We start from the raw sequence: 70,687 nt of genomic DNA, 5'->3' as shown, positions 1-70,687 counted from the left end.
GCTAAAACCAGGAAAGTTCTGGACAAACAGACAAGTCGGTCATCCTAAGTTTTGTCACCATTTTGACAAACTGTGACACTAACAAAATCTAACTTGGAATATAGATTCTGAGATTCTCCCAGGGCTCCCAACTAGAGCAATTTTAAAAATAATTATTTATTGAAAGTTTACAAAATTGAGCAGAGGAAGGGGAAAGGAGGAAAGGGGATTGAAAGCTTTAGAAGCCGCAGCAGTCATTGGGAGAACTGGAAAGATTCACACATGGTGCAAAGGAGTGAGCAGAGGTGGCTGGGAGGAAATCAAGCGATGAGCAGGAGAAATTCCACGGCCATCCAGTGGCTGGGACTCTGCACTCTCACTGCGGAGGCTGCAGGTTCACCTCCGGTCGGGGAACTAAGATCCTGCAAGCCACATGGTGTGGTCAAAAAAACAGAAAAGGTGATGAGCAGGGCCTCAGGGCTCTACATGGAAAGTGTTTTGGCTCCTGCAGAAACACCATTCTCTACTTCAAAACCTACAAGTCTGTGGACTCTCTTGGGAAAATGGAACATTAAGAGCGGCTGTGGGGATAATATTTTTGAAACCTGAACTGTCAATTTTTTCCTCCCTTCCATCCATCCCAAGACAATAATTGAAGTTGTTTCTGTTACAAAAGTTATAGGAAAAAAAAAAAGTAATAGAGCAGAAAGTTCTTGTCTCTCATTTCAAGATTCCCAAAGCCTGAAACCTTTAAAGAGATAGTGCTGCTGGGTACTTCTGAGACAAAATGTGATTGAGGAAGTTTCTCTGCGGTAAAAAGTGCTCATTCAATCAACAAATACTTACTGAATACCTATTAAGAGCCAGACACTGCTCTGGAATCTGAGTATATGGCAGTGGACAGACCAAGTCCCATCCTGTGGAGGTCTTTTTTGTTGTTGTTGTTCACTTTAAGAAATCACTTTCCAAGTTTTGTTTTTATTTTCAAGTTTCCAGATTTTCTATTCTATTTATTAAATAAAATAAGGATTATTTAAACAAAATACTGCTGCAATACTGTGACAGTTGACATAATAGCCAAAATGACTCAGTTCAGTTCAGTTGCTCAGCAATGTCCAATTCTTTGTCACCCCATGGACTGCAGCATGCCAGGCTTCCCTGTCCATCACCAACCCCCAGAGCTTGCTCAAACTCATGTTCACTGAGTCAGTGATGACATCCAACCATCTCATCGTCTGTCTTCCCCTTTCTCCCACCTTCAATCTTTCCCAGCATCAGGGTTTTTTCCCAGTGAGTCAGTTCTTTGCATCAGGAGGCCAAAGTATTGGGGCTTCAGCTTCAGCATCAGTCCTTCCAATGAATGGTCAGGACTAATTTCCTTGAGGATTGACTGATTGGATATCCTTGAAGTCCAAGGGATTCTCAAGAGTCTTCTCCAACATCACAGTTGAAAAGGATCAATTCTTTAGTGCTTAGCTTTCTTTATAGTCCAACTCTCACATCCATACATGACTACTGGGGAGAAACAAATCTTTGACTAGATGGACCTTTGTTGGCAAAGTAATGTCTCTGCTTTTTAATATGCCGTTTAGTTTGGTCATAGCTTTTCTTCCAAGTAGCAAGTGTCTTTTAATATCATGGCTGTAGTCACCATCTGCAGTGATTACAGAGTCTAGGAAAATAAAGACTGTCACTATTTCCATTGTTTCTCCATCTATTTGCCATGGAGTGATGGGACCGGATGCCATGCTCTTAGTTTTTTGAATGTTGAGTTTTAAACCAGCTTTTTCACTGTCCTTTGACTTTCATCATGAGGCCCTTTAGTTCTTCTTCACTTTCTGCCATAAGGGTGGTGTCACCTGCATATCTGAGGTTATTGATATTTCTCCCGACAATCCTTGATTCCAGCTTGTGCTTCATCCAGCCTGGTGTTTCTCATGGTCTGCTGCTGCTGGTGCTGCTAAGTCGCTTCAGTCGTGTCTGACTCTGTGCGACCCCGTAGACAGCAGCCCATCAGGCTCCTCCGTCCCTGGGATTCTCCAGGCAAGAGGACTGGAGTGGGCTGTCATTTCCTTCTCCCCCTTTTTTTTTTAATTGAAGTTATATTTTGTTAGTTTCAGGTGATTTGGTTATATATACCTGTGTATATGTACATATAATGTATATATACACACACATACACACACATCCTTTAAAAAATATATATATATATATATACACATTTGGGGACTTCCCTGGTGGTCCAGTGGTTAAGAATCTGCCTTGTAATACAGGGGAAACTGGTTTGATCCCTGGGCCGGAAATTAAGATCCCACATGCCACAGAGCAACTAAGCCCCAGTGCTGCAACTGAGACGTGATGCAGCCCAATAAATAAATATTAAAAATACATCTATACATACAGTCTTTGAAAATATACATAAATACATATAATCAAATATATTCTTTTTTAATATATATACATCTTTAAAATACAATCAAATATATATATTTTTAAAAATCTATACATTTATATAAACATTTTGAAAATCCTTTCCATGATAGATTATTACAAGATATTGAACATAATTCCCTGTATACGTGTGTGCTTAGTCGCTCAGTTGCGTTTAACTGTTTTTGACCCTATGGACTGACAGCCCTCCAAGCTCCTCTGTCCATGGAATTTCCTAGGCGAGAATACTGGAGTGGGTATTTCCTATTCCAAGCGATTTTCCTAACCCAGGGACTAAACCCCACATCTCCCGTCTCTGGCATTGCAGGCGGATTCTTTACCCACTGAGCCATCGGGAAGGCCGTAGTTCCCTGTGCTTTACAACAGGGGTTATTGTTAACCTATTTTATATAAGGTAGTGTATATCTGTTAATCCCTTGCTTTGTGGACCTTTTTAGTCGGGGTGGGGGTGGCGTGGTGGAGGGACAAATAAATATATCCAATGGTCATAAGTAGCATAAAACAAAGAAGACAACAGAGTTCCAGGGCAGCCCTGGGAGGTGGGGCAGGGAGTGGGTGCCAGGCAGAGGGGGCTGGCCAGGGAGCCCTCTCTGATGGAGATGAAGAGGAAGGGACCTGGATCCCTCCTGTCCACATTACTGCACAGTATCCGCTTTTCATCGCCCATCACAACTTGTTTTAAAAATGGAATGTTTCCACTACTTTTAGGTAGAGAACAAGTGGAAATATGGTCAAGCAGGTTCTCCTTGCTTCATTTACGTGGAACCCAAACATCAAAGCGATGAACAGAACCAAGCTGGTACGAATGATAATCAAGACTTGATTTGGCTATTTTGAGCCTGCTGCCTGTCTCCTGCCGGGAGCCAGCATGGGAGATCCCACCCATGACAAGGTCATGTGGAAGAGAACTGTTAAGCAAGGCTTCAGGACTCGAGGGGCTCCCTAGGCTTTCTCGGGCATCTACCCCAAAACCAGAGTCTGTGTGCCTTATTGTATTATGCCTGTCACCAACGCTTCTGACATTAACAGGGGCTATCCCCGACCACCTTTCTCTGGAAACAGTTAACTTAGAGCTCCAGTTTACAGTCTCCTGCATATAAAAGGAGTGTCTCAAATCAAACCCTCTCTGTTAGCATTCTAGCTCGCTTGGCAGGTCCATCCAGACTCTTGCAGCTACGCATATGACTGTTCACAGCCTCCCAGCTGTGAGAGGCATGGGAAGCCTAAAACATAGAGCCTTTCCAAGAGTTAAAAGTTATTAGAGTAGTGCTGGTGTAGGATTTCATTATAGGGCCAATGCTTGTTGCTAAGTTCCCATATCTCTTATCCACTGTGCACCTGCGAGTGCATTAGTTAACATAGTGAGAATGTAAGAAAGACAAATATAGCCTTGAAATTAACCACATCAGACCTTTGAGCTAATTGGTTCTTTCTTGCAACTCACTGCACCTTTGCTCTGTGAAAAATGTAACTCTGTTTACCATTTTCTGAGGCCGACATAGATTAGAAATATAAAGAAAAAGCACTTTGAGGGAAAATAGGTTTTCTGGTTGAGCAGCCTTCATCAAAAGAGGGTCATAATATGTTCACAGGCCTCCAAGGCCAGAAGACACTGTACACAACGTCATTTGTGGGAAAGGTATGCAGAAAAAAACCTGGATTCGATAAGGGCAAAACTGCTGGAATGTTTGGGCTGACTCTGTATGACCTTGCATCTTTCATTTCCCTCTATGTATAAGGCAAGGTATAAAAGTACCTTTTAAAAATAAAGCTATTGGGCCTCGCTCACCAAAGCAGCTTGGTCTCCCCGTGTCAATCATTCTCTCCCCCTCCCTCTCTTTTTCAGGCTGATCCTTTGGAGCATAGAGGCTCCCTGCGTTCACTTATCTGCCCGGGTTTCTAAGACCTGAACGGGAAGACGTTCTGCGTCTTCACTCCCTTGGGAGACCAGGAGGGCACCTGTGGTCTCTGTGAACAGGGCAAACTTCTTGTCTCGGAGTTTTATTGGCTTTCTATGTAAATCAAGGAATATCAGCCTCTTTCTCGCTATTTTCTTATCTTCAACATTCTTTCCTTCTCTCTCTCTAAATCAATCACCAAAGCCGTTTCTCCTTCGGGTTTCCCTGGATCCTGCGGGGGCTGGTCCCCGGCAGTCTCCCACGTGGTATAATATTGATTGTTCTCAAGTAATGTCTCAATTTGATTGCTATAAACTTCAACTGGTCTACCTGACTGTGGAGCATCATCCCGTGAGAAATCTACAGCACAGAACTTCACAAACCACTTTTAACACGTTTGATCAGTCAGGGCATGTTCTCTATATGCCGCACAGACTGCTTGTGTTTAGCTGCATTTTTACCTTTAAATAATAAAGCATCATATGCTGAAAATGTTCCTTTTTTCTTCCATCTTCAATATTTAAATGGCTACATACAAATTCACCAATCGTGGTTTCTTTTTTTAATACATGATAATGTGACAGCTGTCACAGTATAATGCAACAAAATTATTTTGAATGAAGTTAAAGACAACAAAGTGCTGCCAGAGCCACCTTACGGAAAAAGACTGAACAGACCTTCTGGCCAACCCAGGACCACCAAGGAAAAAGATGCCATCAACCAAATGGCACAATATCATAATGCCAGTCCCCTATGACCAATGGATTAGTCACACCACCTCTTGTTGCTTGGAATTTTTTCAGCTGTTCAGAGGGACCCTGCAGTCTCTCTCACCTTCAATGGCATTGCCTGGCACATGTGACTGACGGTCCTTTGGTTTATATTTCATTGACAAACGGTCTTGCCTTTTTTTGGCCACAGTCTGTTCTTACAACCCGTAAGAATTTGGTGTTTACTTTGAAAGAAGATGTGAAATTATGGTCATAATGAGCACTGTTTTTTTTTTTTTTTTTGAAGTATAGTTGGCTTACAATATTATACTAGTTACAAGTGGACAACATAGTGATTCACAATTTTTAAAGATTAACTTTTATTTAAGGGGATTACAGAATAATGGCTATATCCCCTGTGCTATACCATAGCTCCTTGTAGCTTATTTTATACATAATAGTTTGTACCTTTTGGGCTTCCCTGGTGGCTCAGAGGTTAAAGCGTCTGCCTGCAATGTGGGAGACCTGGGTTGGGAATACCCCCTGGAGAAGGAAATGGCAACCCACTCCAGTATTCTTGCCTGGAGAATCCCATGGACGGAGGAGCCTGGTGGGCTACAGTCCACGGGGTCGCAAAGAGTGAGACATGACTGAGCAACTTTCCTTTGTACCTTTTAATCCCCTATCCCTATCATATCCCTCCCCTCTGGTAATCACTAGTCCCCTCTCTCTTTCTTTGAGTCTGTCTCTGTTTTGTTACATACATTTGTTCACTTTGTTGTTAGATTCCACATATAAACAAGAATACAGAGTATTTGTCTTTCTCTGTCTGACTTATTTCACTTAGTATGAGCATCTCTAGGCTCATCCATGTGGCTAAGCACTTCTTGCATGTACTTAGAACATATTCCTAAATGTCCACATCACTCACAATCTTTCCTTTTCCATCATTACCATCTCTGCCTCTTCTCCCCAAACTCCCCCCTCACCAACAGCCATCCACAAAACTGGGCTTCCACCTCCAGGGATCTTTTGCTGTTAAAACTTTTTTAATTTTAAAATAACTGTAGATCCACGGAAAGTTTCAAACAATTACAAGATTTGCAAGAAGTTGCAAATACACTGTAGAAGGATCTATAAACCTGCTGCTGCTGTTTTTCTCAAAACCGGGGAACTGACACTGAGTGAATGCGTGCGTGTAGCTCTACATCACGGTATCACATACAGATCTGTGTAGCGACCGGGGCTTCCCTGGTGGCTCAGAGGGTAGAGAACCTGCCTTCCGTGTGGGAGACCTGGGTTCAATCCCTGGATTCGGAAAATCCCCTGCAAGAAGGCATGTCACCCCACTCCAGTAATCATGGGGTTCCCTGGTGGCTCAGACAGTAAAGAATCCACCTGCAATGTGGGAGACCCAGGTTTAATCCCTGGGTCAGGAAGCCCCCCTGGAGGAGGGCATGGCACCCCACTCCCGTATTCTTGCCTGGAGAATCCCATGGACAGAGCAGTCTGGCAGGTTGCAGTCCACGGGGTCGCAAAGAGTCAGACATGACTGAAGTGACTAGGCATGCCTGCATGCACACACCAGAATTAAGATACAGAATTCTACTATAACATGAGCATCTCCTTTGGATTACACCTAAATATCCACCCTCCAACATTCCTAATTCCAGGAAATCACTAATTTCCTTGTATTCTCCATTTCGTAACAGTCATTCTGAGAAAGATACTATAAATGGAACTACACAGTTGTGTGACCGTTTGAGACCACCTGTTTTTTTTCACTTGAAATAATGTCTTTGAGATTCATCCAAATTGTTGCCCGTACCAATAGTTTGTGCTTTTTTTATTCCTGAGATCTCCAAGCTGTGCTGTATCATAGTTTAACTATTCACCTGTTGTGGGAAGTGTTTCCAGCTGTTAGCCATTAAAAATAAAGCTGCAATGAACACCCTTCTGTGTGGACCTCCTAAGATTTCTCTAGGATAAATGCCAGGAATATGATTGATTGCTGAGTCATATGGTATCCATTTAGTTTTTCCTAAGAAACTGCCAAACCATGCCAGAGCACCGATTTACAGGCAATGTATGAGTGACTCTGTTTCCCATGGGTTCACTTCATATTGTCACTATTTTTAAAGTTAGCCATTTTGATAAGTGATAATATCTTATCATGAATCATTTTAATTTGCATTTCTCTAGTGACCAGTTCGGAGAAGGCAATGGCAACCCACTCCAGTACTCTTGCCTGGACAATCCCACGGCTGGAGGAGCCCGGTGGGCTGCAGTCCATGGGGTCGCGAAGAGTCGGACACGACTGAGGGACTTCACTTTCACGCATTGGAGAAGCAAATGGCAACCCACTCCAGTGTTCTTGCCTGGAGAATCCCAGGGATGGGGGACCCTGGCGGGCTGCTGTCTATGGGGTCGCACAGAGTCGGACAGACTGAAGTGACTTAGCGGCAGTGGCAGCAGTAATCAGTTGTAATGAACATCTATTTACATGACTGCCATTCATGTGTGTATATATATATATATATTTGTTTTTTGTGAAATGGCTCTCCATGGCTTTTGTCTAATTTCTACTGAGATCGTTAATTTAAAAAGATACTTTGAGAATTCTTTATATATTCTAGAGGAATACTTTGTGAACTATATGGTTTGCAAATATTTTCTCCAAGTCTATAGCTTTTCATTCCCTTAAGTATCTTTCATGGAGAAAAAGTTCTCAATTTTGACGGAGTCTACTTTATTGATTTTTAAAATTTTATGGACCATAGTTTTGAAATAATGCCTGAAAACTTCACCAAGCTCTACACCCTGAAAAATTTATGTATTTTTCTTATCAGTTTTATATTTTATACTTAACTCTATGATTTTTTTTTTATTTTTGCTAATGGAAATCCAACTATTTGTTAAAAAGACTATCCTTCAGGATTCCCTGATGGTCCAGGGGTTAGGACTTGACTCTCACTGTTGTGGCCTGGGGTTCAATCCCTGGTCGGGGAGCTAAGATCCTGCAAGGCATGTGGTATGGCTAAAAAAAAAAAAAAGACTGTCCTTTCTCCATTGAGTTACTTTTGCACCTTTGTCAAAAATCAGCTGGTTGCACTTGTGTGGGGCTATTTCTCAGTCCTCTGTTCTACTCAATTGATCTATGATGCATCTATTTATCTAACACCACACAGTCTTGACTATAATGTCTTGAAACTGGGTAGTGTCATTACTTTCAGTTCACTCTTCTCTTTCACAATTATTTTAGCTCCTAAGTGGCAGGCAAATTTTAGAATGATCGTGCCTATACCTACAAAAAGTATTGCTTGGATTTTGATAGAAATTGTTCAGCCTGATTATTAATGTGGGGAGAACTGATACTTGAAATCACTAGGTCATCCAATCCATGAACACGATATTTCTCAATATTTCATTTATTTAGTCCTTTGGATTCCTTCATTCTCATTTTTAGTTTTCGGCATGCAAGTCCTAAACATGTTTTGTTAGGTTTACACCTAGTCTTTTGGGGGGGAGGGGTGGTTCTTGGGATCTATTATTATTATTACTTTTATACAATGTTAAAGGTTACACTCCATTTATACTTATTACAAGATGTGGGCTACATTCCCTGTGTGCACAATACATCCCTGAGCCTGTCTTACACCGGTCGTGTGTGTGGACACCTTCTCTCCCATATGCTGTCTCTCCCCGCTTCCCTTTCCCCATTATAGCCACTAGTTTGTTCTCTGTATCTGTGAGCCCATTTCTTTTTTGTCACAGTCACAGGTTTGTGGTACTTTATTTAGATTCCACATGTAAGTCATATCATGCTGTATCTTTCTCTGACTTATTTCACTTAGCATAATGTCTTCTAAGGGCATCCATGTTGCTGCAAGTGGCAAAATCCCAAGCTTTTTTATAGTATTCCATTGCATATGTGCCCCATTTTCCTTACCCATTTATCTGCTGATGGACATTTACGTTGCTTCCATATCTTGACAATCACAAATAATGCTGCTATGAACACTGAGATGCATGTGTACTTTTTTGTAATTAGTGTTTTTTTTTTTTTCCTATATATACCCAGAAGTGGAATTTCTGGGTCACACGGTAGCACCATTTTCAGTTTTTCTGAAAAGCCTCCATACTGGTTTCCACAGTGGCTGTACCAATTCCCTTTCCCACCAACAGTGTGCTGGAGTTCCCTCTGCTCCACACACTTGCCAACATTTGTGTTCTTTTTGGTGACAGCCACTCCGACAGATGTGAGGTGATACCTCACTGTGGTTTCGATTTTCATTTCCCTGATGATCAGCTGAGCATCTCTTCATGTGCCTGTTGGCTCTCTGCATTTCCTTTTTGGAAAAATTTCTCTTCAGGGTCTTCTACCCATTTTTTAATCAGGTTGCTTATTTTAAGAAAATATATATTGAGGTATATGAGCTATTTGGACGTTGGATACTAATACATCTAAATATTAATTTGGTTTTGGGTTAATTATAATTGCTAGTGTATTTTAATTTGGTTTTCATGCACTCATCTAGTATAGAATTTTGAATGTTTATCTTGTATCCTGTCACTCTTTAGTTTTAGGAGAGCTTTTGTAGATTCTTTGGAATTTCTACCAGGCAAATAGATCGGGAAACAATGGAAACAACAGACATTCTTGGGCTCCAGAATCACTGCAAATGGTGACTGCAGCATTGAAATTAAAAGACGCTTGCTCCTTGGAAGAAAAGCTATGACAAACCTAAACAGAGTATTGAAAAGCAGAGACATCACTTTGCCAACAAAGGTCCACAGAGTCAAAGCTATGGTTTTCCAGTGGTCATGTATGGATGCGAGAGTTGGACTATAAAGAAAGCTGAGCGCAGAATTGATGCTTTTGAACTGTGGTGTTGGAGAAGACTCTTGAGAGTCTCTTGGACGGCAAGGAGATCCAACCAGTCCATCCTAAAGGAAATCAGTCCTGGGTGTTCATTGGAAGGACTGATGCTAAAGCTGAAACTCCAATACTTTGGCCACCTGATGTGAAGAGCTGACTCACTGAAAAAGACCCTCATGCTGGGAAGGATTGGGGGCAGGAGGAGAAGGGGACGACAGAGGATGAAATGGTTGGATGGCATCACCAACTCAATGGATATGGGTTTGAGCAAGCTCCAGGAGACACTGAAGGGCAGGGAAGCCTGGTATGCTGCAGTCCATGGGGTTGCAAAGACTTGGATACAACTGAGCGACTGAGAAACAGCATAAACCATCATGCCATCTGCAAATAAGGACAGTTTCATCTCATCATTTCCAATCCCTATGTCTTTTATTTCCTTCTCTTGCCTTATTGTGCTAACACCTCTAGTACTATGTTTACTAACAGAAGTGAGAGAGGATGTCCCTGCTTTATTTGAATTGGAAGGGGAAAACAATCAGTCTTTCACCATTAAGTAAAATGGTAGTTGTTGGTTTTTTGTAGACGCTACTTTTCAGTTGATGTTTCCTCCTAGTTCTATTTTTCTGAGACTTTTATCTTGAATCAGTATTGAATACTGTCCTGAGATTTTCTGCATCAATTGATATGATCATGTGATATTTCTTTAGCCTCTGTGTGATCACACTGATGGATTTCCAAATATTGAACCAGCTTCATATCCATGAAAAAACCCACACTTGGTCATGGGTTATAACACTGCTGATTTTTCATTATTATTCTGTTAAGGATTTTTGCATCTTTATGTGTTTTCATTTTCTATTCTGTTTTTGTCTACTTTGGTACCATGCTAATGCCTTCATAAAATGAATTGGGAGGTAGGTATATTTCCTCCAAATTCTATTTTCTGGAAGAGATAGTGCAGAGTAAGTGTTTTTTCACTGGTAGAACTTTCCAATGTAACCATTCGGGCCAGAGGTCTTTTTCAGAGGTTTTTAAATTATAAATTCAATATATTTCATAGCTATATTGCTATTCATATTATTTCAAATTTGATGAGTTGTGGTAGATTGTTTTTCAAGTAATTGGTTCATTTATTCTGTTATATTTATACGCATAGTTGTTCATAGTATTCCTGCACTATTCTTTTGGTATCTGCAACATCAGTAATTTCATCGTTTCATTCCTGATATCGATCATTTGTGTCTTCCGTCTTTTTACGTATCAAAGAATCAGCTCATTTATTGATCATATTGTTTTCCTATTTGTCAATGTCTTTGATTTCTGCTCTGATCTTTATTGCTCTGTTCATTCTGCTTGCTTTTATTTTGCTCTTCTCTTTTCTAAGTCATTCTTGACACCATGAATTTTGGGGAGGGGCTATATGGGTTCAATGGTGGCCCCCAGGAAGAAATGTCCACATCCCAATCCCCAGAATCTATAAATATTGCCTTATATTGCAAAACGTAAGATAAGGGTCTTGGAAAGAGACATGTATCCTTATCCAGATCAGCCTTGAATTTGATCACAAGGCACATCTGATTTTCTAAAAGGCACATAGGAGAGATATGAGAGACAGAGAAATGATGGCAATACGACCACAGAGGCAGAGAAGCGGCCACAAGTCAAGGGTCTCCTGGGTTCACCAGAAGCTGGAGGAAGCAAGGAACAGAATGACCCCTAGAGACTTTGGAGGACTTGATTTCAGGCTTCCAGCCTCCAGACCTGTGAGAATAGACGTCTGTTAAGCCATGGAGTTTGTGGTGATTTGTTACAGCAGACCTAGGAGCCTAACAGCTGGAGAGCAGCGTCTCCGCTGGTGTTACTGGCTGGTGCTCCCAGCCCCCGCCAGGGATGCAGGGGGTGAGAGGAATCCCCAGGGAACACACCACGTGCCACCACTCAGGGCCAAGGTCCCCGCTGCTCTGCATCCTTCTCACTACCTTTCAGAATCTTCTTCGTTTATAAATAACGTCCAAGGGTCTCAGCTGAACTAGGAGGTGGGGAGGTGCGTCTGCTCCACTTTCTGGAAGTCCAACCTCCAGGGTCTTCATTTTTTCAACCTATTAGCATTTTCCAGTTATATTACTCTTTTATCATTTTTTAATTTAAAATGTTCTATTTATTTATTTGGCTGCATCGGGTCTTAGTTGCTGTTGCTGAATCTTTCCCTGCAGTCTCTCCAGTTGTGGTGTGTGGGCTTAGCTGCCCCCTGGCATGCGGGATCTTAGTTCCTCGACCAGGGATCGAACTCATGTCTCCTGCATTGGAAGGCGGATTCCACTGCATCACCAGGGAAGTCCCTATGTTACTCTTTTGAAGCATGAACTTTGGTGATTCTTTACTCAAAATTCTTCAGTGACTTCCAACTGCCATTAAAATCGGCCCCTGATTCTTAGCTCAACATTCATTCCCTCCCTAATCTGACCCCACCTCAGCCTACCATTCGGGTCTAAATTCCCACTGTGTTCCTCACCAGTGTTTTCTATATCATGCTTTATCACTCTCCAGTTCTTTGGGCTGTTCATCAATGTTACATGCACACGAGAGAAAAATAAAAGGTATCATTGTCAAGCAAGTTGGGGAAACAGCGGATTTAGGCAGAATTAAACCAGTTTATTATCACGGGAGAAGGAAATGGCAACCCACTCCAGTACTCTTGCCTGGGAAATCCCATGGACGGAGGAGCGTACTAGTCCATGGGGTCCCAAAGAGTCAGACACAAATGAGGGACTTCACTTCACTTCATTATCACGGGACTTTCCATCCTTCAGTACACCAGTGCACAATGTGAATTTCTAAGAGGCACTTAAAGCATGAACCGTTGTTGCCCAAACTTCCTGTACATGGAACCCACAGAACCGCCTCCACGAAAGGCATTCTGTGAAACTCTTCTCGTCCGGCTTTCTTCTCCAACCAAACTTGCCTGCCTGGGATCATCCGAGCTCACCGTGCTGTCCCTCTGTTATACAGAGAAGCTTTTGTGAGACAGCAGAGAAGCAGCGCGGGCCCTGGCACCGTTCAATTTCATCAAATGTTCCATTGCAGCTGGGTTTTTGAGTGTGTTAAGTCCTAACCAGAGGTATTATAAAAATAGACAGTGGGATCTGAGTCATGTTGCAAAATAGAGAATCTGTTTTTTAAATACATTCACTAAATAATACCGCGAGAGGATACGAGGGGCGGGACCTCCCCCACACCCCCCACAGCCGCACACGGGGCAGGGCTGTGGGCACAGGGGGTCAACAGGCTCATGAGTGACAGACATCCTTTCCGTCTTTCCTTCTTCTCCAAGGCAGCTCGCTCCCAGGGACTCTTTGGGACACGCAGGAAGGGAGATGCTTTTCCCTCCTGGCTCCAGTCACGCTGGCTGGAAGGACCGCAGCCTGGCTGCAGATCGCAGGTGGAAGGACAAACGTTAGCAGCAGTGAGATCAGAGGAGAAAGGAGGATGGGACAGGGCAGGATCCGGGGTTTGGAGGTCTGCTCAAGAGAAGCCGAATCCAGAAACTCGAGCTACGCAGACAGACCTCCTCTGGAGAGCAGGAGGGGTCAGGAGGAGACAGCTGGCACCGAGCGCCGCTCAGACTTCGTCCTGGGAGTCAGTCGGGTGTGGCCGCTGAGCCTGGAGCACTCCTCTCCCCTCGCAGGGGCAGTGGCGGCCCTGGAGACATCTCCTACACGCCGCCCCCCGGCATCCACGTCCACTGGGCCTCTGCAGCAGAGGAAATCCAGCGAGCAGACGAGCTGCTGGCTGTGCCCACGGAGGGCCATGCCTTCAGTCCAGAGCGACCGTCATGGCTGCTGGAGGAGCGTGATCTCTGTCTGGGTGCCAAGGACGCCGGGCGCGATGACGCTGGGGCCTTGGGCAAGGCAGCCCACTGGGGCCAGGGCCGCCCACCATCACGAGGCCCGCTCCAGTCCCTGCTGTTCCTCCTCCTCCGACTGCAACCAGCTCCAGTCTAGAGACTGAAAGTCAATGGGCTCATTAACAACCCTGTGGCCACCCAGGTACCTGGTTTTCTTCTTTGGGAGGCAACCAGCATGATTTAGAAGGAAGGCTAGAGCCTTTCATTGACAGTCGAGTTTCTGCAAGGGACCCCAGAGCTGGAGCTATGTCTTCAAGACCGTGCAGGAGCTTATCTTCAGATGGGCGTGGAGCCCCTGGCCCCTGGAGAGCCCCTGGAGACTCTGGCCAAGCGATTTAAGTGTGATTCCTGCAGCTCACAGCACTGACCTATGCTCACTGAACACCCAGGTGCCCAGGGCTCGTCTTAGTTCTCCAGCTCCAGGCTAACCAGGTGGAACCGCCTGGCCAGACTTCCTTTCCCTCTGGCAGAAGCACATAGGCAGTGCAAGGGTCGAAACATACAGGGCCCAGAGGAGGAAGAGTACCAAGGAGGAGACACGGAAAGCCCCAAACAGCAGGATGGCACTTGAAGAAATAAGAGGTGATTACCATTGGCAGTGACCCCTCCGATCCTTCCCCAAACCGAGAAGTTTCGGCAACGCTAGTGCGGGACTGTATTGGAGGAAATGGCCATTAAAAGACCCAAGCGAACAATTAAGCATCCTCTCAGAAAGTTCAGCTTTGCCTCGATGTCTCTGCACCTGGACTCATTTTTCTTTAGATCAGCTTCCCTAGAGCTGGGCTTGCTGAGTCCCTAAGCTCCGAGTCCCTGAGAGATGGGGTGGTGACAGCTTTGTCCCTGGAGCCCAGCACCGCACCTCTCACACGCATGCCCAGCAACTGCACAGAAGGGAAGAGCGGGAGAGAGGCCTTCTCCCAGGGATGCTACCGGCCTCATAAGGACCAAGCACAGTGAGGATGAGAGGAGACAGAGCACGTAAGGTACCTGTGCTCGTTCAACAGTCGTCAGCCCTGTTATCATGATGAATATGAAGGTTGTACCAGAAAATCCCAAGTGTACACTGAGATCAAGGCGGCAGGGCGTCGCCTCTCTCTCAGCTTCTCGTTTGCTGCAGAAAAGAAAAGGTGTGGAGCAGCGGGGCTCCCCGTGGGCCATTACCCTCAAACTCTGGTCCTGCTCCTTCATGGTGTCCTGCAGGGCGTTCTCCAGCTGGGTGCACAGGGTGTGAGCTTCAGCCACCAGGTCGTCACTAAAGAAAACGACTGGATTATTAGAACGTGGTCAGTGTGAACTTTTCAAAAGAAATATATTACTATGTACAAGTATGCTAAAGGGCTTCTGGAAAGATTTTAAAAATTGAACGATTATTCTGATACTGAGTGTCTTAAAATATATGACACTGCCTCGGCAATTTTCATCTGTTCTTCTTGAGCACTGTTATGGAAGCTCAAACCCAGCCGTGAGCATCGCCATTCACAACATGAGAAAGCAGAGGTCTGGCCTAATAAAAAAGTTCAGAGCCAAAGGGATTTCTTAGGCTCTCTCTAAACTGCCACAATCTGAAAATCTCTCCCAGATCACCTGTTTCACAGTTCTTGAAACTGATAAAGGTATACAGACCGCGAGAATTCCCCAGGTGTCCTCAGCTCTCAGACTGGGAGCAGCGTGTTCTAGGAACTAATTCATCTGCTGCACTCTCGCCTTTCCTATGAGAAATGCACACGTCCCACCTTCTCTACGATAAGAAATGCACACGTCCCGAGAACAGGCCGTGGCTGAGAAAGGCGAGAGCAAAGCAAGCCATCTGTCTTGTTCTAACCTCAGCTCCAGGACGTGGGCAGACAGATGGCAACCTGAGCCCCCAGGACGCCTTTCCTAGAGCGGGGACAAACCCAACAGGAAGGGCCCCGCAGTTCCTCCTCTCACCGCAAAGGGGGCGCTAGTGGGAGGAGCAGAGCCCAGACTCATCCACTGCCTGGCCACTGCCCAGGCACCAGGCTCTGGGCTGGCCCCAGAGCCCCGGACCCGGTTACCACCCTCAAGGAGCTAACTGGAAGTTGGGGAGAGAATTAAGAATCCAACACGGAGAATTCTCTGGTGGTCCAGTGGTTAGGATTCTGCACTTTCACTGCCGAGGGCCCAGGTTCAGTCCCTGCTCAGGGAAATACATTCTGCAAGCCAAGAGGCCAAAAGAGAAATAGAAAAAAAAAAACCCACAACAATAGAGAATACAAACTCCCCAAGTACAGGAACAGGACTTCTTGAAAACAGCTTTACTGAGATATATTCACAAACCATAAAGTTCACCCGTGTAAGGTGCACGACCACACGCTTCTGGTGCACTTACAGCGTCGTGCAACCATCGCAGAGGTCTGGTCCTCGACCGTTTCATCACCCAAGGGGAAACCCTGTACCCGCTGTCAGTCACTGCTCTCCCTCAGCAACCAGGTCTCCTCTCTAGTCTGTAGACCTGCCCTTGGGAATCAGTCTTCACCGTCTCCAGCGCCTGGGGCCCAGCAAGGGAAGGCCCTGAAGAATGGGTGTGAGGCTGAGCCAGAAACAAAAAGCCGCACGGGTGTCTCGGGAACAGAGATCTGTGCGTGTGTGTCTGGGCCGTGGAGGGGGTGGGAGGCAGGGCCAGGGCGGAGGGAAGACACCCCAGGGAGGGCGTCAGCAGAGCCAAGGACCCGGGGCGCCAGGATGCAGGGGGGTCGGCCCGGCCTGGTTACCCGGGGTTGCCGATCCCGAACCTGCATGTCCAGTGAGAGCCCAGAACCCACTGATGCTGTTGGTCTGGACCGGGCTCCAAGACCCTCGGGCAGAGCCAGGAGCTGCCTGGGAGTGGGGGTGAGCCTGGAGAGGACGCTTGGAGGCTGGGAAAGGCTCAGCCTTGGCCCCGAGGCAGCTGGCTGCCATGGCTGGTCCCTGAGTATCCAGGAGAATAACTCGATCAAAACAGTCTCCCATGAAGACGGATTTGACCAGAGGGGGCCTGGGGGCAGCACTAGGCTGGAAGCAGAGAGGGAAAACCTCATGGGAAGGGCTCTGAGGCTGCACTCTCAGCTCTGCAGCAGGGGCGTGCGCAACAGGCAGGGCGGCGAGGGGTGAGCGGGGGGTGGGGGGAGGAGGGACCACAGGACGGACCGGCAATGTGTGACTGGGGCGCGGTGGCCAGAGGACACCCTCAGGGACCTGCTTCTGTGAGCAGATAGCAGGGGATGGATGAGGGGACAGCACAGGGCTGGCCAGCACTGGACGGAAGGCTCCCATCCAGCAAGAGCAACTCGGCCTCAGATAAGGACACCTGGCTGGGCAGGCCACAAGCAGTGCTGTGAGCAACACACCACATCCACGCCCACGGTGCCCGGCACGGGGGACAGATACCAAGGGGCGTGCATGGCGCCGCCACCAGGAGACCCGTGCTTCCACGCCCACGACCTCCTGACGCGCCCCGGACTTCAGCACTGGACACCGCGGATGAGGACTCACCTCTTCTCGGCAGCCTCGGGCAAGCTGTCAGGAGCCGCGCAGGGCTGCGACATCAGCTGGCTGGGGTGACTCAGGCGGGAGGCGTTCATGCTGTCCGGGCTCCCGCTGACGGGACCCCGGACCTTGCTCTAGAGGGCAAAACCAGAACGAGAGTCAGCGGTCTAGGGGCAGAGGGATGACTGAGACTCTGCTTCCGCGGCAGGGTGTTTTCTCATGAAGACACCTGGCCACGAGACACATGCTCTTCCTGCAGAAATCAGGCAACATCGCCGTCTGATGCTTTGCGTTTCAGCTTAGAAACTGCTTCTGATCTGCAGGTGTAACTTTCTGATTGAGGGTTCTAAACAGAGAGATCTGAGGGTTCTCTCTCTTTTTTTTTAATCAACCATTGGCCATTTAATTTTAAATTTTGGGGGTTCTAAATACAGAGAAATTTAAGGGTTCTATTTCTTTTTTTTTTTCATCAACCACTGGCCATTAATTTTGTGTTTTTTGGCTCTGCAGGCTCTTGATTGCAGTTACAGGCTTCTCTCGTTGTGGCAGGAGGGCTTAGTTGCCCTGTGGCATGTGGGATCTTAGTTTCCTGACCAGTGAACAAACCCTCGTCCCGTGCTGGAAGGTGGATTCTTTACCACTGGACCACCAGGGAAGGCCCTAAGGCTTCTATCTCATTAGTTGGATTGCTCAACAAACCCTTACAAGGAAACGAGAAGGAAGGTGTGTTTAATCTTCCCAAGAAGAGAAACACAAGAAGGTCCTAGGTGACTTCCCGTGACTTGCGCCACCTGGGGAGCAGAAGAGGCCGAGGTGTTTTCTGGGCTGCGGCAGCTGGCGCACCTGGAGCAGCAGGCCTCCCTAGCCCGTGGCCAAGCAGCTCTGCCATCAGCCTCCTCAGCCTCCCTGCTGCCTGCCAGCTCGATTCCAAGCTTTTCTTGGCTCTTCTCCAGTCTCTTCTGTGCTGCGGTTTCTCTCTGAGCAGCACTCAGTGGGATCACAGCCACATTGGGATGGTGGGCACTCGCAGAGCAGGCTCAGCGCTGCACGGCACAGGCCTGGCTCAGGGCCCAGCAGGCACACGGCTCAGGGGCTGCACGCAGGTCTCCAGGAACCTGGGGTGTGACCTCGTTTCGAAAAAGCACCTTTGCAGATGTAGCTAAGGATCCTGTGATGAGATCACTCTGGATTATCTGGGTGGGACCTAAACCCAGGGACAAGTGTTTTTACAAGAGACACAGTAGAGGACTTCCCTGGTGGTACAGCGGATGACAGTCTGCCTGCCTGTGCAGGGGACACGGGTTCAGCCCCTGGTCCAGGAAGACTCCACGTGCGGTAGAGCGGCTAAGCCCGCGCACCCTGGAGCCCGTGCTCCGCAACCAGAGAAGCCATCGTGATGGGAAGCCTGCGCGCCGCTGACTCGGGCGCAGCCCCTGCTCACCGCAAACTAGAGAGAGCACGGCTGCAGCCACAGAGACCCAGTGCCACCAAAAAGAAACAAACTTTAAAGAGAGGGAGAGACTAGAGAAGAGGGCCACACGGGGTCAGAGGCAGAGACTGAAGTGATGCTGCCGCAAGCCAAGGAGTGCTGGAGCCAGTGGCGTCCGAGAAGTGGCGAGGAGGGATTCTCCCCTTGAGCCTCCCGAAGGGGCCCGGCTCAGCTGATGCATGGACACCAACCCTGCCGCCTCCAGGACAGGCCCGCCGGGGCTCACTCACACACGCGATCTTCAGGAGGTTCCAGAGCTCCTTCTGCCGTTTCTCCTGCAGCCGCACCACCGTCTTCTCATCCTCGCTCATCAGGCTGACCACCTCCTCCACCTTGGGCAGCAGCTCCAGGGCCTTCTGCTTGCAGACCACGGTCTTACTGTGAAGACCAAGTGCGATGAGTTCCAGCGCGCCCAGGTCAGGGGGAGCAGGACGCGGGCCCCAGCGGGGATGACTCTGTTCGGCCACTGCAGCTGGCAGCTCCTCCAGGGCCCAGGGGAGGGGATGGGGCCTCTCCTCATTCCACCCTCCAAGGGGACAGCGGCCTGATACCTGAGCTGCGTGTAAATCACTCGCACTTTCTTCTCAAAGCCTTGGATTGCCTGGAGGAGCAGGCGCACCATTTCCTGACTGTCACCATCAGTCCGCTGGTCTGCAAAGCGGGACGGAGCCGCACGGTCTGTGGGGGGCCGGTCTGGTGCCCGGGCAGTAGGGGACCCGGGAGGCGGCCCACTCACCTCTCGGTTTCTCCCTCAGCCTGCGGTAAAGCTCCCGCGCCTGCTCTTCTCTGAAACACACAAGGCAGCGGCTCCATCAGCGCCAGAGCTACTGCCGGCAGCATCAGCAACTTCTGGAAGCTGGGCAGGCAGCACGTCCTGGCCAGAGGCAAGCACGCTCCCTGGGGATGTCACGGGCGAAACCCATGACAGAGGAAGACCCGGCTCACTGTCGAAATGCCAACTCAAAGCTCATGGTCAAGACTTCCTGAGAGTCCTCAGGACAGAAGCCTCCTCTGTCCCTCAGCATTCCCCACCCGCCTGGCCCCCGCAATTCAGAGGTGTGGGTCCTGAGTTCAGAGAACGTGGCCTCTGAAACTCAAGCCAGGAGCAGACATGCCCTCCCCAGGGCCCAAACACAGTGAGATGGACTGATGTTTCCAGGGGCTGACTTTTGTTTGAAAACCAGAGTAAGATAAAACACTGACTAACTTGACAAAATACAGGCTACAGATAATCAGATTTCAAAGACTGGAGCCTCCGGTTCTAAGAATCCTGGCAGAAGCATCAGAGGCCTAGCTGAGCCCCAGGGAGGCTCTCCTGGTGCCCTCGTCTGCTCCCGGAATGCAGGAGGGGCTGCTCTGCCCAGGGAGGGTCCCTGGAGCTGAGGCCAAAGTCCTGATCACGACTCAAATGAAGAGTCAAGGTTCCACCTTCTAAGACTTACCTGGCTCCCTCCCTTCCTACTTCCTGCTTCTCAGGGGTATGCTGGGCAGAGGGGCATCTGACCTGATGCTTTGGAGTTCACGAACCATGGCTCGGGGCGTTATCTGAACTGGTCCCCACAACTGTGAGGTCAGACAGCTCTTCTGTCTCAGGTGAGGCTCAGAGGGACGGAGGTCTGCCCGGGCTCAGCTTCCAGATGTGCCGAGAGGACCTCCCCAGGACCGGGCTGCACAGGAGGGCGCGCTCCAGAGGAACTGCGCTTGAACAGCCCGCCCGTGCGCCCGCCCGCGCGCAGGCACATGCACACACTCACAGGTCGTCCAGTGTCCCGCCCTGCTTCCGGCCCATGGGGCTGCGCTGCAGGTCCACGATGTCCGTCTGCAGGGCCATCATCCGCTCCACCAAGTGCTTCACCTCGTTCTCCTGGAGACAGAGCCACGCTGAGGCTGAGCCCCGACAGACTCGGCCAGGGACTCCTGAGCCTCACCATGGACCTTCAGCTGCCCGGCTAGAAGGGACATGGCCTCGGGAGTCTGTGGCCAGGATCTAGGCCTGCCACCCGCCAGCTCTGTGGCCCTGGGGCAGGTCACCTGGCCCCAAGCTGCAGTCTCCCCCACTGGAAACTAGGGCAAGATGCGACGGGGCCTGAGGGGACCTGGCCTGGCCCCCGTGTGGAGACGAGCCGGGGCACGCTCCCCTCTAACTTGCCCTTGATCTCAAGGGTTACGCCCACGAGGACAGAGATCGTGGGGAACGGGGGGCAGGGGTGGAGTGGTGGCTCACATCCCTGTGCCTGAACAAGGGGTCACCCACCTCGAACAAGGGGCATCAGCACCGATTTATAGAAACAGACGCTTCGACATGGAGGGGAGGCTCCCTGCCCAAGTTCACTGGGCAGATGGTGGAAAAGTCCAGGAAAAGGCCTTGGGGCCCAGGCTTCCCCCTGAGCGAGGTCCACAGGGGCACCCCGCCTCCCTGCCTGGCCTCACAATCAACACTGTTCAGCGGCATCGGATTCACAGCCCTCAGACTTGCCCCTTCGGACCCGTTCCTTCCTACGGGCTCAGTGTCCCGAGGAGGAAGTCAGGGCAACTTCTGACACAACCAAGTGCTGCTCCTTTATCCAAGGGCCCTTCTCGCGGGAAGAAGTCTGTACTCCCCAGGACGTGTCACGTCGTAAGCCTGACTCAAACCTGTGTGGCTCCCGGACTGGCCACACTGGGGACCTCTGCCTGGCACCCCCTACCTCCTTCCAGCAAGTGCTAGCTGAGAGCAGAGAGCCTGGTGAAGAAAATGTGATTTTTGACACAGAAGCTAGACCAAGCGCTCAGTGAGAAAGGGGAGAGATGGCAGGGAAGAGGGTGCCCTCGGCAGGGCTGGGAACCCAGGGAGCCTCCTACCCGTCCGCAGAGCTCCACGGCCTGCTCCATCTCCCTCCAGGCTAGCAGCAGCTTATCCGACGCTGGAGGAAAAACACGGAGGGGAAAACAAAAGTTAAAAAAAAAAAAAAGAAAATACCCCAAAACCAAGAAAATAAAAAGGCACTCCATTATAACACAAAAAAAGAAAAAAAGAAAAAAAAAACTTGAGAAAGGATTTTAACGGTCTCTCCAGATTGATTGCAAAGGACACACTCACTGATCCCAAACTCCGTCTGCTCCCTGTACTTCTCCAGGTCAATCTGGATGCTGGTTTTAAAGAAGTCCAGCTTGGCTTTGAGCTGCTGAGACATGGAGGCCATGGAGTTCTTCATCTTGGACAGACAGCTGTTGTTCCGCAGAAGATTCATCCTGCAGGGGCCCCCAAGAGACACACCACGGGTGTGTTTGGGATCCAGGTACCACTTCCCGGACCATAATAAAACTGGCCTCCAACACCTTGGCAGGCCCCTGCTATAATTAGTATAATCACAACAAGTGCAGCCACATATAACCATCACGACAATTTCCTGGCCCGTAGCGATGGGTGAGGCTCTGCTCCTAAACTAGAATTAGGTGAAGTGCCACGCAAAGGAACCCAGACCAGCCACAACCTGGGGAAAGAGTCAGCCTGGCCCGGCAGGGTGGCCGACCCACAGTGGAGCTGGGCCAGCCCTCCGGCCGGCCGCCCCCCACCCCGTCCACAACCCTGGTCCGCGCGCTGACCACATGTGCCTGTTGGGTCTAACAGGCCCTCCCTCCATCCTGCCCACCGATGGCTTCCCGCCCTTCCAGAGCAGCGTCTTCCCTCCTGCCCCTCCCGACAGCGGCTGACCCTGGGGCCCCGCCTCGGCCCCCGCCCCGCGGCCAGGCCACAGGGCACTCTAGGCACATGGTGCCCTGCACCTGGGCACCTACATGGCCGCGCGCTGGCCCTGCTGCAGGCGGCTGCAGTCTTCCTTCAGGGCCTGGATGCTGTGCCAGACTTGGCCCCACACCTTCCGCAGCTGGAAGAACGGGAGGTTCCTCTTGGGCTCTTGCACTGAATGGAAACACAGGCGACAGTCAGGGCGCAGTGCCTGCGGTAGACGACAGCATCCCACCCCTGGAGCCCGCTGGCTCAGCCACACTGGTCGGTTATGTAACGGCTCAGCTATTATACAACCGCCTTGGGTGTTGAGCCTGCCTCCTGTTGCTCACTTTTGCGCCCCGGGGTACACACACGTCCACATTTACAGATGCACAGAACACCTTGGAAGGAAGACTCAGGAGTCTGGTGGCAGTTTTCCCTGGGAAACTGGGGACACGGAGGAGCTTACTCTTCACTGTATTGTTCTATTGTACCTTTTGGTATCTTGTGCATATATTAATTACTAACGTACAAAGACAATTTCACAAATAAAATGGTTTTGCGATTCAAGGTCAACAGCCTGTGGGCCATCTTCTCTGTCCCGTTTAGATGAGGCTGAAATTAACTGAAGATGCCCTGTCCTGCCTCTGGTGGGGCTGCTTCTCACATGTACGACTGAAGACGGCTGTCTGAGGACCGGGTGGACTCGCCTGCTTGGGGGGACCCCTCTCTTGGGCCAGGGCTCTCCCCCGAGCTTTGTCCCAAGAGCTATAAGGGATCATTTTTTAAAAAGAATAGGCCGTGCTTACGGATGCAGCTGACACTTTCAGGCTGGGGCTGTGGGGAGACCTGGCTTTCATAGGTGACCCTGCTGTTGTCAAAGAGGAAAACGAGGTCCATGTCCAGCGTTCGGCCCTCGTTCAGCTGCAAAGGGACCAGAGGCAAAATGAGGTCTTGCGGCCCCCACCCCACCGTCCCCCAAGAAACAGGAGACTACAGAGCATGCTCGGCCAGGACGTGCCAGGTGCCCACCAGGCCTCTCCCAGCGCTCTGGCCTCTACTGCCCTTGGCTGTTCCCTTTACACTTATGACCTGACGCACACCTCATCTACAGCACAGTACATTCTGCTCTATCCTGTCTTTACCGTGTCACTCAGATGCCTGCCATCTCCTTTATGGTCCAATGCCTCTTCCCCTGTGTTAAATTTGCGGCTAATTTTGTGCAATGGTCAGCACGGTACCGCACATGACGGGGTCAAAAACAGTTTCCGTTGATGTGGAAGAATGAAGCATCGCTTTGGCAGCAAAAGCAAAAGGCACTCCCAGTGGTCTGGAAGGTACAGTGCGGGGCGATTCGTGTCCCCTACCAAGTCCGCGGGATCTTGCGTTCCTACCTTGTAATGGGCGGCCGCCTGGCGCCCGCAGGAGGCCGGGCTCACCTTGCCATCGGAGAGGCACTGGGCGGCGGGCTTGTCGGGGATCAGGGCCAGCCCCGCCTCCTGCAGCAGCTCCTGGTCCTCCTCGAGGATGCCTGTGTCCTGGCGGATGCGGGCCTTCAGGCTCTGCAGGCTCTCGTCCTCGGTCACGGGGTAGGTGTGCAGGGTGCCCGTGACCATGTTCAGGACATGAAGCAGCTGCAAAAACCCGGGGGGTCACGGGAGGCACGGCTCGACGGGGACGCCTGCCTGCTGGCCCGGCTTCTCGGAGGCCCCGCCCGGGGTCCGCCCCCCGGAGTCTTTCCCCTCCCATGCGTCCCTGGAGACAACCTCACAACCCATCAGTCAGCAAGGGTCCCATCACACCCTCACAGGGGTCAGGGGGCCCATGGCCTGGGGCGGACTGGGTGCAGGCTCACCTTCAAGTTCAAGATGTCGTCCAGGGCCTTGAAGCAGCCATTGGGCCCGTAGACGGGGTCGGTGCCCCTCTGGCGCGGGTGCCACATCAGCATTAGCTGCAGCCACTTCTCCAGCCGCTGGGCCAGGACGCTGAGGGGGAGGGGGAGAGTGTGTGCACGTGTGGGCGCATGTGCGCGAGGCCCAGCGCCAGCTTCCCATCCCACGTGTGTGCGTGCGCGAGGCCCAGCGCCAGCTTCCCATCCCACGTGTGTGCGTGCGCGAGGCCCAGCGCCAGCTTCCCATCCCACGTGTGTGTGTGCGCGAGCCCCAGCGCCAGCTTCCTGCCCGACGTGTGTGCGTGCATGTGCGTGTGCGAGGCCCAGCACCAGCTTCCCATCCCACGTGTGTGCGCACCCACGCACGTGCACGAGGCCCAGCACCAGATTCCCGCCAGACGTGTGTATGTACGTGTGTACGTGCAAGGCCCAGCACCAGCTTCCCATCCCACGTGTGTGCGTGCATTTGCGTGAGGCCCAGCACCAGCTTCCCGGTGCACGTGGGTACTGAAAAACTCGCACGCTTCTCCCGCCCCACGTGACCATCGCGGTTCGGGGCCAAAGTGATCCCTGAGGCTTAACCACCCTGAGGAAGGGTGAGCCTTCCCTTAACAAGATGAATTGCTCGGGGGCTCGACCCCTGCCCCCCGACTCCCCGGATCTGCACAAACACCCTCCCGGCGGGGGCCTCTGGGCAGAGGGCCATGCGAGACCCTCCAGGCAGCTTTCCAGGCACTGAGCAGCCCCCTTCCCCAGCAGGAGCACTGCCCGACGATCTCGCCCCACACCACCAGTTCGATCCACGTTGTCAGTCACTTCCTGGGAAGTGTCTGAGGGGTCCACACCGCACTGCCGGGCGCCCCCAGCACCCATCCCTGCCCTCCAACAGAAGTCCTCCAGAGGCCAACATCGCTACCCGCTGCCTCTCCCTGGCCGCCCCCAAGTCTTTTCCCCTTGAAGAGCCTTCCTCTTCATCAACCTGCCCTGCCTATCAGTCCAGATCCTTCCAGGAAGTTCCAGCTCAGCTCCTCCACAGGGGACCCCATCCCCGTCCTCCAAAGACTCATGGAAACTGAGCCGTGCGCCTTGGCGTTGGGCTGCTAGCTGCTGTCTCCTGAACCATCTCCCAGTTCTGTTAAGATGACCTGATGGCTCATATTCTGGCTCTGAGACCAGACTGCTATGCTGTTCAAAATGCAAAGGTTTATTTGTTGGCAAAAACACAGTGCCAGGCTAAAGAAGGACAGGCAAAGAGCATAAGGGGCAATTCCCTACTCTTCAGAGGTTTACGGCTGACCAGGAGCTAAGCCCTCTGCCAGACCAAACGCCTGCAAGGCAGAGCCACCACGGGTGAGGAGGGCGACAAGTGTGCTGGGAACCGAGGAGGTGACTCCAGACGGGTGGGGTGGGGACGGTGTGCTAAGACCGAGATGGACGACGGCAGGACCAGGGTCAGAGCTGCCGCGGACGTCAGCCCCGACCCCCATCTTTAGAAAGGAAGGGCCGGCCGCAGAGGTGGAGGAGGAGAGGCCGGGGACGTACCTGTTGAGGTTGTTGGGGTGAGGCAGCGAGCTGGAGAACTTCACGGCCCCGTTCAGGTCCTCGCTCACCACGATGTCCATCTCGCTCTTCTGCCGGACTTTGGAGTGCCTGTGGACGTGGGGGGACTGTCGCGCTGTGTGTAGTGACCCTGATGTCAGCGGGCGTCCAACAGCCCCTTACACGGGTGACTTTCCACTTGACAACCAGACAGGATCCCCCAGGGGTCTACTGAACCACTTGTGAGGCCCAGCAACCCGCTGGGAAGCTTCTTTGGGAGGTTAAGGGCGTCGGTACTGCCCGGTGAGAGTCAGGAACCCGCGGGCTTGTACCGCTGTCTCCTGACCTCACCCCGGCCCATCCGGCTTGTTCTTTTACTTTCCATCTAACACAGAGAATGAAGACAGGACGTCTGCACCACGGTCCCTTCATGTACCACCTGCACACACCACGCACTTCCCTCTAAATGCAATGGCTATGCCTGACTTCTGAAGGCAAGTGAAGTGCTAACGTTTTCCAACTAGGAGACCCTTTAGACGTATCTGAAATAGTGTTTAAGGAAAAAAGATTTTAAACTGGCCTCACATATTCTCAGCGACAAGGGTGATGACAGGAGTCTGAACAACGCTTCGCAGAGAATCAAGCGCTGACAGTGAATGCACCCTTCTCTACCCGAGACCTCTGTGGGGTAGGCAGTTTTCAGCCCCCCATCCCCCACCCTCACCAGGTGAGGAAATGGCCTGCCCGAAGTCACACCACTAGAGAAAGACGGAACCAGGGGCTTGGAGCCAGGCCCAGCCGCTCCTGCTACTCTGTCTGAATGTCCGCATCCTTCCTTTCCAGAAAGACGTTAGAGATTCAGATGGAAAATGCTTTAGCCTGAAGCCTCATTGGCAGGGGGGGTAAACTGACCCACGTGGAGCACACGGAGCCTGAAGAGCCAGGGTGTGGCTCGAACCTGCCAGCCGGAAGCCACACTGTCATCACACGCGGTGGGATGGTGCTCTACAGAAACTCAGGTCTGTCCACGGGAAATTACACGGATAAATGAAAGGACACAGTGAGTGAAACGCTTACTGCTTAGGCTGGTCCTAAAATGTATTTTCAAGACTGGTCCTTCAAAGCAGCTTTATGATAGGATAATAAAGCTCAAATTGCATTTGTTCTGAAATTACTATCTATCTGCCGTTTGAGACGAGAGTGAAATTGTTGACGTTGCCTAAGGCATTACAGGCAGACCAGACAGGCACGTCTCACAGACTCTCGGGTTTCAGAGATGCGTGCTTGGAAGTGGTCACCTGGCCTCCCAGCAACGTGAGGGAGGCTGGCTCTGCAGACAGCAGGGCCATCAGGGATGGTTTCAAATGGCATTTCCTCTAGTTCTGATGGATTCTGATTCACCTTGCTATAAATAATGGAAACGCTCAACATTTGAACAGAACTGCAGTCATCCCTTGGCAAGTTAAAAACACGACGCGTGTACAGTTTGAAGCGGTCTGATTGTTAACGCAAGGAGCTAAGTCAGCGCGGCGGAGCCCAGCTCAGGGCGCTGCTTGTGCTACCGTAAGTCTCCACGGGAGGGCGCCCTCCGCCACGTCACCAGGCCCCTCGGGCACGGAGACCGAGCCTGGTTCATCCTTTCCTGTGTCTGGTGTGTAAACAGTGACCGAACTGGACTGCGTCACAGAAAGCTACTCTTCTTGAACGGATTTCAAAGACTACGTCTTGGTCTCACAAATAAACATTCTCATGATGTCAGTACCTGTGTCCTTTGAGAGAGCCTGTGTTTTTGGTACTTCCAGGAAGATACTGAGAAACGTGACATCAGCCAGAGCTGCCCCACAAAGGGGGCAGGGGGAGAGGACCTTTGCATGTTCCTGCTGGAGATGCTATTTATACAACCTTTCTGTGGAGCACGTTGTTAGTACAAACCAAAACCCTTGAACATGTGCACGATCTGGTAGGTTGATCCCATTTCTAGGAACTTATCCCAGGGAAATAACTGTGGATGGACCGGGATTTCCCGGAGCTGTTTTAGTTAAGTGTGAAAGGCAGGTTCTATGAGAGTACATATGGTAACCCACTTTGTTTTTTGAACAAACACAGACACACAGAAGAAGAGTCTGGAGACGGAGGAATGTTAGCGGCGGCGGGAGGAAATTCTCAGTGTAAAACCCTGGAGGAGCACTCACAGGGCGGCGTGCCTGCGACGTCATCACCGAGCTGAGAAGGGGTGAAATCCACCAAAGAGCCAGCGGGCAGATACATGCCCGCTCACTTGTGGGTGTACAAAACATCCCCGAGGTGGACCCAAAGCCAACAGTGCCAGGCGTCTGTGGGTCGGGGGGAACCAAGCAGGTGGCGAGGGATGACCTTTCCCTCTTCTGCTTTCTAAAGGATGAATCCCGTGAACTTAGAGCTGCTCCAAACACTAAGACTGGAGGTAAAGAATTCTGGACAATGGCACTATTGCTTCAGTTAGCGTGTGGTCCCTCAAGGAATCACTGTGAATGAACCCTAATTGGTTCAAGGGAACACTAACTTTTAAATGATGCGTTTCAGTAATGATTAACTTTTATGTATATAATGAACCACATATTAGTATTACAATTAGAAGAAAAGTTTAAAAATACAGAGTAGTTTTTAAAACCTTGATCATATTCCTTATTAGAAAGTATCTTTTCGGCAGTGTACTTGGTTCACTGTCTGATGCTTTTAAAACCAAATTTCATAGTTTCTGGTCTTATGTTTAGAACTTTAATCCACTTTGAGTTTATTTTTGTGTATGGTATTGGAAAGTGTTCTGGTTTCATTCTTTTATCAATACAGTATATTAACACATATATATGGAATTTACAACGATGGTAACAATGATTCTATTTGCAAAGCAGCGAAAGAAACACAGATATCAAGAACAGACCATTGGACTACGTGGGAGAAGGCGAGGGTGGGATGATATGAGAGAACAGCCCTGAAGCGGGTATACCACCATATATAAAAAAAAAAAAAAAAACTATACTGAGGCGCAGTAAGATTTGTCAGCAATAAACTTTCACATACATACGTCTCATTATTTGTCATGTGAACATTCCTTTTGTTTACCACCACACACACACACACACACACACACACACACTCTGTAAACACACTGGCTTCCTGCCCTGCGCAGAGCAGTCATTTACACGGACTGGATTTAAGGCTGTTAAGGTTCAGAATCCAGGGCTCTTGGAGCTCAGGCTGTGCTCACGCCGGGTCCCCACAGGACTTCCTCGGGGTGACAGGTCACAGGGGTCTCAGGCCTGGCCTGGGGCACCCCACGAGACCGGGAAGGTGAGGTGCTGTCTGGCAAAGGCGGGGGACACCCTCCCGGGGGGCGGGCCCACGGCTCACTCACCACTGCACTGGCTGCCAGTTGGGCAGGAATGGCCGGAAGCCAGTGATGCACTCGAAGGCCAAGGTGCCGAAGCTCCAGTAGTCCACCGTCACCGTGTACTTCTGCTGCTCCAGCAGCTCGGGGGCCTGTGAGGTGGGGGGCACGCTCGAGCTGAGCCGTAGAGGGGCTGTCACGGCGGGGGCGCCCGGGCCTGCCCCATACTCCCCGGACCCCGCACTGAGAGGCCACCATGGCGGGGGCGCCCGGGCCTGCCCCACGCTCCCCGGACCCTGCGCTGAGGGCCACCATGTTGAGGGCACCTGGCATCCGGGCCTGCACACGCTCCCCGGACCCCACGCTGAGGGAGGAGGTGGCCACGAATCAGGCAGTGGAACCTAGACTCTCTGATCTCATCCCATCCCGGGGCTGAAACAAGGGCCTGCGGCAGGGGCGAGGGGGGGCTGAGGTGTGCTGTGCACCCTTCTCCCAGGCACCGTGCAGGACCACAGGGGAAGTGATCCAGGCCACACACACCCAGGCATAGTGTATGCAACGAATGCCGGCCAGCCCCCTAACGAGGTCCACGGTCCCTGATGGGACAGAATGTCACAGTCGAGCAGGAAAGGCCAGCTCCCCAAGCAGTCAACCTGGGGTGACAGGAAGCTTCCCAGCACAGGTGGGGTGTGGCCGGCTCGGGATGCCCGAGAGCAGACGTGCCAGAAAGGACCCTGAGGAGCGGAGGTGCGCAGGCAGGACACGAAGGACCACAAGCCAAGATGAAACGTGTGGGACGATCAGGTCGGCCTCTGTGTCTGGTTCTGGACAGAAGTTCTGGCCCCGCAAATCATCAGAGCTTGGGCCCTGCATTCATTGCCACTGAGCCAACAAGGGGTCCAGAGGACACAGGGCAGGACCCCCAGGACCTACTCCGTGGGCAAAGGTGCTGAGTCACAGCCCCAGGTCCCCACCCTGAAACCTCTACCCCCCCAGAGCAGGGGATAAAAGGACCACGTCCACTGCCCAGCGGGGGTTAATGGGAAGTGTGGACGCGCTCACAAGGACCTCAGTGACTGCTTTTTCTCTTTTTTATGTAAGACCCAGGTAGCCTGTTTAAGCCCATGGAGCCCAGTGGCTTTCAACTTTCTTTCCTTTTTCTTTTATGAACTGCAGACTCCGTTATTCAGCCTACATTTCCTGGTCATCATTTGCATGCAATCTATCACTAAGTCCTGCTGAGCCTGTTCCAGGCCTTGTGTTTTTTGTTGTTGTTATTTGTTTGCTTGTGGTTTTTTTGCCACACTGCGTGGCTTGTGGGATCTTAGTTCCCTGACCAGGTATCAAACTCTGGCCCTTGGTGGTAAAAGTGCGGAGTCCTAAGCTCCCTGTAGAGGCCCCTCTCTCAGGCACTTCTTGAGCCGTCCTCCACATCCTGATGGCTGCCCACCAGCTCAGACTAGCCCACCCCAACGGCCGCTATACCACTCGCCCACTGCCTGCAACTCACCCTCCACATTGTGCCAAGTGTGGTCTCTTCCAAAGGTAAACCTGGTTCCTCTCACGCCTAAGACCCTTCACAGTCCCTCCAGAGGTTTCAGGATCAAGTCTGGAGTCTCTAACGCAACCAGAGAGGCTCTGAATGACCTGTCCCCCACCTTCCTCTCCAGCCTCAACCCGAGATGGCCTCCTCCTTCTCTGGTTCCGGCCATGCCTCCCGGGTGCCTCCTGCTGCCCCACCGCCTGGAACTCCCTCTTCGCCCCCAAGTCCCTGGACGTGCAGGCAGCACCAGGCCCTCCTAGCATGTCGCCACGCCCCATGCTCTCTCTCCCTTAGCAGTCCTTATCATCCCTCCAATCGCTTCACTATCTGTGTATCAGGGCCATGTCCGCCTTCCTCCTAAACTCTAAAACAACACTCGCAGCATGTCTGCAGGAAGAGAGGAAGAGCTTCCAGGAAAGATAGGTTTGGGAAGCACTGGGTTCCAAGCGAAGTGGCTTTCTTAGTATAAGAAAGAAATATATTTAAGTGCGAGTTTGATGTATGAAGCAGGGCACCCAGAGCCAGCGCCCTGGGACAACCTGGAAGGATGGGGTGGGGAGGCAGGCAGGTGGGCGGGGGACTCAGGATGCGGGGGACACGTGTATGCCTGTGGCTGATTCATACTGATGTGCGGCAAAAACCATCACACTACTGTACAGCAATTATCCTCCAATTAAAATGGATAAATAATTTTTTAAAAACCCTTAAATATATGCATGTGCAGTGTGGCACCCCCGCCCCTCAAAAAAAATAAAACATAAAAAGGAAAAACTACAGGTGATCAGTATTTCTTGGATGAATTGGGGACTCAAATAGAGCCACAATATTTAGACCAAATAAGAAGAAGAAAGGGTGGGAGCTGGAAGCCAGCCCTCTCCTCGTAGCCCCTGAGATGCAGTGTGGGAACGGAGGCCCCTTTGGAGTAGCAGGAACCTGGTTTACACTCTCTGGGCTGAAACACGGCAGCATAGCAGGTCACAGGACATGCACGGGCCCAGGAGCAGAGCCCTTTAGACACAAGAGGATGACCGCGCCCTTCCACAGGGCCTCTGGGAGGATGAGGAGTCTGACCTCACACACCAGTGTGTTTCCTGTGCATCCAGGAATCATCCAGAGAGCCGGCAAGCTCAGCCAGCAGAAGGTGAGGAAAGAAGCAGAGCCCTGCGGCCATGGCCTCCCGAGAGAGGCTGACGCGCAGACCCAGGAACCCCGCCTCTTACCAGGTACTGCAGGGTCCCCACGAAGGACGTGCAGAGGCTGCCCTGGTCCAGCTCCTTGGCATATCCCAGGTCAATAATTTTGTGTATTAACTAGAAGAAAAAGCAGGGAGGGAGAGACATCTGAGGACTATGCGAGTCCGCTGTCCTTCAAGAGTCTTGAGCACCTCTGCTGGCGCAGAGGGTGTATTTCTGAATTCCCAGTGCTAAGACCCTAAGCTCCTAAGGACTGCCGAATAGGCAGGAGAACGCCTTAGATGCAGTAGGTTCAGGCAAAAGAAACAACGTAAAAACGCCAGGCGCCTGTCCTCCCTTGCCTGGCAAGCACCTGCTGGAGGAAGGTCAGAATTGGGAGACCACGCACCGGCCGTCGGGACTGCGAACCCCAGACTTGCCGTGACTCGGAGGACCAGGCGCGGTTCCTTCTCAGTAAACACTTTAAATTCTCCAACCTCCAATGGACTGCCGGGAATGAGTGTGAACAGGGACAGAGGTGAGGGCCAGGACGGGCGTGGGTTACGCTGACGGAAGCCACGGGGGAGAGATCAGACAGCCCACGGCTGAGCGACTGCATTCCACTTGTCTGAGCCCTGCTCACCACCCAGCTGAACAAACACAGCCCAGCCCTGCAGGGTGGTGACCCCACACCTGAGCGGCGGGGGCCCCTCGAGAGCTCTGGGCAAACTGCAGGATGGACCAGGACAGCTCCAAATACATCCTTTCGGCCACATCCAGAACCCACCTACAGCTGGATTCCCTGTGAGCTTCAAAAGCTGAGGCTCCCAAACAAATGGAAAACAAAAAAACGTCCGTTTCCAAGAAGTACGAGGCCCCAAGGCCAGAGGGGGTGGCAGTTGGAAGACAAACACTACTTTTCTTATCAGATTCCTGCAACGTGGGACGGTTAACAGTGTGGTCCGTTCAAACTGGCTTCAACCTGCAAGCCAGAACCTGGCGCTGGATTTTGTTTCAATTCAAAGAACGCTCCCAGAGAATCAAAAGCAAATGCATGAGCAAGGAAACCCAAACATAAGCAGGCACGCAGGCACATTCCTCGCCCCACTGCCTGCCCCCAGCTGCTCAGCCCAAGCTCCCCCGCCCCCCTGCCCCTCTCCGAGGCGGGCCCGCGGGGTCACTCACCCTCTGCTCCCCTTGCTGCAGGACAATGTTTTCTGGCTTCAGATCCCGATGGATGATTCTGTTCTCATGAAGGTATCGAAGCGCAGAGGCTGAGAAGGCGGAAAGGGGAGTGAGTTCCTGCTAAGCCTGGACGACGCCTTTCACTCGGCATTGCCTCCCCAGTGAAAGATGGTTATCTCGTGTCCTGGATACACACCCTGACTCCGTGCAGGGGCTCACAGTGGGGGGCGGTGGGGGACAGGCCCACAGATGCCCTGTTGGTGAAGGTAGGGGGACTTGGCTACGTGAGCAGAGCTTGGGCCTGCACCAGAATCTGCCTGGTTCACGCAAAGAACTCTAAGCCTTCCATCCATGAGGTCACCACCTCCCCTCTCGAGCAGCGGTTCTCAATCGGCACTGCCCGGTCTAGCAGCATCAGACTTGGTACACAGAAACGCCAAATCTTCAGGTCCCGCCCCAGGTGGAGTGAATCAGAAACCTGGGGGTGACCCTGCGGTCTGCTCTCTACCAAGCCCTCCAGGAGGTGCTGATTAACTTTGAGACGGGGACCTTCTCTGGTCTAGAGGCTCAAAAAGTAAATTCTGCAGGGTGGTAAGGGAGACGGGCCCTCTGGGCAGACAGCACTTGGCCCTTGGATGCAGAGAACGCAGGGCAGAGCTGCCTCCAGGGAGGAAGCGGGCTGGGGGCCTAGAAGGGGAGAGTGGGGGGGCGCCTTCAATACATCTGCCGGTCCAGCATGCGTCTGCTGTGTGCCCCGTCCTCTGCTGCTGGGCTCTGAGGGCCGTGAAATACGGGAGGACATGGTTCCCAACTTTAAAGCGCTCAGACTCTAGCTGACAAGGAAGCAGCCCCCACCACCCGGCTCACTCGCTACCGCAGCCTCTGCTATGAACAGCAAACGTGACCACGTGACCCAGGACAGCCAAGGCTCAGATGCCCATTAGGATGTGGTTTTTACCCCTAAGAGAGGTTTTAACAGAAGTCCCAACAACCTGTATGTACCACAGATGAAAGAAACAAGGAAGTATTGGAAAGAGATAAAATGATCTTTATCTGGAAATGATCTGACTCTAAGCCTAGAAGACTCAATAGACGAAAAACTGGGGAAAATGTAGTAAGTCGTCTGGAAGCAAAACAAGCAGATACAAATCAGCAGTTTTTCTCCCTGTCATAGATCCAGTTGAAAGGAGGAAAAAAAAATCCCATTTACACTAACAGCAAAAATTCTAAAATACCACAGGATAAATTTAGCCGAAAAAAGAAAAAAAAAGCATCATGAGAGAAAAACTATATGGCATTTTAAAAAAAGCAAAACAAATAACACAAAGAGGTTTTAAAAGTTGATGGCAACTAGAGAAAAGAGTACTGAGGGTCTTTAAACAGCCAAAAATAAGGTTACCAGATGAATCATATGTTACTATCTCTAACAAAACTCTAATTCAAAAAGATACATGCACCACTGCGATCACTGAAGTGCTATTTACAACAGCCAAACACGGAAGCGACCTAAGCGACCATCAACAGATGAATGATGAGGATGTGGTACACGAACGATGGAATACCACTCAGCCGTGAAAAAGAAGGGGATAATGCCTCGCAGCCACATGGATGGACCCTGAGATTATCACAGCAAGTGAAACCAGACAGACAAAGGTAACTATCACATGGTATCACTTACCGGTGGAATCTAAAAGAAAATGATACAAATGAACTTACAAATAGAAACAGACTCACAGAAGCGGAAAACAAACTTACCAAAGGGGAAGAAGGGGGAGGGATAAATTAGGAGTCAGATTAATGGACACACACTACAGTATAGAAAATAATCAACAAGGACCTATTGTACAGCACACAGAACAATATTCAGTATCTTATAATAAACTACAACAGAAAAGAATGAAAATATATATATACATACACATATCTATAACCGAATCACTTTGCTGTACACTTCAAATATCATAAATCCACTATACTTCAATTAAAAAGAAAGAAAGAAAAATTTATGGCAAAAGATAGTATACAAAGAACCAAAGACCAAAACAAGGGAAAAAAAAATCTGTAATGCATATGCCAAAAAGCATGTATCAATAGGCAAAAACTCCTATGAACCAATAAGAAAGCAACCCAGGTGTTAGGGAAGCAACACTACTATTTTTCAAAATCATAATGCTATGTGACTTTTCTAAAGAAAAAAAATGCATTTTTTTTACTTTAAGGGAACATAAAAGAAAACAAAGAAGTGGGTTAGACAGGCGCTTCCCAGGGTTTTAGATTCAGGCCAGTAGGATTAAGGATAAAGACTGAGGATGGCATTCGAGACAAGATGACCATGTTTTTATTTTCCGAGGTTAGATTCCAGCTGAGCTATTTCAAATCCTGAAAGATGATGCTGTGAAAGTGCTGCACTCAATATGCCAGCAAATTTGGAAAACTCAGCAGTGGCCATAAGACTGGAAAAGGTCCGTTTTCATTCCAATCCCAAAGAAAGGCAATGCCAAAGAATGCTCAAACTACCGCACAATTGCACTCATCTCACACGCTAGTAAAGAAATGCTCAAAATTCTCCAAGCCAGGCTTCAGCAATATGTGAACCATAAACTTCCAGATGTTCAAGCTGGTTTTTAGAAAAGGCAGAGGAACCTGAGATCAAATTGCCAACATCCGCTGGATCATGGAAAAAGCGAGAGAGTTCCAGAAAAACAACTATTTCTGCTTTATTGACTATGCCAAAGCCTTTGGCTGTGTGGATCACAGTAAACTGTAGAAAATTCTGAAAGAGATGGGAATACCAGACCACCTGATCTGCCTCTTGAGAAACCTATATGCAAGTCAGGAAGCAACAGTTAGAACTGGACATGGAACAACAGACTGGTTCCAAATAGGAAAAGGAGGACGTCAAGGCTGTATATTGTCACCCTGCTTATTTAACTTATATGCAGAGTACATCATGAGAAACGCTGGGCTGGAAGAAGCACAAGCTGGAATCAAGATTGCTGGGAGAAATCTCAATAACCTCAGATATGCAGATGACACCACCCTTATGGCAAAAAGTGAAGAGGAACTAAAAGCCTCTTAATGAAAGTGAAAGTGGACAGTGAAAAAGTTGGCTTAAAGCTCAACATTCAGAAAATGAGGATCATGGCATCTGGTCCCATCACGTCATGGCAAATAGATGGGAAAACAGTGGAAACAGTGTCAGACTTTAGTTTTGGGGGCTCCAAAATCACTGCAGATGGTGACTGCAGCCATGAAATTAAAACATGCTTACTCCTTGGAAGGAAAGTTATGACCAACCTAGATAGTATATTAAAAAGCAGAGACATTACTTTGCCAACAAAGGTCCGTCTAGTCAAGTCTATGGTTTTTCCAGTGGTCATGTACAGATGTGAGAGTTGGACTGTGAAGAAGGCTGAGCGCCGAAGAATTGATGCTTTTGAACTGTGGTGTTGGAGAAGACTCTTGAGAGTCCCTTGGACTGCAAGGAGATCCAACCAGTCCATTCTGAAGGAGATCCGCCCTCGGATTTCTTTGGAAGGAATGATGCTAAAGCTGAAACTCGAATACTTTGGCCACCTCATGCGAAGAGCTGACTCATTGGAAAAGACTCTGATGCTGGGAGGGATTGGGGGCAGGAGGGGAAGGGGACGACAGAGGATTAGATGGCTGGATGGCATCATGGACTCGACGGACTTGAGTCTGAGTGAACTCTGGGAGTTGGTGATGGACAGGGAGGCCTGGCGTGCTGCGATTCATGGGGTCACAAAGAGTTGGACATGACTGAGCGACTGAACTGAACTGAAGCAACTGAACTGAACTGAGGTACATTTAAAAATACTATCTAGTATCAACAGAACTGAGTAATTACTGATTTAATAAAGAAAAGACCATTCTAATACACAACCAAAGAAAGCAAACCAGCAGAAACACTGGCAGAGAACACATGAAGAGGTAACTTATAGGAGTAGAAATGAAACACAGACCGCAAACAGTTATGCAATCACGTAAGAAGCCGCTCCAGCTCACTGGCCGTCCACAAAGTACTCATGAAAGGAACAACAGCATGCCTTTTCACTTCTTCAACCAGAAGGAATTTCAGATGAGATGTAAAAGGCACTCCCTATATCGCTGGAAGGAGTAATAACTGCTGTGCAATTGGGGTAAAGAAACACGGCAAAAGCTATTCCATTTTAAGATGTACATATCGTTTGACCTTTTGTTTCTGCCTCTGGCAATCCAGCGTACGAAGCCAACAGCACCATCACGTACAAATACGGGTGCGGACTGCACAGTGTCAAGTGAGATCATCAGAGACTAGTGAAAAGTCACCCATCAGGGAAGGGCTGACGGAATCACGGGAAATCCACAGTATAACTGCCAATTATTAAAAATCATTTACGCTTATATTACCTGACTCAGAGGGATGTCAATGTCCTAATGGCATGAACCTCTTTTTTTTTTCATTAGAGGCAAAAGAAGGTCAAAAGCAAAAGTGATAACCACACTAAGGAAAAGGGTGCTGGGCCAGGGCATAGCAGAGAAAGGATGCACCCTCAGGGGGAGAAGACACCCTTCACAGAGCCTAAGGGGCCAGACACACTGTGTGAAGACTTCGTGCCGAGTGTTTTCTGAAAACACAGGGAAACCCCTGAGATCTGAACACCCAACTTCCGCCTTCTCAGGGGTGTTCCAGCCGCACATTAAGTGAAATGGCAAAACCTCTCACTAAATCTGCCCTTAAATCCAGCCTTTGACCGTAGAGTTTCAACATCTCACACTTGTTCCCTCTTCTTCTTTGCTTTCACAACTGGGCACAGCAGGTTGGCTTAGGCCCAGCGAGCATCCAGATGGAGCAACAGGCCCACTGCTCTCAGAGGGTACAGCCCATATGCCACCCACCTTGTTCTGCTGGGGGACCTCCCTGGCCATCATGGCCATGGTTCAGATGCCCGTCCACTGCAGGGGGCACGGGTTCCGTCCCTGGTTGGGGAACTGAGATCGCACATACCATGGGGCGTGGCAAAAAAAAAAAAAAAGACTGGTGCTTTCACCAGCACTTTCATTTTTGTTTTACTGACTTTTACTAGGGTAAAAGTGCAGTGTGATAGCCGCCTGGGCACGACCCTGCACACGGGGACACTGTCTCCTCTCGCGGGAACTCATGGCCGGCGGGGAGCGCCCATAGGGGAAGACGGGGTGTGTCTGCTCAGCCACCGAGTCCCCAAGGCCCGTGCAGCTGTGTGACATGAGCATCAGGGGTTCTAACAGAAAGGCGGGGGTTCGTTTGTCCAAGGCCAGGATATGCAAATGTTGGGACTCACTGTAGTTTGAACAAGTGGGAATACCCAGACTAAGGCAAGGCCTGTGACACTAGACGTGAACGTCCCACTGAGTGACGCAGGGAAGGACGAGTGGGGAGGTGCCCTGAGAAGCCCCTGGGAAGGCAGAGCACTCACATCAGACGGAGGGCACAGCTCGGTGCCACGATGCTCAAGAGCTGTGCCAGGGCTTAAGGGAGGATGGAGGGCAAGCCAGTGACCCAGCCAGTGACCCTGTGAACGGCGGGCTCTCCTTATGCTAAAGCCCCTGCACGTAACACGCCTGAGCTCTCGCTTCGGGAGGTCGCTCATTCTCAAATACTTTTTGTCAACCTAATCAAACCTGGAATTAGACAATCCTGTACATATACATATACATAGTGTGTGTGTGTTACACGCACATATGTATATCCACTACGTACTACACACACGTGCACACTATACACATATATCGACTGTATGTATTGAGAATCCCACGTATGTTGTTACACATGGTGTCTTACACTGAGTGAAATGGTCAAAATGTTGACGGGCAAGGGCTCGGTGGCAGCGCCCCTTCCAGGATCAGTCCCTGAGAGGCTCAGTCGGTCTGACTATGCCTTATTTAACGGAACAGGACCACGGGGTGACAATGTCATGAACCAGAATTTTCTCAAGGTGACAGAACTTAATTTGACTTAAATTAGATGGAACATGAGAATTTGAGATGGAAAACAGAAATACCTGTGTGTCTGAAACTTTAAAATCAAAGCCCCTAACAACAGAGATACTGCAAGCGCACAGAACTGGAAAAGTGGACCACGAAGCATCAGGGCCCGCAGGTTCCACATTCTCACGTTCCAGTGACAGGGAAGAGGTGCCAAGTGGCACTCTGTGTGAACTTTATCCCATGTAGCGGCATCTCCTCAGACAGACGCTGCTCCGGGGGGTCTGTGTCAAGCACCGAGCCCTCCTGGGTCCTTGGCAGGAACAGCACCCAGGTCTTGGACTCCAGCATCCCGCCGGCTCGTGAGGGAGACACGGACATACAACTGCAGATGATGATGCTCTGGAGTGCTCACTGATGAGCCAGAATCCCAAACCACGCTCCAGAGATGAGGGAACAGACAGGACCAGCTAGACTCCCATGCAGAGAAGCGGCTATGTGAGGACTGTGTCCATGAAGCCTACTGACCACACCCTGAGCTGAAAGGGACCACTGAGCTCTCCTGAGGGTACGCTTGCTCGGGACGCATGCCACAGGGAAGAAACGCAAAGATCGATGGACCAGGGACGCCCCGGGTGGTCCAGCGGTTAAAGAATTCGCCTGCCAGTGCAGGGGACACAGGGTCAATCCCTGGTCCAGGAAGATTCCACGTGCTGTGGAGCAACCGAGCCTGTGAGCCACAGCTACTAGCATCCACACTCTGCAACAAGAGAGGCCCCCGCAGTGAACAGCCCATGCACCCCAATGCAGAGGAGCCCCAACTCGCTGCAACTGGAGAAAAGCCGGCACACAGCAATGCAGACCCTGCGCAGCCAAACACAAACAAATAAATAAATTAAAAAGTTCTTAAGACTTAAAAAATAAAAGATCACAGACCAGCAAGCTGACACACAGATTAGAAGAGACAGAAGAGGCAGTCACCAGTCGGTGGCTTAAGTCACCACGACGGAGAAGGGCAAGGGGACATCTGTTCACTCAGTAAAAGCTGGCTGTGAGCATACTAAGTGCCAGTCGCTCTGATGTCACTGGGCTTTCCAAGCAAGATGGGCTGGAAGGCCAAGTGCGGAGGTGTGGAGGAAGGTCCAGTCCCTCTAATGGGTTCTTGGCTAAAGGAGAGCCTGTGACTCACGAGCGAGGTGGCAGGGCGGTGTTGCCAGTGCTGACAGGGAAGTGCAGAGTCACCCTCTCTTCATCCTGCCATCCTGAACAAGTGTCTTCTGTGCGGCTGGAGCTGTCGAAAATGTGCCGCTGGATCAAACCACTTCCTTCACTTACTGCGCAAATAATCTGGTCTACACGGCATGGCTCATATCCTAAAGGAATCCTAAGGAAATCAGTCCTGAATACTCACTGGAAGGACTGATGCTGAAGCTGAAACTCCAATACTTTGGCCACCTGACGCGAAGAACTGACTCCTTGGAAAAGACCCTGATGCTGGGAAACATTGGAGGCGGGAGGAGAAGGGGATGACAGAGGATGAGATGGTTGGACAGCATCACCGACTCAATCGACATGAGTTTAAGTAAGCTCCAGGAGTTGGTGATGGACAGGGGGGCCTGGCGTGCTGCAGCCCGTGGGGTCACAAAGAGTCGGACATGACTAAGCGACACAGCAGGAACTGAACTGGAATGGACTGAATCTGGTCTACGGACCTCAAACCCAGGGTCAGTCCTTCCTGTCGAGGACAGGCAGAGGCCTGCAACAACAGTACTGGGTGGGGGAGGCCACGAACGCACGGAATCTGAGAGGGAGCCCTGCTGTGCTCACTGGGCCAGGGCGGTCCCCACGGAGGGGCAGGCCCGGGGGAGGGGCGGGAGCAGCATTCTGAAAGGCGCGCATGGGCAGAGGCTCCAGAGAGGATCGAAGGGCGGGTTTTGAAGTGGGCTGCAGTCAATCAGGAGAGACGGGACGCTACGAGCTTTGGCCTCGACCTAGCAGGGGACGGGGACGGACATGTCCTCTCAGAAGCATGAGAGAGGGACCAGTCAGTAGGAACAGGCGCCCAGGAGAGTGAGGCGCTAGGACGACTCTGAATGAGTGGAGGCAGTGGGCACAGGAAGGGAAAGCAGGGTGTACACACGAAGGAGAAGACTGGAGACTTCAGACGGGGCGGCGGGGAGGGCGGCGCGGGGCGGGAAGAGGGGCAGATTCCGAGAAGAGACGAGATTCAAAGTCGGCACCCACGTTCGGGTGACTGGCAGGAAGACAGGGCCAGGGACAAGTCAGAGGATGTCAGGCAGGGATCGGGTTTAAGGAAGACGTCGAGGACTTCACTTTGGAAGTGACTTGGGGAGAAGCACCATGGAGACGTGGATATGGAGCTGAGGATGGAGGTCAGGGTTGAACACACAGACTTGGGAGGAGATTCAGTGGATTGAGATGTCGTGAGAAAGACCCGGCACACGGAATACTGGAAGCAGTGGGCAGTCACCAGGTGCAGAGAGGGACACACAGGCGGGAGCAAGAACAGACAGATATCACCAAGACGAAGCTCCAAGAAGAAGAGGATGCAGGAAGGGAGAGGCCAGGGGACCCCGGGGAGCCATCAGGCTGGAGCGGCACAGCGAACGTCAGAGACATTATAGGTGGCCTTTCTGAAAACCAGAACCCAAACAGCGAAGATGCAATACTCAGAGTTAGAAGGGACCCTGGAGCTCACCCAGTCCACATGCTCATATCAAGCTGAGGACACGCAGGCCCAGAAAGTCACCTTGGTTTTCTAGAGAGGAAAGGCCCCTGAACGAGGAAGCAGAGCTGGGAACTGGGGAAGGCCAGGTCTGAGAGCAGCTCTTTTATTCTGATTATGTTCGGTAAACCTGGTTACTTACGATTTTCCACGTACTCTACATACAAATAATCTGAATTTCTGAGATCCTATAGTCACCTTTCATGACAATCAGCAGTGCAGTCAGAATGTAGGTATTCAACAGAACAAGCAAGGAAAGCCACAATGAAAGAAAACAGAGCAGAGAGCCAGGGCTCTGATTACCGAAAGCCCTTCGCTCCATCTGGAACACTCCCTGTCCTGTGAGGTGGACAGGCTGGACACCTGCTAGGAGATGCTCCGACAGGGACTGAGACAGTGACTCAGAGACCAAAGCACAGACAGGACAGTGAGCGGGGGCCCTGGAGGCTCGAGGACAGGGCAGTGGGTCACCACAACTCCCTGGCCGCCTGGAGAACCAAGATCAGTGCAGAGCCAAGGTCCAGGAGGGCCCCAGGGATTGCTTACTGTCCCATCCGGCTGGCCTGGGCGTGGGCAGTCCCCACCCCTCAGGCAGCAGAGACCCGGGCCTCCAGAGCGGGCAGGAGTTTGCTGTCGGCCGGCAGAAGGAAACATATGGCAACGTTTTCCAGAGAACAATGAGTCCACTGAGTCACAACTTCCCTGAGCTATTTTAAGGTCGCTTTATGTGGAAGACAGATCACTTCCAGCTGCCTCAGCACCTGTCTCCAGACCTCTCAGCAGCGTAAGGGCAACGTTCTAATAGGCCCGCCTGTCCCGGTGCAGGAAATGGGCTCACCCACAGGCTTCCCGGGCGTCTGCTCGCCTGCTCACGTGCACTCTGCGAGATCTTCTCAGGCAACATGACGCCCCCTGGGAAATGCCTGTGTCTATCATCCTGATGTTGCTCTGCACAGGCATCTCTGGGAGACAAGTGGGACCGGAGAGATTAAAGCTAAGTAGGGGTCACCGGCCAGTCAGAGCTATGGTGCTTCCAGTAGTCATGTGTGGATGTGAGAGCTGGACCGCAGCAGAGGCTGAGCACCAAAGAATTGATGCTTTTGAACTGAGATGTTGGAGAAGACTCTTGAGAGTCCCTTGGACTGCAAGGAGATCCAACCAGTCCATCCTAAAGGAGATCAATCCTGAGTGTTCACTGGAAGGACTGATGTTGAAGCTGAAACTCCAATACTTTGGTCACCTGATGAGAACTGACTCATTTGAAAAGACCCTGATGCTGGGAAAGACTGAGGTCAAATGGCAGAGGATGAGATGGTTAGATAGTTTTACCAACTCAATGGACATGAGTCTGAGCAAAATCTGGGAGATACTGAGGACAGAAGAGCCTGGGGTACTTCAGTCCATGGGGTCACAAAGAGTTGAACACGACTGAGCGACTGAACAAGGAGTCACCCAGAGAGGGCCATGTACCCGCCCCGCGGGCAGGGGTGGGCTCTGGCCATATCTGCAGTCAGCCTGGCAGGGACCAGCAGGGCAGCTCCACAGAGGGAGGTGGGTAGGCCCTTGGGACTAACTGGAACAAAACAGGCTCAGGAAACGTTCCAGAATACAAAAAAGCTACGTGAGAGGAGCTCCCAGAAACCCTTTTGAACTTGGGCTCTGTGACGACATTGTGCAAGAGAAATAAACTTCATGAATTTCGTACACAAATCAGAAAAGGGACTGAAAGGACAATCTGAGCTTATCAGCAACCCCCCAGTCAGGCGGCCGGATGGCATCCAGGAGGCGACAAGGGCTGTGGTCTGAGCAAGGTCAGCCACTTCCGGGGAGGGACATCCTGGAAGACGGCCACCTGCCCAGCTCACCAGACCTCAGCCCTGGGTCACAGCCCAACTGAGGACAGCGGACGTTTTCCAAAAGGGTAGCCTGGGGGGCCAGGAGAAGGACAGCACATGGCAACTGCCCTACCTCCTGACGGTCCTCACAAGGCGATCTATGTGCCCGTCTCTCAGCAAATAAAGCTGCTGCCCTTAAGAAGTAACAGGGGACTTCCCTGATGGCCTAGTGCTTAAGAGTCTGCCGGCCAATCCAGGGGACCCGGGTTTGATCCCACGAGCCTCAGGGCAACAAAGCCTGCGAGCCGCAGTTACTGAGCTCGAGTGCCGCAGCCGCTGAAGCCTGTCCACACGAGAGCCTGTGCTCCGCAACGAGTGAAGACGCTGCAGTGAGAAGCCCACGGACCACAACGGGGAACAGTCCCAACTCGCCACAGCTAGAGGAAGCCCGAATGTGGCAATGAAGACCCGGCACAGCTCAACACAGATCCATCAAAGGAAATAAGCAATGTGCCGAAGGCCACGCTGCCAACAGGCGGCAAGAGCTGCTATCTGACCCCCGACGGCTCATTTAATCTTATGTGAATAGCTGTTCTTTTAAATAAAAAGTAGGTCCTTCTTCTAATTTCCTTTGGGATTTATTTCATTCACTGACAAGTATGTATAAAGCAGCTGCTACGCGAGGTACTACTATTCCAGATGTGGGAGACACAGCGTTGACAAAGTCTTGGCCTTCACGAGTTTAATTCTAGCAGACCAGCACTTCAAAGAAAGCCTCATTAGGGAACCGGCGACCTAATGACCTTTGATACTCATCCACTGAGGGGAGAGTGGAACCACTTAAGCTTCCCTGGGGCTTACCTGTCCTCACTATTCTGACTTAGGTGTAACTTACACACACACACACCTTGAATACATAACAGAAAGCTACCACAGGAGGTGGCGGTACCTGGACACGACACGTGGCCACACCAAGAACATGAGGCCCGCAGAGGCTCCGTAAATATCACAAGGGCCACTGGAGGACGCTAATGGTACACGAGGGAGCAGACAGCTTTGTGTGCCTGAGACAATCATCCAGAGACTATCTCAATAATTTCCTGAATGCACAGATAATCTACTAAGTGAAAGCACATTTGAAGAAATAACATACAGAAAAGACTTGAAGCTCTAACCAGAAACAAAAGCTGGCCACAAAGAGCAAAAGAACATGCTCCGACCTTCTACCTGCCTTCGACTCAAGAGAATAAACTGTGATGTGGCCACTGGCGCAGAAGACAGGTAAACGTCCGTGTACCGCAGGGACGGGCCACCGTGGGGCAGGGGTCCAGGGGGCAAGTGGGATCTTGGCCGAAGGACTGGACTCTCTAGGGAGTCAGCAGGGCACCCCCCTCTCTGGCGCTGTCTGGCTGATGATGGGCGCACACTCCGATCACGTGACGCCGCCGCAACGTCTTGGCGCTGCACATCTGAAACTCACATGTGTCAAACGCCAATTACACTTCAACAGAGCTGGAGAAGAAACCCCCGACTGGTGCCACGTCATCTCGTCCTCACTATGAACCCCATCTGCAGGACAGACACAGGCTAGAGAGCAAGAGGGAATTTTCCACGTCCCACTGCTCAGATCCTAACCGTAAGCACAGCATCACTCCATTCCCCCCTCTTCCTTCTCGCCCAGAGTGAAGAGGTGGCAGGGGCAAGGCCAAAGCGCTGGGCACTGCAAGCCCCTCACCCTCCCAGGCCAAGCACCAGCAATGCAGCTTTTCAGACGGGGCGAGGTGGCAATAACTGGTGAACCTGGGCAATGGGCCTGTGGGTTTCACTGTACTGCTCCTCCAGCTTTCCTATATGCTTGGTATTTTCCTAAACAGAAAGTCTGAACAAACCAAAAGAAAAAACTCACAGCTTCCGAGAGGGTGCGGTGGGCGAGGGGTGAAAACAGTGTCATTCCCCAAACTGGGGGCAAACGCTGAGTGACAAACCCTGGGTACCTCTCAATCCTGATCTCGGACTGTCACCTTACACTGCAGATTTACCCCCCAAAGAGCAGGCGCCTGGGCTGGAGAGGTGGTATCTGACCCCTGCACGCCGAGGTCGGGCTCCTGCCGCCCAGGCCAGCCAGGCCTTCTCAGAGGGCCGTCAACACCCTCCTCGGAGAACGCCAAGGGTTAACCGGGGTTTAAAGGAGGACCGTTTTTTCCTATGGCTTCGGCCAGCAAGAGAACTACCAACAAGGAAGTGGAAAAATTCACTGCCAAAGGATGAGATGCATTCAAAGGACAACCAACTCCATCACTGGCCGTTCCGGGAAAGCTGGGAGTGGAGCTCTTTAATGGGAAAGGAAACTCGCTCTCCTCTGCACATGACTTAGTCCGGAAGGAAGGGAAATCTGAGTTCAGCGCCTGCCTGACTAGGCCCTGTCGACCGCCCCCTCACAAGTCCCCCGCCACCGTCTGTCCCCGCCAACCCCACCTCCGCAGAGACCGGCAGACCCGTCACCGCCCCTCCACCCCCGCAAGGCCCCTCCCTGGCGGGCACGGCCAGACGTCCGGGGCTGGGGTTTACCGATGTCGCTCAGCAAGGTGAGGATGGCTCCTTCCCGCAGGCCACAGCAGTTCTCAAACTGGTTCAGGTACTGTTGAGAAGGGCGGGGGGAGAGGTGTCAGGGGGAGCGGTCACCAATCACCAATGCGCTGTCCACCGGGGTCCTCCGCCAGCCGAGGCCGTCTGAGCACTCCCCAGGTCCTAGGCGGGCAGGCAGCCAGGCAGCAGGACTGGCCGGGGCGGGGCCCGGGCAGGGATGGAAGATGGAGGCCTGTGAGCTCCTGGAGGTGCTCACATGTGCGACCCTGACCCTGAGCCATTCTTGGAGCCTCACCTGAGCCACGGTCGCGGGGGAGTGGGCGCAGCCAGAGCTCAGCCACTGCTGATCCACTGCTCCCAAGAGCCCTGGGGACCCACTGAAGCCCTCCTTCTGACCCTTTCCCCTTGCCCTAGGTGGGGATGACAGCAGGGACCACGTGGCAAGCACTCACCACGGGCCGGCACCAGGATGGAGCCGGAAGAGCGGTGGGAAGCACACGATGCTGGGTCCAGAACGGCCGAGCGTGGGTACAGTGTCACCTGGCTGTCTGCCCCCAAGCCCCATCCCTGCCCCCAACCTGCCCACCTTCTTCCCTAGGGAGGAGTGAGGGGTGTGGATGGAGGCAACCTTGTTTTGGTACAAAGCTAGCTTGCACCCAGAGCCCGCACGGCCCTCAAGCTCTTCGCAGATGGAGAGCCGCATGGATGCACTCCGTGGAGCCTTCCTGCCCCATCTCACTGCATACCGCCCTACCCTCCTCTGAGGCCAGCATCGGTGGCCTTCCCGGCTCACGGGTAAAGATGCCAGACCGAAGGGGTCCAGGCGTCTGTCCGCCCCCACAGCCGCCGCAGGACAGAGCTGCCCCAGGACACAAGTCCACCTGAGGCTCGGGCCCTCCCGGCCCTGGTGGCCTATCGAGGGTCTCAGTCTGCTGTGAGAAGCCAGCCTCGACTTCAGAAAGAAATTTCCCGACAAGAAGGGCACCAATGCGAAGGAACCCCCACCCCAACATGTGTCCATGAGCTGTTCCCATGTCAGGCACGCACGCCTCACTCCTCGGATCACTCACGCATTGGCCAAGCATGTCTCCCCACCCAGGAGTGCGGATTTTGAACGTTCAGGAGCGGGGAAAGACAGGCCACTCCACTTGGAACCGAGAGGACAGACCCCTGACGCCGGGGCAGCAGTGCCCCCCCTCCCTGATCTCCCCTGGTGACCACGTGGACCCAGGCCCTGTGGGACACCACCCCACCTCCGCCGCACCACCCTGCACCCTGGGCCGGGTCAATCACGCCCCAGTCTGTATCACTTTCTTCCCGGGCAGGCCGGCTCCCCACTGCCCACGAGATGACGTTGGAGGTCCTCCACTGCCGTAAGCTGGTCGCCTCCCACCTACTGGCTATGCTGCCCGCTAAGCAGTGTCCACTCAGCTACAGGGACATGGCTTTATCTCCCTAAATAGCTGCAGTTAGTAATCCAGTGGCTGTCAAAGGTTAGGAAAATAAAAGAGGAAAATGGAAGTTCTGTCGAGTCCCTGTTTAGCCTCTGTTATCAGTCCCTGCCTGTGGGCCGTGCCAGCAACTGTGCTCACATCCTGCCCTGACACCCCCGGACAGGCCACCCCCCGGGCGGGAGATGGCCACTTGGGCACATGGGCCTCATGGAAAGTCCCTCTAGAGAGGGACAGCAGCAGGGGCCAGGAGAGCAGCGGGAAAGCAGGCAGCGCCGGCTCTGGGAACGGCCGAGGGGGCCCGAGGCACCTGATGGCTGCCCTGCCCGCCCACCCCCATCCCTGCCCGCCACCATGCACCTCTTCCAGGGCGAGGAGTGCAGGGATGTGGACAGACAGGCAACCTCTGCAATACAAAGCCGCCTTCTGCCCAGAGCCTGCACAGTCCTCCTGCTCTGTCCTCACAGACGGGGCGGGGCCCTCTGCTGCTGCGGCTGTGGTGGTCCAGCCCCCAACCCTGCCCCTCTGGGCCACGAGGCGGCCCCCTCCACTCAGGATCCCATCTGTTTCCCCTGCATCATGGGGCTGCTCACGAGGCCATGAGTAAGAGCAGGTCGTGGTACCGTTTCAGAGATGGGACACACACGGCCCCCCGGGACCCAGCCCGTGGCGCGTGTTCTCATACAGAGGCATGCAGACGTGGCGGGAAGGCAGGCGGGGAGCAGAGCCCAGAAGCTGCGTCAGCGGCAGCTCTGGGTCCCTGGCCCTGCCGGGGCCAAGTCAGTCCCTTCCTGCCCCGCTCTGTGACCCCAGGCAGCCGTGGCTGGGAGAAGCTGTGCTCATGGGGACGGTGGCCAAGGGGCACCAAAGGGCTGACACGGCCGTGCGGGGGAGGAAGGTCTGTCTGGGGCTGGTCCAGCTCTGCCCTGGACTCTACCAGGTGGCGTTCCCTTGTCACTCGAGGGACAGCCGCAGGGTGCACAGCAAGCCCCGCCCTGACCACTGCGCCCCGCTTCAGGGTGCCCACCCGCCCCCAGGCCCCGCAGCCTTACCTTGCCCTCCCAGGCGCCACCCCAGGGTGCCCCCCAGCCCCCCGCCCCAGGCCCTGCAGCCTCACCTTGCCCCCCAGGCCCCGCCCCAGGGTGCCCCCCTGCCCCCCGCCCCGCAGCCTCACCTTGCCCCCCAGGCCCCGCCCCAGGGTGCCCCCCTGCCCCCCGCCCTGCAGCCTCACCTTGCCCCCCCCAGGCCCCGCCCCAGGGTGCCCCCGGCCCCCCGCCCCTGGCCCCGCAGCCTCACCTTGCCCCTCCAGAGTGCCCCCATTCAGGGCCACCCCCTAGGACCCGCAGCCTCACCTTGCTCCCCCAGGCCCCGCCCCAGGGTGCGCCCCCAGCCCCGCCCAGGCCCCGCATCAGGGTGCCCCTGCTCAGGGCCCCCGCCCAGGCCCCGCAGCCTCACCTTGCCCCTCCAGGGTGCCCCCACTCAGGGAACTCCTGGCCCCGCAGCCTCACCTTGCTCCCCCATAGCCCCCCAGGCCCCGCCCCAGGGTGCCCCCCTGCCCCCCGTCCCCGGCCCCGCAGCCTCACCTTGCGCAGGTCCCCGCCCTGACAGTACTCCATCGCCAGCAGGGGCAGGTCGTTGGGAGCCAGGCTCTGCATGCCTTCAGGGACGTCCCGGGCGGCCACCACATTGGGATGGTTCAGCCTAGGGGGGAAGCGGAACAGGTGAGGGGGGGCAGACACCGGGCTCACCCCTGCCCCCCAGGGCATTGAGGTGCCAGGGCCTGGAGGGTGGAGGGGTAAGGGCACAGCTGGCCCCTCACCCAGGGCCTGGCAGCGCTCGGTCCGCGCCATGAGCCCTGGTTGTGCAAGGGCCCCGGGGGCTTGGTTCTCCTCAGAGGCCCCACGGCAGGCCCCCCGCGCTTCCCAACTGCTCTGAAGCAGAGAAAGTGGAGGGACTGCCGACACCACGCCACTGGGTGGGGACAGGGGGTGTGTGCGGGGTGTGTGTCTGTGTGTGGAGTGTTGGTGTGTTCGTGGTGTGTGTGTGATGTGCGTATGTGGTGTGTGTGGGGGTGTGTATGTACGTGGAGTGTGGGTGGTGTGTTTGTGGCATGTGTGTCTGTATGGCGTGTGTGTGGTGTGTGTGTCTGTGGTCTGTGTGTGGGGGGGGGTGTATGTGTGTGGTTTGTGTGTCTGTGGAGTGCGGGTGGTGTCTCTGTGCATGTGGCATGTGTGTGTTATGTGTGTGGGGTGTGTATGTGGTGTGTGGGGTGCGTGTCTGTGTGTGGAGTGTGGGCGGTGTGTTTATGTGTGAGGTGTATGTGTGCAGTATATATGGTGTGTGTCGTGTGTGTGGTGTGTGTCTGTGTGTGCATGTGTGTGTCTTTATGTGGAGTGTTGGTGTGTTCGTGGTGTGTATGGCATGTGTGTGTGGTGCGTGTATGTGGTGTGTGTGTGGGTGTGTCTGTATGTGGAGTATGGGTGGTGTGTTTGTGGCGTGTGTCTGTATGGCATGTGCATGTGCTGTGTGTGTGTCTGCTTGTGTGGTGTGTTTGTGGTGTGTGTGTGGGGGGGTGTCTGTGGCATGTGTGTCTGTACGGCATGTGCATGTGGTGTGTGTGTCTGTGTCTGCTCGTGTGGTGTGTGATGGTGGTGTGTGATGGTGGTGTGTATGTGTGCTGTGGGGTGTATGCGTGTGGGGTGTGTGTGGTTTGTGTGTCTGTGGAGTGTGCGTGGTATGTTTGTGGCGTGTCTGTGCATGAGGCATGTGTGTGTGTTGTGTGTGAGGGTGTGTCTGCTTGTAGAGTGTGCAGTGTGTGTGCACACGTGCTCCTGCGAACAAGGAGACACCCCCTTCCCCGGGGTGGGGAGGGAGCCCCTGCTGGGCTGCGACTCCCCCACGCCTTCCCAGCTGGGAGGGCAGCCCCCCAGCCCCCCACCCCAGCCCCCCTGGAGGAACAGACTCTGGCAAAAGGTTCACAGCAGGGACACTCACCTACCAGCTCAGAACTGGAAACACGGGAAAAAGGATCTTTGCTGACAGAGAAAACTCGGCATAATGGCTACTTTATATCATATAACAAAGGAAGCCCACCCAGAACCCTCGGCGGGCCGGGTGGTGGGCTGTCACTGCCGCTGCCCCGGCAGCCACCTGCCTGGACAGTCTGGCTGGGACCCTGACACCTCTATCAGGGTATCAGCACTGGGTCTCACACCTCTTTCTAGAGAGCTGGGGCTGCGGCTCCAGATCCTGAGGCCCTTCTCCAGAGTCACTGCAGCGTCCCCTGGGCCCTGTGGTCCCCCGCCCCCGCGTTCCCCTGCCCCCACGGTCCCGCCCGGGGTTGCTGGTGCCCAGGCCCTCACCTCCTCATGATCTGGATCTCCAGGCACCAGCGCTCGCGGTTCCGGGGACTGAGCTCCTGCCGGCACTGCTTGATGGCGATCTGCTCGCCCGTCTCCTGCAGAGGACGCACGGGATGATCAGAGACAGCCAAGGGTCAAACCCACAGCTGTCGCCTCTGGGCCCATAACACAGCCCATAACTCAGCTCCAGGCCCCCAAGGCCGGCAGCGTGCCTGCTTAACAGATGGCCCCAAGTCTCCGCCAGCCCACCTCCAGTCCTGGCCCCTGCTCATCTCTATCCACCCCACATCTGCACCCAGGCCTTGCCCTGTCCCCACCTCCCCCTCGAGACCTCTTTGGAACACTTTTGCCCAAGAGAATCCTCATTCCTTGACCCCTGGCACTACTGGACTTGACCTTGGACCCAAGCAAAAGGCACTTCCCTGTTGCTTCAGCCTAACAGTTAATGCCCTGGCTCCAGGTTTTATGTTTCTCTCCCTAGGGGGGGGTCTCTCTCTCCAGAGAGAAGGTAAGAGCGGTATAGGAGACGGAACACAGGCTGATTCAAATCCCAGCACAGCCATTTACCAGCTCTGTGATGCTGGGCGGACCACGGGCTCTGGCTTGGTTTCTCCATCTGTAAAGTGGGAACTCTGACATCCACCTTTCAGGGGTGCCTCAGGGCTGAGCCCCTAGCAGCGTCCAGCCCTTAGCAGGCATTGGGCAACACTCCTGGTGGCAGCCCCACACAGGCACCGCTGGCATTTAAAACTCCCGAAGCTGGGCTCTAACCCACCTTTCCATCCTCCTCCTGCGACTCCACCTCGGGCCTCCGATGCCCAGTCAGGCTCAGACTGCTGGCCCGGCCCATGCCCTCTGGTCTCTGCTCCAAGGCAAGGCCCAGGTGCCCCCCACAGCAGGGGCTCCTGCCCTCCTGTCTCAACAGGGCACTCCTTCACGGCACTTACCCACCAAAGACTTATTTTCTGCAGGGTCACAGGGTTACTTTCTCTTTTCTCTGTTACACTATAGGCTTGTCCATCCTCAGGAGTTTAACCTTTAATGCAATAACTGACATAGTGCCCTCCATGGAAGCTTCACGATCGGGAATGAGGGAATCACCACAATTCTTGTGAACTACAGACGGCCTGGGTCCGAGGATTAACTCTTCCCTTCCCCCAGGTGTCCAGGCAGTACCCAGGTCAGCACTTGGCTGCCCCCTCCCGGGCCCCCGGGCCCCTGCATTGAGAGCCCCCTAAGAGCCCACATGCCCTGGGACCAGCCCTGACCTGCAGGGCAGGCAGAGGAGAAATCCAACAAGAAAAGCCTTCAGAATGATACCAAAATTCCACTGGGTGTCCTAGAGGCCCCACTGGACCATTTTGTCTGTTTATGAAAACGTGCCTTACGAGGAATCCTAAGTCTTGTAAGTGCAGGAATTCATTCGGTCCAGACTGAGACTCAACAGATGCACGTCGAGATCGTGGCAAGGCCCTCAGGGACACATGCTTCCTCAGGGCGGCAGATGCCGAGGTCACAGGCCCACCGATCCAGCCACGATCCCTGCAGACAAAGGGCCCACCCGGGAGCAAAAGGACAGTGGGAGTCAGGGCTCCCCAAGTAGCGCTAGCGGTAAGGAACCCACCTGCCAGTGCAGGAGACGGAAGAGACCTGGGTTCGATCCCTGGGTGGGGAAGATCCCTTGGAGGAGGAGATGGCAACCCACTCCGGAGTTCTTGCCTGGGAACTCCCTCGGACAGAGGAGCCTGGCGGGCTGCTGCCCACAGGGTTGCTGAGAGTTGAACATGACTGAAGCGACTCAGCACACGCTCACGCAGACAAGCAACAGACAGTGTCCCCTGGGACGCCTTACTCGCTGGTCACCAGACCCGTCCCTAAAGCCGACATTCACGAATGAAAGCTTCAGGAGTGAGGTGGAGGCATCTTTTGACTGTGACGGCTCCAAGGCCAGAAGCAGACACTTCCAGCACCCCCACCCAGGGCACTCTCCCAAGTGGCTTCTATCAAGTCCCCACACGGCTGTGGTTAAGCCTCAGTCACAGAGTCACCTTATATGCTTAGCTGTTTTTCTTTTTTCCAACAGCTCTGAGATCATTCACACACCATTCAACTCATCCATGGAAACCACACACGCTGATGGTCTGGGGTATATTCAGAGTAACGTGGCCAAAGTCATAGTCGGTTTCAGAGCGCGCTCACCAGGGCCTCCCTGGTGGTCCAGTGGCTGCGACTCAGTGCTCGTGGTGTGGGGGGCCAGGGTTCGGCCCCCGGTTGAGGGTCTAGACCCCACATGCCGCAACTAACAGCTTTGCGTGCCGCAACTAAAGGTCCCGTGTGCCACACCAAGACCGAAGATCTCAGCGCCGCAACTGAGACCCAGCAGCTTCACTCAGCTCAGGTCAGGTCAGTCGCTCAGTCGTGTCTGACTTCGCGACCCCAAGGACTGCAGGACGCCAGGCCTCCCTGTCCATTACCAACTCCCGGAGTTTACTCAAGCGACTTCCCTTTCACTTTTCACTTTCATGCACTGGAGAAGGAAATGGCAACCCACTCCAGTGTTCTTGCCTGGAGAATCCCAGGGATGGGGGAGCCTGGTGGGCTGCCGTCTATGGGGTCACACAGAGTCGGACACGACTGAAATGACTTAGCAGCAGCAGCATGTCCATTGAGTTGGTGATGCCATCCAACCATCTCATCCTCTGTTGTCCCCTTCTCCTCCTGCCTTCAATCTTTCCCATATCAGGGTCTTTTCCAAGGAGTCAGTTCTTCGCATGAGGTGGCGAAAGTATTGGAGCTTCAGCTTCAGCATCAGTCCTTCCAATGAATATTCAGGACTGATTTCCTTTAGGATGGACTGGTTGGATCTCCTCGAAGTCCAAGGGACTAATTAGTTAATTATTTTAAAAGAGAACATACTCATCATCTCCCAAAGAAATCCCCACCCCCAGGCCTAGACGAGCACACGTCTACATGCTGCCTCTACAGATTTAGCCATCTGGATACTTCACCTAAAGAGGATAGTACAAGATGTGCCTTTTCGTGATGGCCCCCCACCCAGCAGTATTTCGAAGGCTCACCCTCTGGCGGCCCACGCCTGCTCTGAGCCACGCTCCCCAGCATCGCCCACAGCAGCAGGTGCTGACAGCTGGGCTCTGCCACTTCGTCCACCTACTGCGCCATTAGAACCCCAATCTCTGGCCAGGATTCGGAGGTGCCCTTGAAGAAGAGCTGACCTCTTTGAAAAACTGGCAGTCCTGTTGCTCTTGAACCCACCAGGACAGCTGGATGAGCGACCTTGGATGGGCGTCCAGCTAGCACTGCTCAAGAGTTAGGGTGAGTGTCAAGAGGCCACGATTTGTTTCATTGACAAACAACCAAACTGCGTTACACGAGACTTTCCACCCTCTGCATCGTGAACTTCCCGAATCCCCTGTATTCAAAGTGATTCGAACCTGCTTTCAAGTTTCACTTCCCGTTAGGGTTCAGACTCATTTTTTTGCCCAGTTCTCTGGTAATTCCACCAACAGCCATTCCGATACATGTCTAGAAGCTTGTTTGCAGGTGGGCAGGATCGCACAGAAATCCGAGCTCCAGCAATGAGAGGAGATAGACGGCCATGCTGCAGAGGGAGGTCAGGCCGCCAGGAGTGTCCGCTGAGCACGTGATGTTGAGCTGGATGGTTGTTTTAAGCAACTGTACTGCAACTCGTGGTTTGTTACTGCAGGACATCTCCTCGAGTTTAAAAATCTGCACCTAGTTTAACATACACGACAGTGCATTCGTTTTCTATCACTGCTACAAGAAACTGCCACTAGCTCGCTGGCTTTAAACACCACCAATTTACTTCCCGATGGTTCTGGAGGTTCAGAAGTCTGGCGAGGGTCTCATGGGACTGAAATCAAGCCGTTGGCAGGCCATGTCCTCTTCAGAGGCCCTAGGGAAGAATGCCCTTCATGTCTGCCCTAGAACCTAGGGTCTGCCTATAACCTGTGGCCCACAGCCCCTTCCTCCAGCTCCAAGCCAGCAGTGACCAGCCCAGCCTTTGCTGGTGCACTGCTGACACCGACTCCCCAGTCCCCCTCGTCACTTTCAGTGACCCCTGTGGTCACACTGAGTCCACCCAGATCGCCCAGGATGAGCTTCCCAACTAAGGTCAGCTGATTAGCAACGCTGATTCCCTCTGCAGCTCAACCTAACACCTCCACAGGCTCAGGGGGTTAGGACGCAGACATCTTGGGAGGGTCACTATTCTCCTGTGCACCAACAGTACACTTCCTTCATGAAGATGACGGACAGGGCTTCTCTGGTGGACCAGCGGTTAAGGAGCTGCCTTGCAATGTAGGGGACACCAGGCCCGATCCCTGGTCCTGGAAGATCCCACATGCTGTGGAGCAACTAAGCCCGTGCACCGCAACTACTGGGCCTGTGGTCTAGAGCCCACGAGGCGCCATTACTGAAGCCCATGTGCCCAGAGCCTGCGCCCCGCAACAAGAGAAGCTGCCGCAGCGAGAAGCCCAGGCACCACAATGAAGGGTAGCCCGAGAGGAGCCCAGGCACCGTGAGGAAGGGCAGCCCGCGAGGAGCCCAGGCACCGCAAGGAAGGGCAGCCCGCGAGCCCAGGCACCGTGACAAAGGGCAGCCCACGAGGAGCCCAGGCACCGCAATGAAGGGCAGCCCGCACTTGCTGCAACGAGAGAAAAGGCCGAGCAGCAGCGAAGACACTGCACAGCCACAATAAGTAAGAAAATATATGAATCTTAAAAACATGAGATAAGTCAAACCCAAAGGGTAGACATTACATGCCTTAGGAAACACTGTATAGAATCCGCCTGCATATACACTGGGTGACTGCAGATAGCTGTGATTTCCTGCCCAATACAAACACCGGAGCTCACACACAGCCACCACCTGGCCCATCCCAGAATCCACTAATAGACCCATACTGAAGATGGATATTAAAGACTAAAGAACCGTCAAACTCAACCTAGAGAGTGAATTTCGTGACGCAAACACGGAACACACCATGGGGTTAAGTGGGCACAGGCCCCAACACTGAGTGGGCAGCTCAGCATGGTCCTGCGGTGTCAGGAAAAACCCTGCCTTCCCAGGCCTGAGGGTCCCACACAGACAGCCACCTCTTACCCTGCGACCCTCTAGGAAGGACTCTAAAACATTCCCATCTTTCCATGATTAACCTTTCACTTGAAACAGAAACCCAGGTAGAAGGACCTTCTGTGGCTAAAGACAAACGTTCTCTGGAAAGCAAAATTCAATTAATCATGAACAGACTGTGAAGATGATTTTGAAACTCTGGGGGTGTCTGTCCCCAGGCGGCAATGACACGCAGGGTATGGATGACTAACTATTTGGCCTGGAATCTCTCAGTCTTGGCTCAGTTCTCTGGAATCCCAGACTTGGCCCGAACCATCTCAGTACCCAACTCCTAGGAAGTTGGGACAAAATTTAAAAGTGGTATATCTGGAGAAAATAGAGAAAGGGGCCCAGGATGGTGTCTCCATCGAAGGCAGCTGATTACGAAGGTCCTTCAAGTCTCTGCAACCTTTTTGCCTTTTGTGTACACAGGTGAGTGTACTCTAAAGTGGGGGCAGCTTGGGGGGACAGGCTCCCCCAGACTCCTGGGACCCCTGGACAGCACTATAGGAGAAGTGAGCTGAAGGCCAGCCTCTGAAGGAGCTGCCGGCCTCCCTGGCGGCCTTTTTCTAATGGCTGGGGGGCCATGAACAGGGAGCCAAGGGGTCTGTCCACACCCTTGGGTCACGAAGCCACCTCCTATTACCAAGGCAACCACTCAACAGGCCTCTGTGGTCTAAGAGGGGAGCTGGAAACACCTTCCGTGCTCCTTCTCGGATCCTCCCTCCCAGAGGAGTGTTTCCGGAAGGAGGGCCCAGAGTCAGAAGGCTGAGGCCAGCCGGCTGACTGCCCACTCCCTTCGTTTCCAGACCCAGCCACAGGAGCTCGGGAGGAAACAGGTCAGATCACCGATGATCCCTCACGCCTCACCTGGTTAACGTGCGGCCTCAGCCTCATCACCTAAGCCTCTAGGTCTTTACCCACAAGATGGGGGTGACCATGCCCCTTCGGGCGCTATTGGTTAAATGAGACACAGCGTGGGGCTCTCGGGGGCTTGGAGCGCGTTCCTCCTTCCTCTCCCCACGCCACCTGCCGCCTCTGCCCCTCCGCACTGCACGCAGCCCACGCTCCGTGCCAAGGCCCTTCAGGCACGTCCAGCTCTGCACGACCCCATAGACTGCAGCCTGCCAGGCTCCTCTGCCCACGGGATTCTCCAGGCAGGGATATCCCACCTCCCATCAAATCCTGCCTGAGGATCCTCCTATCACACCCAAGCACGCAGGAGGTGGTATGGATAAGGCACCCATCACGCCTGGCAATGACACCCTCGCTAAACAAGAGCTGTGACGATTTCTGCACAATCTGGTGCTCGTATTTACACCTGTTTGATATGTTCCTGAGTAGCCATTTCACTCCCTCGACTAGAGCGTGAGCATAGTAAGTCAGGATCGTCAAAAAGATGGACCCCTGATGGCTCAGGCCAGCGCTCAAAGCCTGTAAGATTTGAAGACACAGACAGGCTACAGCAAGCGTAGTATCGTCCAGTGAGGGGACAGGGAGAGCTGGCCCTACTTCTCGAGCGGTGACCAGTGTGTCCACAGGGATCAGGCAGTACTTTCCAGCGCGTGGAGGATGTGACAGTAGCAAGGCGCCCTGGGGCGTCTCACTCGTCTAAGACCCAGGATGCCAGTGCTTATGTCTGCAAGGCGCTCTGGAGGCTTTTGGCCCAGACAGGCTGACAGCAGAAGGGATCAGTATCTTAGCTTCTTCCAAATCTATGTGGGAGGCTGTGGCGCAAAGCCCCAAAGCTGCCCACACCAGAGCCGGGACCCAAGCCCGGGTCTGTGTGATGCAAGCTCTCAGTCCTGAAAGAGGTTGCAGCTGAGGTCACTGAGGTCACCTCGTCTTCTCCTTCTCCCTTTGTGTCTAACAAAACATCCTATTGAAAATGCCAGCCCTTCTAGACAGTACTTGGGCTGAAGATTTAAGAGAGTATCCACACAGCAGGGACTGTCGAAGCCCACACTTCGACAAAACACTCAGGGAGGCGGGTGGGGTCATTTGTTCCACTGCCCTTCCTCCCTCCGAAACTCATTCTCAGGGTCTCTGCTTAGCAAGGAAGACCTACATATTCAGTCATCCAAAGCAGGGGTTCTCACTATAGTGCTTCCAAACAGTTTAGACTGACGGTGGACAAAACTCAGCCTTCCCGGGGGTGTCCTTGACCTTGGATCTCCACCTTGGAGAAGCCACAAGCCAGTGGACGAGGCACGAGGCTGGGATTCAAAGAGGAACAGGTTCAGACGATTCTGGCTCCTTTACCTACTAGGAGGGTTCACCCTCTCTGGGAAGGGTTAACCTCTCTACACTTCAGTTTCCTCGGATACAAAATGCAAGTAAGAACAACAGTACTCCTGCTGGGGGCTGCCATGCGGACTGGAGACAAAGTAGGCGAAACGTCTCACCCACGCGGTGTGCTCTCCACAAACATGGGTCTGATCATTAGGTGTCTCTCTTCCAAATGAGGGTGCCAATGCTTGGGCTCTCATGTGACTCCTCCTCTGAGGAAGCAGAAATATTCTCTCTTATGGACAAGGCACATGGAGTGTTAGGAAAACGTGTGGCTGTCACATCCAGTAGAGTCCGTGACTCCTCCCGACTGGAGTTACATATCTGCCCCTCTCTCCTGGGTGCCTTCTTCCAGAGGCTTGGTAGGCAAGGGGGTCTCCCAGAGAACCCGCCGCTCATGTTCTGATTGTAGACACTGATGAAAAACCCTCCCCTGAGTACCCAGATCAGCCCAGGGATTTCCCCGACGGGGAAACAGCCTGGGAGGACCTGGAGCGCTTCCTGGACTGAGTCAGGTCACAGCCAAGTGCTCACCACACACCTGCAAACGCTGGACGCCGCCCCCCAGCCCTTCACGTCCACCCCACCCCTACCTCCTGCCGCTTGTTACCCTGAAAACAGCTCTTAAATCTGCCCACCTCCACAGCCATCAGCCACATCCAATCTCACGCCTGGAGTACTCCAGAAACCTCATAAGTGGTCTCCCCAGTGGACGAGGCAGGGTGAGCGGGGTCCCAGTACCACACCCCAAGAGCTAACGGCTAATATCCAGGAATTTGGCGAGAAAGGTGATCAAGCCGCCAGTGGTTTGAAATAAGCCAGGTGGGAGCTGTTACCTGGTAGAAATCAGGATGTCTTTGGGGAGAGCTGACTGCCCCGCCCAGCACTGCCTGGGCCCCTTCCCATGTGTCCCCCCAACCCAAAGCAGGGCTCCCTGCAGCAGCACCCACCTCCTGCACATCAGCCTCCCTTGCACCCAGCTCCCCCGTCAGCCCACCCACTCACACCCGATGGCCAGGGCCCACCCTTAGCAGGGGCTCTGAACAGGCCGCCCCCTCAGCCTGGACCCTCTTCTCACCCTCCCCACCTGGCCAGCGCCCACCAACCCTCAGGCTGCTTGTTCCTCCCGCCTGGCAATGCCCCCCAGGGCAGCCTTCCCGACCCCCAGTGCAAGGTCTCAGAGCCCTGGGGTCCCTCTCCCAGGCTGTGATGACCATAGTTGGGACCTTACATTTATAATACTTCATTAGTGGTGCTTTCCTTTTTCCAAAAGGCCTTCATGAAACAGTGGCTGACTCTTGGGCACCCAAGAGTACAACAAACTCTATGTACAACATAGAGGTTCTGTGAGGGAACTGGAAGAGGCCCAAAGGCAGGCAGGGTCCGGGCTGATGGGAGCCCTCCTCCACAGACACATGGGCTGCGCGGAAAGCTGAGGAGCTCAGGGAGAACCGACCCCTGACTCCACCAGTGGGCCTCGCTGACTGACCTGCTGGAGCCCAAAGGGCAGAGGCAGGGAGGGCAGGGGCCCCAGACGGCAGGAGAGCTTGGCTTTCGGTTTGTTTTGTTAAATAAGGTTTTTGAACAGGAGAAGGAATTTGAAATAGAAGACACACACACACTCTCTCTCTCTCCGTACCTCAAGCCGAGAGAGCACACGGGGGCCCCCGGGGGTGGAGAGAGCAGACAGTGGCCCATCCTGACAGAACTCTCTCTCAAGGAAGCTGAGGTGAGGTTGTAGTGGGACGCGGGCTGGAGCCAAGACTCTGAAGGCCCCGGCCCAGGTCTGTGTGGGGCTGAGCAAGGAGCTGAGCTCCGGGAGTTGGTGGGGGACAGGGAGGCCCGGCGTGCTGCAGTCCATGGGGTCACAAAGAGTCAGACACGGCTGAGCAACTGAACTGAACTGGGGAAGGAGCTAGCTTCTTCCGTCCTGATGCCAGGGCTCTGCTGCACCCCCCTTCCCCCACAGCCATGGGGTTTGCTGGCATCGGGAGTTTCCCTGGTGACTTTGAGTAACTACCACCTGCAGGAGTCCTCTGGCCCCCACGTTCCTCTAGGGGTTGCTCCACCCACTGGGAGCTGCTCCACCCATTCAGAGCTCCATGTCTTCCAGCTGATAGGGGAGGCTGGGGGTCTGAGATGACCTCTGTTGTGACTGGCCAGAGGCCAGCATGACTCTCCCTGCTGGCTGCAGCCAGGCTCCTGGGAATCTACCATCTCTTCAAATCCAGAAAGATGCTGGAGGCCCTTCATTAAAAAGTGGGTACCTTCCCTCAAGGGCTTCAATGTGTCTGAATTTTGGGTTAAGAAGCTAGTATTAGCTATAGGGTAAGTGAGGGTTCCTCTGAGCAGAGGTCTCCAAACTGGGTATAGGCAGGGGTTACTCAAAACAGGAATCCAAAAAAAAAAAAAAAAACACACACACACAGGAAATGAAGCTCTCCCGCTATTAACCGAGCAGCACCACGCTCAGAGTGTCTGTCAGGTTGCGCGCCACTTCTGACACTCGGGGGATCCCGAGGACAACGGGCTTTCCAACAGCAGGGGCGGACAGGGGCCGGTGGGGACAGGCCGGAGGCTCCGAGCGCCCCACTTACGTAGAATTACGGACAGTATCATCCGATTTTAATATGTTCAGTTCAGCCACTCAGTCGTGCCCGACTCTTTGCAACCCCATGGACTGCAGCACGCCAGGGTTCCCTGTCCTTTACCAATTCCCAGAGTTTACTCAAAGTCATGTCCATCGAGTCAGTGATGCCATCCAACCATCTCATCCTCTGGCATCCCCTTCTCCTCCTGCCTTCAATCTTACCCAGAATAAGGGTCTTTTCCAGTGAGTCAGTTCTTCGCATCAGGTGGCCAAAGTATTGGAATTTCACCTTCAGGATCCGTCCTTCCAATGAATATTCAGGACTGATCTCCTTTAGGATGGACCGGTTGGATCTTCTTGAAGTCCAAGGGACTCTCAAGAGTCCTCTCCAATACCCAGTCCAAAAACATCAGTTCTTTGGCGCTCAGCTTTCTTTATGGTCCAACTTTCACATCCATACATGGTTACTGGAAAAACCATAGCTTTGACTAGACAGACCTTTGTTGGCAAAGTAATGTCTCTGGTTTTGAATATGTTGTCTAGGTTGGTCGTAACTTTTCTTCCAAGGAGCAAGCATCTTTTAATATCATGGCTGCAATTACTATCTGCAGTGATTTTGAAGCCCCCCAAAATAAAGTCTGACACTGTTTCCGCTGTTTGCCCATCTATTTGCCATGAAGTGATGGGACCGGATGCCATGATCTTAGTTTTCTGAATGCTGAGCTTTAAGACAACTTTTTCACTCTCCTCTTTCACTTTCATCAAGAGGCTCTTTAGTTCTTCGCTCTCTGCCGTAAGGGTAGTGTCATCTGCATATCTGAGGTTATTGATTATTTCTCCCAGCAATCTTGATTCCAGCTTGTGATTCATCTAGCCCAGCATTTCTCATGATGTACTATAAGTTAAATAGGCATGGTGACAATATACAGCCTTGATATACTCCCTTCCCAATTCGGAAACAGTCTGTTGTTCCATGTCCTGTTCTAACTGTTGCTTCCTGACCTGCATACAGATTTCTCAGGAAGCAGGTTAGGTGGTCTGGTATTCCCATCTCTTTCAGAATTTTCCTCAGTTTCTTGTGATCCACAGAGTCAAAGGCTTTGGCATAGTCAATAAAGCAGAAGTAGATGTTTTTCTGGAACTCTCTTGCTTTTTCGATGATCCAGTGAATGTTGGCAACTTGATCTCAGATTCCTCTGCCTTTTCTAAAACCAGCTTGAACATCTGCAAATTCATGGTTCATGTACTACTGAAGCCTGACTTGGAGGATTTTGAGCATTATTGTGCTAGCGTGTGAGATGAGTGTAGTTGTGCAGTAGTTTGAACATTCTTTGGCATTGCCTTTCTTTGAGATTGGAATGAAAAGTGGCCTTTTCCAGTCCTATGGCCACTGCTGAGTTTTCCAAATTTGCTGGCATATTGAGTACAGTACTTTAACAGCATCTTCTTTTAGGATCTGAAACAGCTCAACTGGAATTCCATTACCTCCACTAGCTTTGTTCATAGTGATGCTTCCTAAGGCCCACTTGACTTTTCATTCCAGGATTTTAATAAAAGGACTCTCATAAAATGGATGAGTGGCTTAAAGAGATTCTTGTGGAGAATTTCAGTGCATGTATCACCAGGACAAACAGGAATATGGAAGCCCTAATGCTTGTGGGGTGAAAAATTCACATGTCAAAGACATTAAGAAAATGATGATCTATGAGATGTAAAATTGGCCCAAAGAATTCAAATTATAAAGATTACTTGAAACGTGCATGTTCACCCACCATCCTCAACGATAATTCTCATTTTCACGTGCCTCTGTATAACTCTCACTGTGAGGTATTGCAAACAACACTGGGAAGACACCATAACTGCTAAGTATTTAAAATGGTTTTTAAATTAACTTTTAAAACATTTAAAAATGGTTTATTATTTTTACACTTAAGATTTTTCTAAAGTGTGAAAACATGTTTGCATGTTTCATAACATCTAATACATTAGTACACAATATATTCAGTTCAGTTCAGTTGCTCAGTTGTGTCCGACTCTTCGCGACCCCATGAAATGCAGCACGCCAGGCCTCCCGGTCCATTACCAGCTCCCGGAGTTCACCCAAACTCATGTCCATCGAGTCGGTGATGCCATCCAGCCATCTCATCCTCTGTCATCCCCTTCTCCTCCTGCCCCCAATCCCTCCCAGCTATCAGAGTCTTTTCCAATGAGTCAACTACACAATATATTAGTAGGTGATAATATTAGGTTAGCAAAGATATGTAATTTTAAAATATATATTTGAAGCTGAAAACTTACATTTTTTTTTTTTTTTACTATTTATTTAGGTGACATAGTCAGTAAAGCTTGGAGACCACTAACCTAGTCAGCTTAGGGGACCTGAGGCTATCTTCCCAGGCCCTTTCTCTCCCAAGAAGCCCAGGGCCAAGGTGAGCCCCATTCACAGGGTGGGTAGGGGGTGAGACTTAGTCTGCACCCCCTAACCCTGCCGCCCCCCGGCTCCTCCCAGCAGCACAGAGCCTACCTGATTGTGCCATCGGATGACGTTCCCAAATCCCCCTGTCCCAAGCCGCTCTTTCATTTCCCAGGCCCCGCATGTCTGGGTTGGCAGGGAAGGTGACCAGCTCATACTGAAGTCCTGCTAACGCTGCAAGCAATGTGGGGGGCGAGGGGGGGAACAAAAGGTGATGGTTAAGGAAAAGTGGGAAGATGGACAAGGTTAAGAGATGCCACAGCGCTTCGATGGTAAAGAAAAATCGGAACTGATTTTTCATCTCCGTACATAAAAGCAGGTGGCTGGGTCTGGTTTTCGTTTGGGCAGCAAAGTCCTGTCTTTCGCAGCCCCCCATCCACCTCACCCCGAAGCAGCAAGGGGTGGGTGGGGGTCCCGCCCAGGACAGGACGCCCCCGCACCCAGGAACTGCCAGGGGATCCCCGGGCTGCGCCCCCCGCTCCGGCGCCTCCCCGCTGGTCCCGACTAATCACCGCCGCGTTCCGGGCCCCCGCCCGGCACCACCCCGCCGGGGCCTCCCAGCCCTCCCCGCCCGGGAAGCCCCGGATTCGGGGCCGGTCACGCGCGTCTCTGGGAGCCTCGGAGACGGGGGTGCGGGTGACAGCGGGGGCGCCCGCCCGAGGCACTCACCTGGCGGCGGGGCGCGGGCGCCGCCCCGAAGACATGAACGCGCGGGGCCCTCAGAGCCTCGAGACAGGCGCCAACTTCCTCAAACACTTCCTGCTCTGACGTCACGGGGCACGTGGGTCGCGGCCTTAAAGGGGCCGCCGGCCCAGACTTCCCCGCCCCTGCCCGGTGACCGACCCTGGGGAAAACGCCCCCGTGCGCTTTAGACGTGCGACTTGTACCTGAGCGCTTTCTGGGACGGGGAAGATGGGGATTTCCTCACCTGCCCCGCAGCCCCGCCCCGGGGTCAGCCTGACCAGGCTTCCTAGACTTTAAAGTAGGGGAATTTCCCGCTCCTCCCCCACTCCCGCTCCCCCCCCTCCCCGCCCCCCCCCAGGATGGATTTAGGGACGTTTTACCAGAATTACCCTGGGGCTCTAGCTTTTCCGGCTGTAATCCCTCACCTGGTCTGGAGACTCCTGGGCTCAGATCGATAATGATAAATCACACCTGTAGTCCCTAGGCGTGACAACCTCCTCTTCCCTCTTAAAAAAAATTAAGAAGAGGGGGAGAAAATCTAATACTGTAACGCAAAACTGGAGGTTCAGCCCCAGTAACGGGCGGAAATTGTGAGACTACCTCTCGGCCTGTTAATCCTTCATCTCCGACCTCCTTGGCATCATGATTTGAGTTTATTATTGAGTTTCTCAGTTCGAGGGCAACATATTAGCAGACAAAGATTGTGTGTATGTGTGTGTGTGTATTATTACTCAAGCAAGGGTAAGGTATCAAAGGCAATCTGAAGATAATAGCTCACTTTACAGAGTGATAGAGTGCTTAGTGAGTCGGTCAGTTCAGTTCAGTGGGGTCCAACTCTGTGACCCCTTGGACTGCAGGATGCTAGACTTAGCTGTTCGTCACCAATTCCCAGAGCTTGCTCAAACTCACTTCCATCGAATCAGTGATGCCATCCACCCATCTCATCCTCTGTCATCCCCTCCTCCTCCTGCCTTCAATCTTTCCCAGCATCTGGGTCTTTTCCAGTGAGTCAGTTCTTCACATCAGGTGGCCAAAGTATTGGAGCTTCAGCTTCAGCCATCAGTCCTTCCAATGAATATTCAGGACTGACCTCCTTTAGGATGGACTTGTTGGATCTCTTTGCAGTCCAAGGGACTCTCAAGAGTCTTCTCCAACACCATGGTTCAAAAGCATCAATTCTTCGGCCCTCAGCTTTCTTTACGGTCCAATTCTCACATCCATACATGACTACTGGAAAAACCATAGTCTTGACTGCTGCTGCTGCTGCTGCTGCATCACTTCAGTCGTGTCTGACTCTGTGCGACCCAGAGACAGCAGCCCACCAGGCTTCCCCGTCCCTGGGATTCTCCAGGCAAGAACACTGGAGTGGGTTGCCATTTCCTTCTCCAGTGCATGAAAGTGAAAAGTGAAAGTGAAGTCGCTCAGTCCTGTCCAACTCCTAGTGACCCCATGGACTGCAGCCTACCAGGCTGCTCTGTCCATGGGATTTTCCAGGCAAGAGTACTGGAGTGGGATGCCATTGCCTTCTCCAGAAGTCTTGACTAGACAGACCTTTGTAAGTGGCTGACACTAAATCTGTACTTAGGTTTCCTCATCCAGTCCTCAAGGCCACCCTACAAATTGGACAGTACTGCATTATTATTATCTCCATTTTACAGATGATAAGACTGAAGCACAGAGAGAAAGTCTTCATCCCAAAGTCACAGGCTTTTAAGTGGATAATTATCTGATGTTCAAACTCCAGCAGCTGTTTTTGAGTGCAAGGTTTTAATATGTAGCTAAAAGTAGCATACTAGTAAGTTTAGAAGGATTTTAAATCCAGGGACTGCTGTTGACTACCTCTGGGACTTTAGGTATTCAGGTACCTAAAGAGTTTAGGTACTTCAAGTTACTCAGACCACCCCAAGCAGCCCGTTGCTCTTTAAAATGCAGGCAACATTGATGGGTGGACTTGGAGGGCATTATGCTTAGTGAAATACATCAGACAGAGAAAGGCAAATAGAGTATGATATCACTTCTATGAGGAATCTAAAAAAATACAACAAACTAGTGAATATAACAAAAAAGCAGCAGAATCACAGACAAAGAGAACAAACTTGTGGTTAGCACTAGGAAGAAGGAAGACGAGAGGGACATGATAGGGGTAGAATTAACAAACTACTATGTAGAGGGTAAATAAGTTATGAGGATACATTGTATAGCATGGGGAATATATCTAATATTTTGTAATAACTAAGATGCTGGGAGAGACTAGGGGCAGGAGGAGAAGGGGATGACCCAGGATGAGGTGGCTGGATGGCATCACGGACTCGATGGACGGGAGTCTGAGTGAACTCCAGGAGATGGTGATGGACAGGGAGGCCTGGCTTGCTGCGATTCATGGGGTCACAAAGAGTTGGACACGACTGAGCGACTGAACTAAACTGATGAAAAAAGTGAAAGTCACGCAGTCATGTCCGACTCTTAGTGACCCCTTGAACCATACAATCCATGGAATTCTCCAGGCCAGAATACTGGAGTGGAGAGCCTTTCCCTTCTCCAGGGGGCCTTCCCAACCCAGGGATCGAATCTAGGTCTCGATCTAGATTTGCAGGCAGATTCTTTACCAGCTGAGCCACAAGGGAAGCCCAAGAATACTGGAGTGGGTAGCCTATCCCTTCTCCAGTTGGTCTTCCTGACCCAGGAATCAAACTAGGGTCTCCTGCAGTGCAGGCTGTTTCTTTACCAACTGAGCTAGAGTATAATCTGTAAAAATTATGAATCACTATGTTGTGTACCTGAAACTAATATTGTAAATCAACTGTGGTGCTTGGTGCTAAGTTGCTTCAGTCATGTCCAACTCTTTGCGCCCCCATGGACTGTAGCCCGCCAGGCTCCTCTGTCTGTGGGATTCTCCAGGCAAGAATACTGGAGTGGATTGCTACGCCCTCCTCCAGGGGATAATTCAGAGCCAGGGATCGAACCTACATTTCCGGTGGCTCCTGAATTGCAGGCAGATTCTTTACTGCTGAGCCACTGGGAAGCCCCCAGATCAACTATACCTCGATTTTTAAAAATGTAGACAGCATAAGGTTGAATTGCATGAAATTATCATTTTTTTTAAAATAAAACGAAACCAGCTGAAACATCAGCAACAAAGATTAGCAGTTTTATGTGGTTCAGCCTGAAAACAACAGAGGGCACAAGTCAGAGATGGGAGGGGCTGGGGAGCTTGTTATGAAGACAGATGATGAGATGGTAAAAGCCGTGCCTGACAGGAACTCTGACCTGGACACAGCCTGAGTCTGGAGTTAACGCTTAGGAACAGACACCAACACGAGCAGAGGGGTCAGTGCTGCCAGGGTTGACGCAGACATGCCAGGATGCTCAGAGTTTCTGCATTTATGCTATTGCTTCTGCTAAACAACACACTTGACCTCAAAGCAGAAAGAGAAAGGAACATGCGTAAATAGTTGTAAAACATTTAGAATAGTGCCTCACATGTTTTCAGTGCAATTTGTTTCTTTAATAAATCAATTTTTAAAATAAGTTTGTTTTTATAAATAAAATTTGAACTCCTATGGGTGCTGGGCCCTAGGTAGAGTCCGACATCCCAGAAGATTTCCTTTTAATCCTGTCCTCAGAAAATCACTGTCCTTGAGAAATTTAACGAGACATCCATTGATATGCCAAAAGTTCATTCTGTGCCACTGTAATTTAAGCATTTTCATTTGCTCAGCTCAAAATAACTTTGTTTTCAGCTGAACATAAATCTCTCTGATAAGTCACATATTGCTGGATTTAAAAAAAAAAAAAAATAATGACAGCCCAGGAAGGCGTCTCTGGGTTTTATCACATCCCAAGATGTTTATCTTGTTAAACTCCTTATTCCTTCCAGATAAGATGTACTCACTGCCTACATCTGGTCTTTATCCTGTTGTAGAGATGAGTGCAGAGAAGGCAATGGCAACCCACTCCAGTACTCTTGCCTGGAAAATCCTATGGACGGAGGAGCCTGGTAGGCTGCAGTCCATGAGGTTGCTAGGAGTCGGACACGACTGAGCGACTTCCCTTTCACTTTTCACTTTCATGCATTGGAGAAGGAAATGGCAACCCACTCCAGTGTCCTTGCCTGGAGAATCCCAGGGATGGGGAAGCCTGGTGGGCCGCCTTCTCTGGGGTCGCACAGAGTCAGACATAACTGAAGCGACTTAGCAGCAGCAGCAGAGATGTGTGAGCTGATTGTTTACACAAAATTATGTTCAGATGCAGAGGAAAAATCTTTCTTTTTCTTCCTGTTTTGAGTCTGAATATGCTATTTTGGATAATCCAGAAGCACTAAGCAGCCTGAGTGCCTGGCACAACTCTGGGTACCACTGTACCAGGGGCTCCAGCTCCCATCAGAGGAATCTTATTGGAGGCATGCAACTCCCTGAGAGTTACCGTGATAAGAGATGGGGACCAAGCCATACAGAGTCCAGTGCTAATTTGTTCTGCTGTAGAGGCCGTACGGCACTGCTGATAAGGATACCATTTCCGAGGGGGTTATTTTAAACTAAAAATCTTCTTCAGAGGGTAAGTCAAAGAGAACTATCCTCTTGTTCCATCTTTGAGAACCAAGCAGAACTGAGCTCCTTTGAGTAAGGAAAGGACTATTTTCTGAGCAATCTGGAAGCTGACTCATACATAGTAAGAAAAGTCAGATTGAAAGACAGGAAGGCGATAAAACAGACCCCTGGGCAGATGGAGGAATTCCCCAGGCCCCCAGCCTCGGAGTCAGCTCTGGTTCAGTGACTTCAGCAATTCTTTCATTATCGTTCCAAGTTTGTTTTATCCCAGCCCAGCAGGGAGAAGAGTCTGCAAGTCAGGACCCGTTCCTGCAACAAACAAAAATTCTCTTGTCACAAAGGTTGGAAAACGTGTTTAGTTGGAGGGCGTGAAGACATCTGCCTTTCTTCTAGGGAAGGCGGTGAGAGGTGAGGGTGGGCTGACAGAGACTGACGGTGAGAATGAACTTGGGTCCATCCTTAGCGCAGAGCCGGCTGCGGTGAGGAAGGGAAGAACGTGCAGTCAACTTCGCCCTCTGTGAATGAGACCCGGGCCAGCTGGCCATCAGGCCTCAAAGCTTGGGTGAAACAGAGCTGGGATTAGGGGCCCTGAGTCACCCTTCTTGGAGGGATGATACTGCGGGAGGAAATCAGTTTGTAAGCTCCCTTCATTTTTACATGCATAGGTTTTTATTCCAGTAAATTAAAATGAAAGAGGAAGAAGTGGCCCGTCCCTTGGCAGCAGTGGCGGGGAAACCATGTGTGTGGGTGTGTGTGTTCTTCCTGGTAGGATGTTTCTTAGTACACCTTGGTTCTGAGGTCTTAACCTGTGCTCCATGGGGGCAGAGATGTGGTTCACTGCTGCATTCCGTGTCTGGAACATTATAGGCGCTCAATAAAAAATGTGCTGAATGAATGGGGAATTGGCCAAGGCAGGCTGGTGATACCGTACTGTAACCTTCAACATTTGATTAGAAGTGGTCTCTGGAGTCGCAGATGTGATTATAACCCTGTCTCTGTATTTTTTTGGTTTTGTGAAGAGGCAGTTCACTGGACCTCACTGAGCTTTACTTTTCTTATCTCTAAATTGTTGTTGCTGCTAAATTGTCCAGTCATGTCCTGCTCTTTGCAACCCCTTGGACTGCAGCAGGCCAGGCTTCCCTGTCCTTCACTATCTCTCAGAGTTTGCTCAAACTCACGTGTTGGAGGGTCTTCTACGGAGGCACGGGTCAGCAGCGGCCCCCCCTGGGGACAGGGCCTCTGGCTGCAGCAGACCTGGAAGGCGTGGCATGTGGCTTAAGTCCTCTAGGTTGACATTAGCCCCACTACAGAGCTGCTGGGTGAGCAATCCACAAATTATATCAAAGAAGTTCTTGAGCTGTTGCGAAAGTTTGAGGCCCCACAACAGACGTCCTAACCTGACGATCTGGTAAAGGGACTGGGAATCCCCAGGGAATCTGACTTTGAAGGTCAGCAGGATTTTATTACAGAACTTCCCTAAGACTGGGAAAACACAGACTCCTGGAGGGCACAAACAAAACCTTGTGTGCACCAGCACCCAGGAGCAAGGAGCACTGACCCCCCAATAGACTGAGCCTGACTCTCCTGTGAGTGTTTGGGAGTCTCTGGCGGAAGCCTGGGTCAACAGTGGCCTGCCATGGGGTCAGGGTCACAAGCAGCAGCAGTCTGGGGAGGTGCAGCATGCTGGCATAAGTCCTTTTAGAGGACGTTGCCATTATCCCATAGAAAGTGAAAGTGAAGCCACTCAGTCATGTCCAACTCTTTGTGACCCCATGGACCGTAGCCAACCTAGCCTACCAGGCTCCTC

At 52.2% G+C, this 70,687-nt stretch overlaps 1 protein-coding gene and 1 non-coding gene across 5 annotated transcripts; one reads left to right on the top strand and one right to left on the bottom strand.

Annotated features, from left to right (window-relative positions):
* Positions 1 to 12,548: 12,548 nt before the first annotated feature.
* Positions 12,549 to 64,421, bottom strand: IKBKB (inhibitor of nuclear factor kappa B kinase subunit beta). 4 transcript variants are annotated; one of them, XM_042241397.2, is made up of 22 exons: positions 64,319 to 64,421; positions 63,701 to 63,823; positions 51,147 to 51,241; positions 49,368 to 49,485; positions 46,316 to 46,385; positions 33,203 to 33,291; positions 32,066 to 32,155; positions 29,330 to 29,454; positions 25,939 to 26,046; positions 24,361 to 24,490; positions 23,900 to 24,139; positions 23,315 to 23,429; positions 22,574 to 22,697; positions 21,876 to 22,027; positions 21,638 to 21,699; positions 20,551 to 20,660; positions 19,533 to 19,582; positions 19,348 to 19,447; positions 19,027 to 19,174; positions 17,314 to 17,441; positions 14,983 to 15,073; positions 12,549 to 13,921 (listed from the first exon to the last, which is right to left on the bottom strand). In XM_042241397.2, exons 2-22 carry the CDS (start codon positions 63,803 to 63,805, stop codon positions 13,856 to 13,858), a joined length of 2,316 nt encoding a protein of 771 aa, XP_042097331.1. In that variant the 5' UTR covers positions 63,806 to 63,823; positions 64,319 to 64,421; the 3' UTR covers positions 12,549 to 13,855. The 4 variants fall into 4 exon arrangements, with proteins under 4 accessions (XP_042097331.1, XP_027818486.1, XP_042097330.1 ...); XM_027962685.3 differs by having other exon boundaries at positions 23,945 to 24,139; XM_042241396.2 differs by having other exon boundaries at positions 12,549 to 15,073.
* TRNAE-UUC (transfer RNA glutamic acid (anticodon UUC)) lies at positions 15,916 to 15,988 on the top strand. Its single transcript has one exon. It is a non-coding gene; the product is annotated as a tRNA-Glu (tRNA).
* Positions 64,422 to 70,687: the final 6,266 nt, after the last annotated feature.

The sequence above is a fragment of the Ovis aries genome, chromosome 26, assembly GCF_016772045.2.
Source record: "Ovis aries strain OAR_USU_Benz2616 breed Rambouillet chromosome 26, ARS-UI_Ramb_v3.0, whole genome shotgun sequence".
In the NCBI taxonomy this organism is placed as follows: Eukaryota; Metazoa; Chordata; class Mammalia; order Artiodactyla; family Bovidae; genus Ovis; species Ovis aries.
The sequence above is the reverse complement of the archived record's forward strand: the minus strand, read 5'-3'. Positions and strand labels throughout refer to the sequence as shown.

Bases quoted from the DNA above. Each gene is read 5' to 3' on its own strand.
- IKBKB (XM_042241396.2), bottom strand. From the start codon at position 63,805: ATGAGCTGGTCACCTTCCCTGCCAACCCAGACATGCGGGGCCTGGGAA. The intron at 23,430-23,899 runs GTAGGAACGCAA...GTCCCTTTGCAG, and splicing joins AGGCGGCCGCCCATTACAAG to CTGAACGAGGGCCGAACGCT. The intron at 19,175-19,347 runs GTATCAGGCCGC...TGGTCTTCACAG, and splicing joins GTGATTTACACGCAGCTCAG to TAAGACCGTGGTCTGCAAGC.